A 72,089-nucleotide genomic window follows, 5' to 3' on the forward strand; every position below is an offset into this window, starting at 1 on the left:
GCTCTACTGCAGACAGGCAGCACAGAGCCCCAGAACTCTTTATACAGAATTAGTAACAATGTATTGTCCACATGTGCAGTGAACAAGCAGACCAGGGTAAGGTGAGAATCCTGGCCATAGGAACCTTCCAATTTCTCTACAGCATATCTCTGAGTATTTCCATAGGTTTATTTAATACAGGTTATCTAGCTAAATTTTAAGAATTTTAGCCAAATTGCTTGTCAGCAAGATTGCACTAATACTACTAGAAGTATATAGATAGCACCTTGATTTGAACTGTTGCCAACATTGTCAAAACAAAATATGTATGTTTTCTAATTTTAGAAACAAAACTGCTTATGGTTTCCAAAAGTAAAGTAGCTTTGTTGTTTTCTCTGACCATAAAATACTATACATTCTTCAATTAACAAAAATAAATAAAGTATTACAAAGAGAAATAAAAGCCCTCTAATCTTTCAACCCAGAGATAGTTATGATTAACATTTTGGAGAATGTCCTTTGAAACTTTATTTATCTAATCTATATTTGTACAAATAAATTCTGTATAAAGGATCACGCTATCATGCTGTTTTTAATGAAAGTTTTCACTCCACAATAGAGCATGTACATCATTCCATGCCACTGAATACATATATATATATATACATATATAAATATACGTGTGTGTACATGTATATACATATACACACAGAGTATCTTAATAGGTGTAAAATAATCTCTGTTGTTTTGCCCTCCCACACTTTTTTTAACAAGTTATCATTAAGGAAAATCTAAGTTGTGTTATTTCCAGTCTTTCTGTATTATGAGCAGTATTGTGAATACCTTCATACTTCTACTTTTACGTACTTTGAACATACTTGTGCAATGACCCCTGTAAGAAAACATATTCTGATGGACTTCCTGGTCTAATGGTACATACATTTTAAAGTTATTCTCCAAACCACAATGAATGTGTGCTTCCCTTAGACCATTTGATTTGAAAGATGACTAACAAGATTGGTAGTAATATGAACAAATTTGATTTAAAAAAAATATTTGATATCAAACGTGTCAACATTTGGAAAATCTGCTGTCTTGCCAATGGGTTTCAGCCCTGAACAAGTTCACTGTGGATTCAATGAGACCAAAGAAATGACATGGAACATTCTTGGAGTGAAAGGGTTTATACCCAACTTTACTCCCACAGTGACAGGTCAATCACTAGAATCCCATCCACTCAGAATTCCACCCACTCAATGTGACTCTGCATGCAGCAAGCCGCTCTCTGCCTCTGGGTCTCTCCGCCCCTGCATCCATCTCAGTTTCTGTCCTTGGTACTGCCACCTCTCCAGTCTCATGTTTGCTCTCCTGCAGCCTATGCCACCATGTTGCGAAGAGCACTGGGCCGAGCTCTTTACAAAGAGTCAGAGCAACGTATTGCCCACAGGTGTGTAGTGAGCTAGCTGACCAGGGCCAGGTGAGAATCCTGGCCATAGGAACCTTCACTTTATCTGCATCTGCATATATCCATGAACCAATATTTTACAAATGACCAATGGATGATGTTATATCAGTAATATTGTTAAATTATCCATTTAGGGGGGGCGGAGCCAGGATGGCGGCGTGAGTAGAGCAGTGGAAATCTCCTCCCAAAAACACATAGAGCTATGAAAATATAACAAAGAAAAATCTTCCTAAAATAGAGACCACAGGACACAGGACAAATCCAGACCACATCCACACCTGCAATAACCCAGCACCTTGCGAAGGGGGTAAGATACAAGCCCCGGCCCGGCGGGACCCGAGCGCCCCTCCCCCAGGCTCCCGGCGGGTGGAAAGAAACCGGAGCGGTTTTTTTTTGGCGAGTGCTTTTTGGAAGCCTTAAAGGGATGGGCCCCCGTTGCTAGGGAGGCAGGGTGGCGGGACCGGTGACCAGGTGCCTGGGACCGGCACCTGAGGACAAAGAATATCCGGCGTTTCTCCCTGCGGGACCGGCGGGCGGGTGCCTGAGAGCAGAGCCTGAGGACGGAGGAAATCGCGCGTTTTTCCCCCTTTTTTTTCTCTTCTTGGCGAGCGCTTTTTGGAAGCCTTAAAGGGACAGGGACCCCGGTGCTAGGGAGGCAGGGCGGCGGGACTGGTGAGCGGGTGCCTGGGACTGGCGCCTGAGGACAAAGAATATCCTACGTTTTTCCCTGCAGGACCGGTGGGCGGGTGCCTGAGACCGGCACTTGACGACAGAGGAAATCGCGCGTTTTTCCCCTTTTTTTTCTCTCTTTTTTGCGAGTGCTTTTTGGAAGCCTAAAAGGGACAGCAACCCCGGTGCTAGGGAGGCAGGGCAGCGGGACTGGTGAGCAGGTGCCTGGGACCGGCACCTGAGGACAAAGAATATCCCGCGTTTTTCCCTGTGGGACCGGTGGGCGGGTGCCTGAGACCGGCACCTGAGAACGGAGGAAATTGCGCGTTTTTCCCCTTTTTTTTCTCTCTTTTTGGCGAGTGCTTTTTAGAAGCCTTAAAGGGACAGGTACCCCGGTGCTAGGGAGGCAGGGCGGCGGGACTGGTGAGCGGGTGCCTGGGACCAGCACCTGAGGACAAAGAATATCGAGTGTTCTTTCCGTGTGGGACCGGTGGGTGGGTGCTTTTTGGAAGCCTTGAAAGGACAGGGACCCTGGTGCTAGGGAGACAGGGCAGCAGGACCAGTGAGAGGGTGCCTGGGACTGGCACCTGAGGACAAAAAAAAAAAAAATCGCGTGTTTTTTCCTTTTTTTTTCTTTCTGTTCCCTCTCTCATTGTTGCTGTTGCTGTTTTGGTTTGGAGAGTGCTTTTTGGAAGTCTTAAAGGGGCAGGACAGGTCACTTAGACCAGAGGCAGGGAATCTGGGGATCTCTGGGCACTCTAACCCCCTGGGCAGCAGGGAGCACAGAGGCCCCTTACAGAGATAAATAGCCTCCCGGCCGCTCCCCCTCCAACGGGGCTCCACCATTTTGGAGGAACAGCCCCAGCCGGGCCAAGCCCACAGCAACAGCGGAGATAAACCCCATAGCAACTGGGCAGGAAGCAGAAGCCCTGTCTGCGCACAGCTGCCCAGCACAAGCCACTAGAGGTCACTTTTCTCCCAGGAGAAGGCCACAAACCAACAAGAAGGGAAGCCCTTCCAGCGGTCACTTCTACCAGCTCTGCAAACTATCTCTATCACCATGAAAAGACAAAACTACAGGCAGACAAAGATCACAGAGACAACGCCTGAGAGGGAGACAGACCTAACTAGTCCTCCTGAAAAAGAATTCAAAATAAAAATCATGAACATGCTAACAGAGATGCAGAGAAAAATGCAAGAGCAATGGGATGAGATGCAGAGAAAAACGCAAGAGCAGTGGGATGAGATGCAGAGAAAAATGCAAGAGCAGTGGGATGAAGTCTGGAAGGAGATCACAGATGTCAGGAAGGAGATCACAGAAGTGAAACAATCCCTGGAAGGATTTATAAGCAGAATGGATAAGATGCAAGAGGCCATTGAAGGAATAGAAGCCAGAGAACAGGAACGTATAGAAGCTGACATAGAGAGAGATAAAAGGATCTCCAGGAATGAAACAACACTAAGAGAAATATGTGATGAAGCCAAAAGGAATAATATTCATATTATAGGGATACCAGAAGAAGAAGAAAGAGGAAAAGGGATAGAAAGTCTCTTTGAAGAAATAATTGCTGAAAACTTCCCCAAACTGGGGGAGGAAATAATCGAACAGACCATGGAATTACACAGAACTCCCAACAGAAAGGATCCAAGGAGGACAACACCAAGACACATAGTAATTAAAATGGCAAGGATCAAGGACAAGGAAAGAGTTTTAAAGGCAGCTAGAGAGAAAAAGGTCACCTATGAAGGAAAACCCATCAGACTAACATCAGACTTCTCGACAGAAACCCTACAGGCCAGAAGAGAATGGCATGATATACTTAATGCAATGAAACAGAAGGGCCTTGAACCAAGGATACTGTATCCAGCACGACTATCATTTAAATATGATGGCAGGATTAAACAATTCCCAGACAAGCAAAAGCTGAGGGAATTTGCTTCCCACAAACCACCTCTACAGGGCATCCTACAGGGACTGCTCTAGATGGGAGCACCCCTAAAAAGAGCACAGAACAAAACACACAACATATGAAGAATGGAGGAGGAGGAATAAGAAGGGAGAGAAGAAAAGAATCTCCAGACAGTGTATATAACAGCTCAATAAGCAAGCTAAGTTAGGCAGTAAGATACTAAAGAAGCTACCCTTGAACCTTTGGTAACCACGAATCTAAAGCCTGCAATGGCAATAAGTACATATCTCTCAATAGTCACCCTAAATGTAAATGGACTTAATGCACCAATCAAAAGACATAGAGTAATAGAATGGATAAAAAAGCAAGACCCATCTATATGCTGCTTACAAGAAACTCACCTTAAACCCAAAGATAAGCATAGACTAAAAGTCAAGGGATGGAAAAACATATTTCAGGCAAACAACAGTGAGAAGAAAGCAGGGGTTGCAGTACTAATATCAGACAAAATAGACTTCAAAACAAAGAAAGTAACAAGAGATAAAGAAGGATACTACATAATGATAAAGGGCTCAGTCCAACAAGAGGATATAACCATTCTAAATATATATGCACCCAACACAGGAGCACCAGCATATGTGAAGCAAATACTAACAGAACTAAAGAGGGAAATAGACTGCAATGCATTCATTGTAGGAGACTTCAACACACCACTCACCCCAAAGGATAGATCCACCGGGCAGAAAATAAGTAAAGACACACAGGCACTGAACAACACATTAGAACAGATGGACCTTATGACATCTATAGAACTCTACATCCAAAAGCAACAGGATATACATTCTTCTCAAGTGCACATGGAACATTCTCCAGAATAGACCACATACTAGCTCACAAAAAGAGCCTCAGTAAACTCCAAAATATTGAAATTCTACCAACCAATTTTTCAGACCACAAAGGTATGAAAGTAGAAATAAATTCTACAAAGAAAACCAAAAGGCTCACAAACACATGGAGGCTTAACAACATGCTACTAAATAATCAATGGATCAATGCACAAATCAAAATAGAGATCAAGGAATATATAGAAACAAATGACAACAACAACACTAAGCCCCAACTTCTGTGGGACGCAGCGAAAGCAGTCTTAAGAGGAAAGTATATAGCAATCCAGGCACACTTGAAGAAGGAAGAACAATCCCAAATGAATAGTCTAACATCACAATTATCAAAACTGGAAAAAGAAGAACAAATGAGGCCTAAAGTCAGCAGAAGGAGGGACATAATAAAGATCAGAGAAGAAATAAACAAAATTGAGAAGAATAAAACAATAGCAAAAATCAACGAAACCAAGAGCTGGTTCTTCGAGAAAATAAACAAAATAGATAAGCCTCTAGCCCAACTTATTAAGAGAAAAAGAGAGTCAACACAAATCAACATAATCAGAAATGAGAATGGAAAAATCACGACAGACTCCACAGAAATACAAAGAATTATTAAAGACTACTATGAAAACCTATATGCCAACAAGCTGGAAAACCTAGAAGAAATGGACAACCTCCTAGAAAAATACAACCTCCAAAGACTGACCAAGGAAGAAACACAAAAGTTAAACAAACCAATTACGAGCAAAGAAATTGAAACAGTAATCAAAAAACTACCCAAGAACAAAACCCCGGGGCTGGACGGATTTACCTCGGAATTTTATCAGACACACAGAGAAGACATAATACCCATTCTCCTTAAAGTGTTCCACAAAATAGAAGAAGAGGGAATACTCCCAAACTCATTCTATGAGGCCAACATCACCCTAATACCAAAACCAGGCAAAGACCCCACCAAAAAAGAAAATTACAGACCAATATCCCTGATGAATGTAGATGCAAAAATACTCAATAAAATATTAGCAAACAGAATTCAACAGTATATCAAAAGGATCATACACCATGACCAAGTGGGGTTCATCCCAGGGATGCAAGGATGGTACAACATTCGAAAATCCATCAACATCATCCACCACATCAACAAAAAGAAAGACAAAAACCACATGATCATCTCCATAGATGCTGAAAAAGCATTTGACAAAATTCAACATCCATTCATGATAAAAACTCTCAGCAAAATGGGAATAGAGGGCAAGTACCTCAACATAATAAAGGCCATATATGATAAACCCACAGCCAGCATTATACTGAACAGCGAAAAGCTGAAAGCATTTTCTCTGAGATCGGGAACCAGACAGGGATGCCCACTCTCCCCACTGTTATTTAACATAGTACTGGAGGTCCTAGCCATGGCAATCAGACAAAACAAAGAAATACAAGGAATCCAGATTGGTAAAGAAGAAGTTAAACTGTCACTATTTGCAGATGATATGATACTGTACATAAAAAACCCTAAAGACTCCACTCCAAAACTACTAGAACTGATATCGGAATACAGCAAAGTTGCAGGATACAAAATTAACACACAGAAATCTGTAGCTTTCCTATACACTAACAACGAATCAACAGAAAGAGAAATCAGGAAAACAATTCCATTCACCATTGCATCAAAAAGAATAAAATACCTAGGAATAAACCTAACCAAAGAGGTGAAAGACTTATACTCTGAAAACTACAAGTCACTCTTAAGAGAAATTAAAGGGGACACTAATAAATGGAAACTCATCCCATGCTCATGGCTAGGAAGAATTAATATCGTCAAAATGGCCATCCTGCCCAAAGCAATATACAGATTTGATGCAATCCCTCTCAAATTACCAGCAACATTTTCAATGAATTGGAACAAATAATTCAAAAATTCATATGGAAACACCAAAGACCCCGAATAGCCAAAGCAATCCTGAAAAAGAAGAATAAAGTAGGGGGGATCTTACTCCCCAACTTCAAGCTCTACTACAAAGCCATAGTAATCAAGACAACTTGGTACTGTCACAAGAACAGAGCCACAGACCAGTGGAACAGATTAGAGACCCCAGAAATTAACCCAAACATATATGGTCAATTAATATTTGATAAAGGAGCCATGGACATACAATGGCAAAATGACAGTCTCTTCAACAGATGGTGCTGGCAAAACTGGACAGCTACATGTAGGAGAATGAAACTGGACCATTGTCTAACCCCATATACAAAGGTAAACTAAAAATGGATCAAAGACCTGAATGTAAGTCATGAAACCATTAAACTCTTGGAAAAAAACATAGGCAAAAACCTCTTAGACATAAACATGAGTGACCTCTTCTTGAACATATCTCCCCGGGCAAGGAAAACAACAGCAAAAATGAGCAAGTGGGACTACATTAAGCTGAAAAGCTTCTGAACAGCGAAAGACACCATCAATAGAACAAAAAGGAACCCTACAGTATGGGAGAATATATTTGAAAATGACAGATCCGATAAACGCTTGACATCCAGAATATATAAAGAGCTCACACGCCTCAACAAACAAAAAACAAATAACCCAATTAAAAAATGGGCAGAGGAACTGAACAGACAGTTCTCCAAAAAAGAAATACAGATGGCCAAGAGACACATGAAAAGATGCTCCACATGGCTAATTATCAGAGAAATGCAAATTAAAATTACAATGAGGTATCACCTCACACCAGTAAGGATAGCTGCCATCCAAAAGACAAACAAGAACAAATGTTGGCGAGGCTGTGGAGAAAGGGGAACCCTCCTACACTGCTGGTGGGAATGTAAATTAGTTCAACCATTGTGGAAAGCAGTATGGAGGTTCATCAAAATGCTCAAAACAGACCTACCATTTGACCCAGGAATTCCACTCCTAGGAATTTACCCTAAGAACGCAGCAATCAAGTTTGAGAAAGACAGATGCACCCCTATGTTTATCGCAGCACTATTTACAATAGCCAAGACTTGGAAGCAACCTAAATGTCCATCGGTAGATGAATGGATAAAGAAGATGTGGTACCTATACACAATGGAATACTACTCATCCATAAGAAGTGGAAAAATCCAACCATTTGAAGCAACATGGATGGAGCTGGAGAGTATTATGCTCAGTGAAATAAGCCAAGCGGAGAAAGAGAAATACCAAATGATTTCACTCATCTGAGGAGTAGAGGAACAAAGGAAAAACTGAAGGAACAAAACAGCAGCGGAATTACAGAACCCAAAAATGGACTAACAGGTACCAAAGGGAAAGGAACTGGGGAGGATGGGTGGGCAGGGAGGGATGGGGGGGGGAAGAAGAAGGGGGGTATTAAGATTAGCATGCATGGGGGGGAGGGAGAAAGGGGAGGGTGGGCTGCACAGCACAGAGAGGACAAGTAGTGACTCTACAACATTTTGCTAAGCTGATGGACAGTAACTGTAATGTGGTTGTTAGGGGGGACCTGATATAGGGGAGAGCATAGTAAACATAGTATTCTTCATGTAAGTGTAGAATAAAAATTTAAAAAAAAAAAAAAAGAAAGAAAGAAAGAAAGAAAGAAAAGGATTACTCCTTGATAGGATAAAACTATTGGTAAATCAAAGATCAACGCATGCTTTAAATATCCTTAATGTTGATCACTTAAAGGGTGTCAGAGGATCAGCTATGGAGGTACTCTTTTCTGATAATATTCCTTTCTCTTAATTAAAAAAAAAAAAAAGCAGTTACTGTGTGCTGACCTCCAGTGAGTTCTGCACAGTGGTATAGAGGGCATGTCAAAGTGTGGGCAAAGGGTCTGTTTGTTTCTATGCAGAAGATCAAGGCCTAGCTTGGCTACCCAGAAAATGAACTAAGATACGATATGAGGAGGAGCTTCTGGCATCAGCACTCTCTGGAGGCCTTGTGCCGGGGGATGATCATCAAAAAGCCTCCACAGGGTTGTGGACTATGCTGCGGTTGTGGCTGCATCCAGCCCACCGTCTCCTGGACTTGCCATAGGAATGAGGAGGGAGATGTCTAGGCTGGCATGTGCATACAGTGAGACAACGAATTTGACCGGATCTGTACTGTTGGAACTCAACCAGGAGTTGGGAGGGGTGCAAGGTGTAGCACTCCAAAATCTCATGACTATAGACTATCTATGGTTAAAAGAACATATGGGATGTGAACAGATCCCAGAAATGGGCTGCTTTAATTTGTCTGATGGTTCAAGTACAGTTGGACAATATCCATCATATCATAGATAAATTTTCACAAATGCCTAGGCTGCCTAAATGGTTTTCTTGGATTCACTGGAGATGGATGGTAATTATAGATTTGCTTTGTTTATGTCACCGTATTCCTATTATGTTAATATGTGTGTGCAAATTAGTTAGTAGTTTAAAACCTATACATACTTAAGGTACTATACAAGAAGATATGTCAAAGAAATAATCAATCCTCCCATGTTTCCTTCATATGCTACATCTATAGCTTTTCTTCTTCCTTCCTAATTACAACCCTTAAATAGAATTCGTGCCTCATATCAAATTTACCGAGTATCATAATTCCTCCAGGTGGTAAAGATACCTCGAGACAAGTGCTGGGCATAGAAGCCACAGGGCATAAATCTGCAAAGAAGTAAAAAGCTAACCTTTGCAAACAATATGGCTTCTCTCTCACTTACCAACTTTACATTTCCCTGTATGGCCCCGGAAGATGACCGGTTAGCCAGAGACGGGTAAGATTCCTCAAGGGAGGAACAACCTAAGACAGGCACAGTCGCAGGGGGGCCATCAGGTGAGAATTTGGGGATCAACAGAGGTGAGGCTCAGAACCTCACCCCCCCTGCTTTGAGAGAAATCTTCTGCATCCGTGGATGTCTTGCTGCCCTTGTCTAGCCTGGATTAATACTTGGTCCATAGGCACACACCTGATCATCTGATCATCTACATTTGCCCTCTTACAGCACTAAACTATGTTTTCTACCTTTATCTTGCATCTACCTACCACTTCAGCATTTTATTAAAAATAAAAATAATAATAATAATAGGAGAAATGTGGGATCAACATATAAATCAAGTACAAAAATCAAACAAATATTCATATTTGACCTGATTGTTTATAGGTCATAATGCATGATCAAAACCGAAAGTTTCTGTGATGAATGCCCTTGTACTGTTCACCATGTAAGAATTTATTCACTATGTAAGAATTCGTTCACCATGTAAGAACTTGTTCGTTATGCTTCAGAAGATTGGAGACTGATGAGAATTAGGCTTGAGATGGATTAATGATTGTACATTGAGCGTTGACCCCCCTATACTGAATTTTATTGTTATTAACAACCACTTGATCAATAAATATGAGAGATGCCCTCTCAAAAAAAAATTAATAAACATCTTCAAGTTTAATCTTAAAATTAAAAATGAATAAATAAAATTCAAATCTTAAAATAAAACTTGAAGTTGAGCATCAATCCTTGGTAGATTTCTAGTGTAATGAAGGTTAACATACAGTTAAAGAAAGAGGAAAATTATTTACTTGACACATAGTTTGGGTAAAATTTTAGGAGTTACTGAATAATTTAGGTATGTTTACTGTTCCTACAAGTTAGAAATCTCTTGAAAAGTTCATCTCTGGAGGATCACCAGAAACCCGTGGGGATGTTTAGCGTTCTTTTAGTTCCTCTTCCCTGGTGAACCAGAAGGTACCTCAGGGGAAATAGTTCAAGACGTAGAAAAATAACTAAACATGTCATTTTATTAAAGAAAGCCATCTCTATCTTGTCTTCTTTACTAAATGTCTTTAATTTTAAAGCAATCTGCTCCGATTGTTTTTCACACATACTTTGAATTATAAATAGTGACCTAATTTTAAATTGTCACAGCTGAGGTGGCCAGCTAGTATATAAACAAAGCCCGATCTCAGGATAACCAAAACAAAGACCAAATGCAGGTTTTCCAGAGGGATGAAAAAAAATTCACTTCAGTGGGTATTTTCTCAGGTGCTGACTGTTAAAAGGAAAGCTCAATCTCCCCTCTCCTCTGCCCCTCCCTTTCTCTCTCTCCCACTCTCCCCCTCTCTCTGTTTTCCTTTGTTCTAGCTATGGAGAATGATAAAGATGACTACAGGCCTATTGTTTTCCCATGGCCAGTCCTTTCTTGCCCCCGCTAACAGTCCTAGCACAAAGCGAGAATTATAAAGCAGGGAGTTGGCAGTCTCTGCCCGACTTGTATAAGCTATTTTAAAATGTGAGAGGAGGGAGAAAAACCATTCCTACAGAGCTCTTCAGCCCTAAAATGATCCTGAGGGAGACACACACACACACACACACACTTTTGGAGGGCAATATTCTAATCTAGGGAATTTATCCTATGAATGAAATTATACTTCCATAGAAAAACATTCATACATGTATATGAATATAAATGTAAATATATATATAATTTATATATATATATATATATATATATATATATATAGCATAGACTTTCAGTCTCCATGGACAGATATTCCTTTGATAACTGATAACTGCTCTGCACAAAATATCAACTCTTCTTCTCTCCCCAACTCCTTCCTTAATAAAAAATTTAAATTACCTAATTAATAACAGTTAAATTACCTAATTAATAACAGTTTTTCTTTAAAACATGGAAATGGCAGGACTTTTTCCAAAAGCGATCTGAAACACCATTTTAGTTTATGTTAAAATCTAATTGTTTATAATAAAAATAGAAAATGTACTGCTTTTTCTGTGCCTTTTCTTCCATCTTAAACTTTCTTAGTTTTAGTAAATCTAAACTCATAAGGTTATATCTACAATATTGAGTTATTCCAAACTAAGCTAGCTACCATCGTACCTACCTACCCATTTCCCCACTAGATGAAAGACATAAACTTAGTGATAGTATTTCTTTTAATTAATACAAAAATTACACATAATACTCCAATCCTAGAAATGTAGAAAATACTTGAATGAAAAATAAATAAAAGAAAATAATTTGTAATAATGGTACAGTAACTTCTTTTTCTAATCTAAGTCTATCTACTGTGTCCCTCACCCTAGGAATCTTCTATAAAACTAATATAACACCCTGTCCATTTTATATCATTTTATATTGTTGAGTTAATTTTATATTTTGTTTAGTTTTCTTCAGATGTTATTGAGGTAAAAGAAATCTTAACAAGTTTCTATATCTCTGGATTCCAGCTAAAAGAGTAACTTGCTAATCTATACATAGACATATAAAATACTTGTTTGCATTTCACCAAATTAGAGACCCAAGCTACACTCACTGATTGTTAAAGGATTTGTATGGACCACCTTGTGTTGTCAGCAGAGGGCTCTCAGCAGTGGCCAGCTAATGGGCCTACCTCTGAGAGCTCCATCACCAGGATGCACAGAGGAGCTGCCACAGAGGCTGCTATTTCAAGGGGCTGTTCCCAGGCCAAATCTCAGATTCAAAGTTACACATCACCTTCCTACACTTGACTCTCCACATTTTCATATAAGGCTTGTACTTAATCTACTCTGCAGGGAGATTGTGCAAAAAAGTAAATTTGTCAATAGTTCCAAAATCTCTGATGATAAGTAGTGTATGGGTAGAGGTCAGTACAATTGCTTGCAAGTTCTCCTTATATACAACAATGTATGTCAAAGTTTTCCTATAAGGAAAACAAAATATGCTTGGAAAACTGAAAGCTGACAGTTTGGTAACTAGTAGACCTGAAGCTTTGCTACTAAATAAATATGTTAAGGGCTTCACCAGGCATTTTTAAGCTTTATTTTTCTGACTCTAAAAATTAACCATAATGTTTCTTTCTCTACCTTTTATGGAGAATTTGTTAGGATTAAGTTATGTAAAGTTTGTTAAGACATTTTAAGTGGACTAAGCAAACAGCATCACATAAAATACAAGATCTATCTGATATGACAATGCAGGCCAAGTTCTTAGGCATGATTTTTGTAAAGCTGGTGGAATTTTTGCACCATTAAATTCATGCACTAGTCCCCAGTTCCATCTATGAAACCATTCTCTTGTATCAAGACAGTGTTATTAATGACGTGATCATTTAAGGATTCTTGAATTTTGAGCTGGACTTTAATATTGCCTCTTTAGGGAAAGCATATATTTTTCTTTTATAATTTTTCATCTAGGAAATAAGGGGTGCAATGTGTATCTTTCTCATAATTAATGTGAAAATTAATATTATTAAATTAGGTAATACTGAAATATAAGATGAACTAGATTACAATGAAGCTTGGCTTATTCTAGGCAAAAAGCATATTGTTTGCAAAATAAATACATTATCCATACCCTTATCATTGACAAAAAATAAATAGATGGAAAAGGATTCATGGTTGAAAGAAAACCTTTAACAATTCTAGTGTTTAGCAAACCATCCTTTAAGTGCTTGAGGGAGTCTGAACTCTTTATTTAGCTGTACATAAGGAGGGAGTTTCATTGAAGATTTAACTATAAGGCTTTGCCATGCACACATTAAGTGGTCTGGCCCTTCTCTTCAAGGCTGGAACAAGAATGCCTCTTGATGTGTTGGTGAAAAAGCGCCTGTCTGAGCTGCTGTTTGTGTAACTACATCCAAGAATCTGTATTCTTTGACAATGGACCCTCAAAATCAACCCTACTCATATGGAATCAGTATCTCTTTTTTTCTAAAGATATTAAGAATTTGCAGTTATAAAAAGTCCACATATCATTTTCCAATTTCACTGCTTCTTTTCCATAAGTTGTTAATGCTTCTCTGTTTTGTTGCTTTATATTTTGTATTTGATGGTCCTAATCAATCCTCATACCTCAAGAGTCCATAAAGATATAATAAACTTCAAGATGCATTGTGGCCAGAATTTAAGTCTTCAATAATCCCTTGATTGTAAATGGAAGACACAAAATTTCTCTTTAGATACTCAGGCAGAGTATTTATTAAAGGATACTGGAAAAGAACAAGTCACCCACAGTGTTGGAAGGCTCTTCTTGGTCCTTTAAATGTCTCAGGCCCTGGATTTCGTAACCCCTTTACACCCAGCTAGGCTCCAGGGTTAAAGACTTGGGAGGTAGGATTAGGCTGGAAGGATTGTTTTTTATTTGCTCAACACTGACTATGCACCATAATGTCTGTATTGAGTATGTGGAAGTTAGTAGTAAAATAATCAATAATGCTGATTAAATTATCTCCTGAAGTCATTTTATGTGCCACTATTTCACACTTTTAGCTTCTGGACAGTTATATGTTTGGTGAGAGAGAATTTTCATGTGGATTAGTATATCTATGTTCAAAATGATGAAAATGGAAACAACCTCTCCATGCTTTGACAGTTTGAGGTAGGGTCTGATATGGTTCAAGATGACCAATAACCAATATTGACTGTGAAGTCCCCAAGGGACGTTAAATTTTGCTGTTGAGAAAAGACTACAGAAGTCAGGTAGCATATGTTTTAACAGAGAATATAAAAATATTAAATAAAAGGTTCTTGAGGTATAATTGAAGAATAGACTCCACAAAATTTGAGTACAACCTGGTAACCTTTAGCATATGGATTCACCCATGAAATTATTGCCACACCAAAATAACAAATATATCAGTCCTCCAGGTTTCCTCTTGCCCTTTGTAGCCTCTGCCCACTGCCCCTTCCTGTTGTCCCTCACCAGGCAACTGCTGATATAATTTGTTACCATAGATTAATTTGCAACTTATAGAATTTTATATAAACTCAGTAATATAGTATATATTGTTTTATTGTCTGAATCTTTCATTCAGAATAATCATTTTGAGATTCATTCATGTTATTGGGTGTATTAATAATTTATCCACTTTTATGGCTGAATAGAGTTGCATTGCATGGACACACCACTCATTTCTAAATTGTTACTCATTCCTAAGTTGGGCATTTGGGTTGTTTCCAGTATATGGCAGTTACAAATTAAGCTGCCATGAACGTTCATATACAAGTCATCATGTGACCATACGTTTCGTTTTGTTTTGGCAGATGCCTAAGAGTGACATGGCTGAGTCATATGGCAGGTGGATGTTGGACCTTTTTAAACAAACATGTCACACTTTTCCAAAAGTGGCTTGCTGTTTTGCATTCTCACTAGAAGTATATGAAAGTTGCAATTTCTTCAAAACATTTGGTATGGTCAACTATTTTTATTACTTCTGGCCATCTAATTTAGCAGTAGCTAAAATCTCTGGTCAATATTTTCAGCCGTGTAGCTCTTCCCATGAGCATCTTGGTGTCTCCTCAAAGTCTTTGCAATTAAGCAGCAGTTACATGAAGATTTGGGAGTTCTCCACCTGTGGATTCATCCTTTTCAGAATCTCCCCCTCCATCTTCAGCCACTCTGGAAGCTTCAAACCTCTCTTAATATTACAAGATGACTATGGTTTTCTCCTTGAGTTCTACCCCCTCCATACTATACACTGACCCTTAAGCATATATGAAAATATTTCAAGGGTTGAATTCCCACTGGATTCTGCTAGCCTTTGGTTGCTCTTTAGGACCTTCTAATAGATAATTATTTATGAAGAAAAAACATTTTATTTGACCATGATGCCCCCCTATCCCTTTGGTTTAACATCTTTCTTTTCCCTGCCAAATTTGTTAAAATGTTTTAACTGCAGTGGACTTATTTTTCTTACCATCCATTACCAACTCCATCTATGTAGAATGGCTTCATTATTGAAATAGTTCGTGGAAAAGTCACTAACAAGTAGTTCCTCCCCTTGTGGACCACACCACCAATTGGCCTGTTCACTCTAAGTTCCATGTGAAATTGTTGACCTTGTTTGTCTTTTACCAACTGAGTAAACTCCGAATTTTTAACCTCAACCTTCACCTTTAAATTTTTAAATTTTCATTATTAATAAAGCTAAATGTTTGCGATGTTATTCTACTTAAAATACGTTTCTTCTAACAACTAAATGAGATTTAAAGATTTTCATTAAGATATTAATACTTAAAACTCTGTTAATAAGCAATAGACATTAATCTTCATTAAAAAAATAGAATTTTTATAAAGCTTTTATAGATGCTGAAAAAAATCAGTCAAGGGTAGTAAATGAGTAAAGATAGTACTTTCTATGTGTTTCTTCAAATTATAGCTCACTTACCCCTGAAAAATATTTTTTCTGCTCAATTTCCTGGTATTATTTAAGGAGATTCTGTCAGAAAAAAAAACAAGGAAGTTCTTGCTAAGAAAACATAAATGAGAAGCTGCTCTGCATCTGGCTTCATCTCCGGAAAATTCCTTATGCCAATTAGATTCTGGAATTTACAGTGCTTTTTAAGGCAAAGTGGTTGAGTTAGCTCAAAAAAAGCTGAGCCAAGTTTATAGGAAAATGCCACATGGGCTTTCCAAGCACATATTGGAAGAGGTAATATGAAGTAAAACTACAGGTGAGCAAAGAATTTTCTCCAAGCCTCAGGAAACAGATGTGTTGCTTTTTTGCACAGTTGGTGAAGAAATAGCTCAGGAATCCCTAATATGAACAATCATCCAATGTCTTCTCAACACGTAAAAACCAGACGTGCCTCCCTACTTTACAGTGAACATACATTTTACTGCTCTTTTTAGTTATCAACACATTGCAATGGATAAGGAATTAAATCTCAAATGTAATTTTTTTAATTAAGGTATCATAGATATACAATTTTAGGAAGGTTTCACATGAGCAACATTGTGGTTTCAATAATTCATCCATATGATCAAGTCCCCCCCAACCTTGTTGCAATCACTGTCCATCAGCGTAGTAAGATGCTACAGAGTCATTACTTGTCTTCTTTGTGCTGTACTGCCTTCCCAGTGACCTAACTATATTGTAATTGCTAATTACAGTGCCCCATAATCCCCTTCTCCTCAATCCCCATCTACTCTCCCCAACCCCTTCCCTTTGGTAACCACTAGTCCCTTCTTGGACTCTGTCAGTCTGCTGCTGTTTTGTTCCTTCAGTTTGCTTTGTTGTTATATTCCACAAATGAGTGAAATCATTTGGTACTTGTCTTTCTCCACCTGGCTTATTTCACTGAGCATAATACCCTCTAGCTCCATCCATGTTGTTGCAACTGGTAGGATTTGTTTTCTTCTTAACGGCTGAATAATATTCCATTGTGTATATGTACTACATCTTCTTTATCCAGTCATATACTGATGGACACTTAGGTTGCTTCCATATCTTGGCTATTGCAGATAGTGCAGTGATAAACATAGGGGTGCATATGTCTTTTTGAATTGGGGATCTTGGTTCTTCCGGTAAATTCCTAGGAGTGGAATTTCTGGGTATTTCTATTTTTAGATTTTTGAAGAACCTCTATGTTGCTTTCCACAATGGTTGAACTAATTGACATTCCCACCAACAGTGTAGGAGGGTTCCCCTTTCTCCACATCCTTGACAGCATTTGTTGTTTCTTGTCTTTTGGATTGTTGGCCATCCTAACTGGTGTGAGGTGATAGCTCATTGTGGTTTTAATTTGCATTTCCCTGCTGATTAGCGATGTGGAGCATCTTTTCATGTGCCTATTGGCCATCTGAATTTTTTCTTTGGAAAAGTGTTCAGATCCTCTGCCCATTCTTTAATTGAGTTATTTGTGTTTTGGGTGTTGAGACGTCCTTATTGGATAAGTCATTTATGAATATATTCTCCCATACAATAGGATGCCTTTTTGTTCTGATGTTGCTCTTTGCTGTACAGGTTTTTAGTTTGATGTAGTCCCATTTGTTCATTTTTGCTTTAGTTTCCCTTGACAGAGGAGATGTGTTCAGGAAAAAAATTTCCTAGTTTATTTTCAAGAGTTTTTTGCCTATGTTTTCTTCAATGAGTTTTATGGTTTCATAACTTACATTCAGGTGTTTGATCCATTTCTAGTTTACTTTTGTGTATGGAGTTAGACAATATATTTCAGTTTCATTCTCTTACATGTTGCTGTCCAGTTTTGCCAACACCAGTTGTTGAAGAGGCTTTCACTTCCCAATTATATATCCATGGCTCCTTTATTGTATATTAATTGGCCATAAATGTGTGAGTTTATATCTGGGCTCTCTATTCTGTTCAATTGATCTATAGGTCTGTTTTTGTGCCAGTTAACAAACTGTTATGAGTACTGTGCTTTGTAGTAGAGCTTGAAGTTAGGAAGCATAATCCCCCAAACTTTGTTCTTCCTTTTCAGAATTGCTTTGAATATCCGGGGTCTTTTGTGGTTCCATATGAATTTTAGAACTATTTGTTCTAGTTCATTGAAGAATGCCATTTGTGTTTTGATAAGGATTCCATTGAATATGAAAATTGCTTTAGGCAGGATGGCTATTTTAACAATATTAATTCTTCCTATTCATGAGCATGGGATGTATTTCATTTATTGGTGTCTTCTTTAATTTCTATCATGAGTGTCTTGTCATTTTCAGAGTATAGGGCTTTCACCTCCTTGGTTAGGTTTATTCCTAGGTATTTCATTCTTTTTGACACAATTGTAACTTGAGTTGTTTTCCTGATTTCTCTTTCTGCTAGTTCATCATCAGTATATAGGACTGCAACAGATTTCTGTGTATTAATTTTGTATCCTGCAACATTGCTAAATTCAGTTATTAGTTCTAATAGTTTTGGGGTAGACTCTTCAGGTTTTTTTATTATTTTTATTTATTTATTTATTTATTTTTTAATTTTTAATTTTTTTATTTTTTTTTAGAGGGCATCTCTCATATATATTGATCAAATGGTTGTTAACAACAATAAAATTCTGTATAGGGGACTCAATGCACAATCATTAATCAACCCCAAACCTAATTCTCAACAGTCTCCAATCTTCTGAAGCATAACAAACAAGTTCTTACATGGTGAACAAGTTCTTACATAGTGAATAAGTTCTTACATGGTGATTCTTACATGGTGAACAGTGCAAGGGCAGTCATATCACAGAAACTTTCAGTTTTGATCACGCATCATGAACTATAAACAATCAAGTCAGATATGATTATTCATTTGATTTTTATACTTGATTTATATGTGAATCCCACATTTCTCCCTTATTATTATTATTATTATTTTTAAATAAAATGCTGAAGTGGTAGATAGATGCAAGATAAAGGTAGAAAACATAATTTAGTGCTGTAAGAGGGCAAATGTAGATGATCAGGTCTGTGCCTATAGACTAAGTATTAATCCAAGCTAGACAAGGGCAACAAAACATCCACAGATGCAGAAGATTTGTCTCAAAACAGGGGGGTGAGGTTCTAAGCCTCACCTCTATTTTTAGTTTTTTTATATACAATATCATGTCATCTCCAAACAGTGACAGTTTAACTTTTTCCTTGCCAATCTGGATTCTTTTTATTTCTCTGTGTTGTCTAACTACTGTGGGTAGGACTTCCAGTGCTATGTTGAATAAAAATGGGGAGAGTGGGCATCCCTGTATTGTTCCCGATCTTATAGGAAAACCTTTCAGTTTTTGCTGTTAAGCATGATGTTGGCTGTAAGTTTGTCATATATGGCTTTTATTATATTGAGGTACTTGCCCTCTATAGCCATTTTGTTGAGAGATTTTATCATGAATGGATGTTGAATTTTGTCAAATGCTTTTCTGGCATCTATTGAGATGATCATGTGACTTTTGTCCTTGTCCTTCTTTTGTTAATGTGGTGGATGATGTTGATGGAATTTCAAATATTGCACCATCCTTGCATCCCTGGGATAAATACCACTAGGTCATGATGGATGATCTTTTGATGTATTTTTGAATTCAGTTTGCTAATATTTTGTTGAGGATTTTTACATCTATGTTCATCAGGAATATTGGTCTGTAATTTTCTTTTTTTGTGGTGTCTTTGGTTTTGGTATTAGAGAGATACTGGTCTCATAGAATGAGTTTGGAAGTGTTCCCTCCTGTTTTACTTTATGGAAAACTTTATGGAGAATGGGTATTATGTCTTCTCTATATGTTCGATAAAATTCAGCAATGAAGCCATCTGGTCCAGGAGTTTTGTTCTTGGGTAGTTTTTTGATTACCAGTTCAATTTCATTGCTGGTAAGTAGTCTGTTCAGATTTTGTTTCTTCCTGGGTCTGTCTTGGGAGGTTGTATTTTTCTTAAAAGTTTTGCATTTCTTCTAGGTTATCCAATTTGTTGGTACATAATTTTTCATATTATTCTCTAATAATTCTTTGTATTTCTGTGGTGTTTGTATTGATTTTTCCTTTCTCATTTCTGATTCTGTTTATGTGTGTAGACTCTCTTTTTTCCTTGATAAGTCTGGCTAGGGATTTATCTATTTTGTTTATTTTCTCAAAGAACCAGCTCTTGGTTTCATTAATCCTTTCTATTGTTTAATTCTCCTCAATTTTTTATTTATTCTCTTATCTTTATTATGTCCCTCCTTCTACCGACTTTGGGCCTCATTTGTTCTTCTTTCTCCAGTTTCATTAATTGTGAATTTAGACTTTTCCTTTGTGATTGTTCTTCCTTTTTTAATTAGGCCTAAATTGCTATATATTTTCCTCTTTGAACACCTTCACTACGTCCCAAAGAAGTTGGGGTGTTGAGCTGTTATTTTCATTTGTCTCCATATATTGTTTGATCTCTGTTTTAATTTGGTCATTGATCCATTGATTATTTAGGAACATATTTTGAAGCCTCTATGTGTTTGTAGGCTTTTTTGTTTTCTTTACATTATTTATTCCTAGTTTCATAAGTTTGTTGTCTGAGAAGCTGGTTGGCACCTTTTCAATCTTTTAAATTTACTGAGGCTCTTTCTATAGTCTACTATTTGATCTGCTCTGGAAAACATTCCATGTACACTTGAGAAGAATGTGTATCCTGCTGCTTTTGGGTGGAGTGTTCTGTAGACGTCCGTTAGGTCCATCTGGTCTAATGCATTGTTCAGTACCTCTGTCTCCATACTTATTTTCTGTCTGGTTGATCTGCCTTTTAGAGGCTGTGGTATGTTGAAGTCTCCTAAAATGAATGCATTGCATTCTATTTCCCCCTTTAATTCTGTATTTGTTTCACATATTTAGATGCTCCTCTATTGGGTGCATAGATGTTTATAATGGTTATATCCTCTTTTTGGACTGACCCCTTTATTATTATGTAATGTCCTTCTTTGTCTTTTGTTACTTTCTGTTTTGAAATCTATTTTGTCTGATATAAGTACTGCTACTCCTACCTTTTTCTCCCTATTATTTGCATGAAATATCTTTTTCTATCCCTTCTCTTTTCATCTGTGTATGTCTTTGGGTTTGAAGTGAGTCTCTTGTAGGCAACATATAGATGGGTTCTGTTTTCTAATCCATTCTATATCTCTATCTTTTGATTGGTGCATTCAGTCCATTTACATTTAGGGTATGTATGGATAGATATATACTTATTGTTATTGCAGGCTTTAGATTTGTGGTTACCAAAGGTTCAAGGGTAGCTTCTTCACTATCTAACAGTCTCACTTAACTCCCTTATTATGCTATTTCAAACACAATCTGAAAGTTCTTTTTTGTTCTGTCTTCTTTTTCTGCCTCCTCCACTCTTTGTATATTAGGTATCATATTCTGTACTCTTTGTGTATCCCTTCACTTTGTGAGTAGTTGATTTAATTTTGCATTTGCTTAGTAACTAATTGGTCTGCTTCTGTTACTGTGGGTTTATTTTCTCTGGTGACAGCTATTTAGCCTTAGTAGCACTTCCATCTATAGCAGTTCCTTTAAAATACACTGTAAAGATGGTTTGTGAGAGGTAAATTCACTCAACTTTGCTTATCTGGAAATTGTTTTATCCCTGTTTCAAGCTGAAATGATAATCTTGCCGAAGTAGAGGATTCTTGGTTGGAGGCCCTTCTGTTTCATTGCATTAAATATATCAGACCACTCCCTTCTGGCCTATAATGTTTCTGCTCATGATAGCCTGATGGAATTTTCTTTATAAGTGACATTTTTTTCTCTCTCTGACTGCTTTTAATACTCTCTCCTTGTCCTTGATCTTTGACATTTTAATTATGATATGTCTTGGTGTCTTTCTAGGGTTCCTTGTGTTGGGAGATCTCTGCACTTCCATGACCTGAGTGACTATTTCCTTCCCCAGATTGGGGAAGTTTTCAGCAATTATTTCCTCAAAGAGACTTTCTGTCCCTTTTTCTCTTTTCTTCTTCTTCTGGTACCCTTATAATGTGAATATTGTTCCATTTGGATTGGTCACACAGTTCTCTTATTATTCCTTCATTCCTAGAGATCCTTTTCCTCTCTGTGCCTCAGCTTCTTTGTTTTCCTGTTCTCCAATTTCTATTTCATTTACTGTTTCCTCTACCTCATCTAATCTGCTTTTAAATCCTTCATTGTATGTTTCATTTAATATACTGTATTTTTCAAAGTTTCTATCCTTTCTTGAAGTCCTCCCTGAGATCTTGACTATTTTTCTGTAGCTCCTTGAGCATGTTTATGGTTTTTATTTTGAAATCTCTATCAAGAAGCTTGGTGATTTCAGTTTCACTTAGCCCTCTTTCTGATGTTTGAGTGATTCTGGTTTGTACAAAAATTTTTTTTCCATTTCATATTTCTAATTATTACTATGGAATAATAACTTTGTGTGGGCACAGCTCTCTAGTGCCAAGAAGCTGTACTCTCTGGAGTGGCTCAGTAGCTGGAGCAATGATGGGAGATGCAGGTACGCAGCACCCACACTGCTCGGAGAAAAAAGCTCTTTCCTGCTTCATGGCTGCAGTTCCTGAGTCCACTGCCAGGGCCAGTGGGCTGAGTGCACAGGAAACATCCTCTGTCTTATGCTGCTATAGCTGCTGTAGGTAGGGTGAACCTTCAGCTGGCATGACACAATGGCGGGGGCAGCTGGTGTGCAGACCAGTGCCTGCCGGGAGGAAGGAACGGCAGGCTATGTATCATGGTGGGGGTCCTCAGAGCTGTGTTGCCAGCCAGGGGCATGGAGTGTCTGAAGCTCCTAAAAGTTCCTGACCTGCTGGGCTGAGTGTGCCAGGATGATTTTTTCCACTTGTCCTTTCTCTTGAGCAGCAAGCTCTGTTTAATCTTTTTCCCTTTATCACCCACTCACTATTGGGATGTCTTTCAATGTGCCCACCTTTCTTTTGTTCCAGAGCAGCCTATTGTGTGTACCTCTTCTCCACAAGTGGCTGGAATCTGTCTCTCTGAGTATCTGCCTATCTTTGCTTTCCAAACCCCGCTAATCTCCAGAGCACCATGTAATATGGGTTCATGTTCCCAGAGCAGATCTCCAGGGATGGGTATTTAGCATTCCTGGGCTTCTACTTCCTGCCTGCTCTGTTTCTCTTCCTCCCACCTGTGAGCTGTGCTGGGGGGAGGGCTTGGGTCTTGCCAGATCATGGTTTTACAACTTTACCCTTTTCTGTGAGGTCTCTTTTCCCCACATGTAGGCAGTCTGTTCTGCAGTCTTCGGGTCACTCTTTTGGGATTAGTTTTATTTGCTGTATTTTCATGTTATATTTAGTTTTGGGAGGGGGTTTCTGCCTCACTGCTCAGACTGCCATGTTTTTCACCCTTGAATATAATTTATAAAATTAAGAAATACTAAAATCACATTTTCCTCCTCCAAATTTCACTGATTTCTGGACTTACCCAAAGAAGTTGAATATAGAGGACATTTCTATAGTTCAATACCAAATAAAAATTGCTGAAATGTTCACAACACATCACCATCAACACATATTTATTGACCACCCATTACAGGCAAGGCACTGTGTTCAGGGCCAAAAAAACTTATAAAAAAATATAAAACAATGGAATAAGTACAATAATAATGCAAATACCAAGCATGGTGACTGAAGAGAAGGAAAGAATCATCTCTTCCTGAAGGTATTACACAGATAAGGTAAATGATAAGAGTTTGAAGTACAAGTAAGAGTTGGTTCATTTACAAAGTTAGGGGTTTTCTCTTCATTCAGAAGATGCTGCAGTGACCAGGGGATGACAGAACTGGGGAAAGTGGCCAGAGATGAAGCAATGGAAAGGTCAGGGGGAAGTCCCATCAGGGAGAATTATCTAGAGCAGACCAATAAAGGAAATAGACACCTTTAGATTCATTACTTAAGCCATATGGGAGAGTATCTTTGAGGAAGACAACACTGAAGAGACTTGTTAGGGATTATAGTATTCTGGGTAAATTATCAGTCCAAACTAGGACACAAGGGAGGGCCTCAATAAGAGCTCATGGAAGGAAGAAGGGAAGGAAGGAGAAGCAAAGGTTGAGAAGGAAGGAGGAGAGAGAAAGTCAAGTCAGTCTTGTCCTCTCCTTCCTCAGATGAGGAAGCTGAGGTCCTGAGAGATGAAAGTGCCTTATCCAGTCTATAGAAATAGATGTTAGGACTTCCAGGCCAGCACATCTTATATGGGGAGGGGACTTTGACTTAAAGCATTAGGAAGAAACTTAAAAAATAATAGCATCTGCAGAAATCTCACTCCCTTTGCTGACTTTTTAAAATACTGATTTTAACCTCAAGAAAAGCATGTGTTACTGATTGGAATGTAATGTTATTGGCAATGCCTTTGTACATATTTTCCAGACTTCATGGAGCTGGCTTAGATTTTTCTTTCCTCCAACCAAAGCCCATGTTTGCTGAAATTCTGTTACAATACAATATGAGATTTCTCCTTGCATATGTCTGTTTCCATGTTTGTCTTCATTATCACCAAACTTTTCAGGGTTAGAGTTGAATTTGTAATCTCTACACCACCTCCAAAACTTTCCAAAAGATAATATACTACAGATAGTCTTTTAGACAATATATTCTTAACTAAGCTAAGTGTTTCTTCACATTTTCCAGAACACACCATTGATGTTTAAGAAGAACCAAATGAGGACACATTTCCTCATTCTTTATTCATTTAAATACCAACCCTTTTTGAGTTAAATATCTTGAGTTCAATAAGGTTAACTCTTAAAAACAAATGTTATAATGTTTTCTAACCATGCCACAGAATGAATTGAGAACTGAATCAAAAAAGTTTAGCTGACTCATCTCAACCCATATTAATTATAAAATTGATACAAAGTTAATGTTATCATAATTTCCAGGTTTCTAATTCTGTCAGTACCAACACCATTATTACAGTCTCCTGGGCTAAAAGCTTTGACATCACTTTTTATTCTGCCCTTTTTTGCCCATTTCAAGTAATTTAATAGCAACTCCATTTGCAATATTTCACATAAAACTGCCTTGAGCCTCCTAATAGTAATTAATCTCTCCCTTGTCCATATTCTCTTAATTTTTTTACCTTTATTATAGCACTTATTAAAGTATAACTTGTATTAAATAGCTATAAAAGTTATCTATCTGCTCTACAGAGAGAAGAGACAATGTCTTATGCAATTTTTTAACCCCTACAATGCCTGATTCTCCATGTATATGAACTTACAAGTGCAGTGTTAAGCATGCAGTAGGTATATAGTAGGCAAATAAAACTGTTTTTCAAACTCTAAAGATTTTAACTGACTATCCTCACAAGACAGATCTTCATAAATCATTATTTTCAACACCATTTTGTACAATCTCCCTACTACCTGCTCTGTCAGGTATAAACTTAGGTAATTCTTTTAATGTATTTGACAATATTTCCCTACTGCACATTTCTAACATATTTATTACCAATTTGTAAATAAATCCTCTATTCCAGGTATAATGGAATCCCAACTGACTTCTATCCCCACAATCCTTATTTTAATTGTTTTTTCCCCAAATTGTGGTGCCCTCCTGGTCCTTTCCAAATCCTACCCACAATTCCAGATCCAGCTTTGGCCTACCTCATCTATGACACTTTAAGTGATCCCTTTTGCCTTCCTCTCTAGACTTAATTCCTTTATTTATAAGATGTAGTAGCATTGTTAGATTTGAATGAGAGCATCGGTACAGACTGGAAAATAAGAGACAATCAGTGAGGTACATAAATTGCTACACTAAGGCAATATATTGCAATTATACCAAATATTACTAATAACTATGAATTTAAGTTCTTTAGGAGACAGAATTGCTGAAAAGACAAATGTTTTCAACAAATTACTCCCTAACAATCTCTAACAATCTGTACCAATAATGATGATTATTCTCTACCATTTTGCAATTTCTTACAACAATGAGGAATTTGTTTCTGCCTGACAAAGGAAAAGGAAACATTTATTGAGATAAGCCGTTGTTGAGAACTTCCAACTTTCAGAGAATGTCCACACATTCTTAACCTTATGATAATATTTTGTTATTTATTGGAGAGCTCTAGTTCATTAGAAGTCCTTAATCCAGCTAAGCAGCCAAAGATGTGAGCTGCATAACAAACCACTTCAAAATTCAGTGACTTACAACAGCATTTATTCTCCTAAGTCTGCAGGTCAACCGTAGTTCTTCCAAGCTAGGATGGCCTCCGCTAGGCTGCTCTGCTTCACGTTGGAGAGCTGTTCCATGCATCTCATTCTAGGGCCTCCTAAAATGGCATGTTCTTTCCATACTTCAGCTCCACAGCTAAATCTAGGAAGCACATGCAAGGCATTCTGTTTGCTTCCACAAACATTTTATTAGCCAAAGCATGTCAAACAGCCAAACCCGACATCAATGGAAAGTAGATATTTGCTGAAAAATAAAACAATCACAAAAATATAAAATATGAGTGGATTCCTAGATACTGAAGGTAAGCAGGTAAAGCTGTCAGCCATTAAAAACAAAAGTACAGGAAACAAAGAATGAAGGCAGTTAATTTTCAAGTGAATGCTGGACGTAAAAATTAGAGAATGCAAATCTGATTTCAAGGACAGGAAGCAGTATAGGCATTGTGGTTAAGAACCTAGTATTGAAATCGGAGAGTTCCAGGTTTGAAGTATGTATGAGTCTGCCACATACTTGCAGATTATCTCTTACACTTCAATTTCCTCATATGTTATACAGAAATTAGTGAGATCAACTTCTTGGATGAAGGGAATCTGGAATGATATTGTATGTGCATAAATCACTAAAAACAGCTTCTGGTGTATACATAATCAATATAGGTAGTGGTTTTTATTTTATTGGACATGTTTTCCTACTTTTATGCAACACTCCTATCTTCTAGAAATAGCTCTCCTAAACCTATCTCAAATAGGAGGGCTGCTAATTGTAGCACCCAGACCCTAGCCACATTAATTGGTCCAAAGGATACTTGATCCATGTAAAGTTAGCTACAATAGTATGGGTTCTAATTTATTTCACTACTAATCTTTTTAAGTCTTCTAGGAGAAATGAGAAAGGAGTAAGCACATCCTGTTATGACAAAAGTATGAGCCCAAGATTATGGAATGGGTACCAAATATAAAAAGGGAGTAGGAATAAATCTGAATGGCTCAAGGTATGGTTGTATTGAAAATGTCACATCTCCCTCCCCTCAATCTTAGCTGCTTGCCAGACCTTCAGCGGCTTGCTCTACTTCAGCCTCTGCTGTGGTTGAACAATTCCTTGACTAAAGGCTTGAAAAGTGCCTAATATTTGGGCTTGCTCTCTTGTATCCCTGCCACTGCCATGCAGAAAAACAGTCCCGGTAAGCCCACTAGTTGTAGGAGGAGGGTGAGAGATACTCAGAGTGGAGCCCTACTACCCTAGTTTAGGCCATTCCAGGGGCCTACATTGAAAGGAAAAGAGGGGACGTGAACTCCATAGTCCAAGCAGGTTTATTGCTAAACCTGAGAGGGAGCCCTCTGTTCTGGCGAGCAGAACAAAGAAGGCATCTCTTACAGGCTAAGACGCTTTTTAGGGACAGGTTTTTCTGGCTGACTTTTTGAGGGGATGAGTCAGGGAAAAGGTGGGCTTGTGGCTTGCTGACGTGTCCTCTGGAGAATGCCTATAGCCTCAATAAGATGAAACCTAGGTCTCTCTGAGACTACGAGTGGGCTTATTCAAAAAGGCAGTACTCCTGTCTAGATTCTATCATATATGATCCCAGATAACCCTCAGAAGTATGACTCAGTCAAGTGCTCGGCTGAGTACAGCCTAAATCAGCAATTGACTTAATCAGGTCCGTGATAATAAACGATTGTTGTTATAAGCCACTGAATTTGGAGTCATTTGAATTGCAGCTTTTTTTTTTTTTGGCAGTAAATAACAGTAACATTTATTTATCATTTCTGTCCCTCCTTCTGATGGCTATAGAGGCACAGAAGATGTGGAGGACGGAGAATCTTGTTAGCTGTCCCAGTGTTTGAACTCATAAGAAAAACATCACAGAGAATCTCTACCTACCTCCCGTATATGTGATATAGAACACGGGGGCAGTAAACCACAGTCTGCAAGTCAAGTCTAGTCTGTGAACTGCTTTTCTATGGTCCAGGAGCTAAAGATGCCTTATACATTTCCAGCAGTCATAAGAAACAAAGACACAAATATGTGACACATGTGCAAATTCTAAATTATTTACTATCTAGCCCTTTATAGAAAAAGTTTGTCAACCACTGATCTGGAACACAAATCTCTGAAAGAACAAAATATACTAAATCCAGCAGGGGCTGAGCTTCCTATTACCAACTTTGTCCTTCCAAGCCATTGTCAAAATCCAGACAGGGTTTTGTAAATCATGGTCCTACAAAGATAAGAGTCTCTCATGTCCATATTAGAAGATTTAGCTAGGGACGAATAGGTCAAACTAACTTAATCAGAGAAATGTTTACTCTTATTATAACGATGATCTTTAAATTTGAGCAATGCCTATTTTTGAAAACTGACAAAGCTATAAAGAAATAAAAGATGTTTAATTTTAGCAAATAGAGGCAAACACATTTAACTCTTTAGTATTTGTTCCAACTCTGTTACATGCATAATGTTGCCCAGCTGAGATAATAGTCACTATTAAATTGCACAACCTGATGTCACACTTAGTATTAAAACTTCAACATTATTCTCTTTAAAAACTTTCATAAACATAATTTTAATGGGTTCATTCAATTTCACTCTTTATAACATTAGGGTTATTAAAATATTCATACATGCTTAAGCATTAAATTGTTTCCAGTTTTGTTTTATTTTCTAATTTTTAATAGTTATGAATACTTTGGGGAATAAATTCTTTCCTGTTATTTCAAATTATAATCTAGAATAGATTCTAAGAATTGTTTTTACAAGATTGAAGGATACTTGTATTTTAACTGTTAATAAATAGTTCAGCTTTTCGCCAAAATGGTCCCATGGTTTTACACTATAATTAACTGTACTACTCCCATCAAATTTTGTGATCTCTGCTAATTTAATAACAAACATTTTCCTTTAAATTCATTAGTCGCATGTCTGTTTCTTTTACAAATAATTTTGAGCATTCATTCATTTCTCTTCCGGCAATTTTGATGTTTTTCTTATGAATCTATATGAGCTTACTAAATATTAGAACAGAAAAGTTTTAAGTTCCTTCAGTTTTTTTTCCCAATGCATTGTTTTTGTTTATATACAAACATTGTTATTTTAATGCTATTAAGGTAATGGATCTGTTCCTTTGTTACTTATTTTAATATTTGTACTATAGTATTAGTAATGTAATGTAGGCATATTGTAGGAACCAGAAAATACAGCAATATAAAGAGAAGGAAGTTAAAAAGTCAATAACAAAACTGTAGTAAAGTAGCAAATGAAAAGATAAAATCTCAACCATTACACCACAAACATGCTTTGTCAATAAATTGCATTGCAAACCCAATTTTAACCATTTCATAAAATTAAATAATGCCTATTTGCTTTAATGTACTTAATCATTTCCTATTTGTATCATTAAGTTGTTTATTACTATGAACAGTGTCTCAGTAAATATTTGTACATAAACCTTAGATCATAGTTTTCATTATGTCCTTAGGATAAATTTCTGGAAGCAGAACTATTGAGTCAAGGTATATAAGCACTTTAGGCTTGCAATTTGCTTTCCAAGATGTTGATTTACACATCTACCAATAGTGTACAAGAATGCAAGCTCACAGAACCTGTAATAATACTGTTTTTAAAAATCTTTATTAATTGAATATGCAGAAATGTTTATTTTATGTAAATGTGCATTTCTTTGGTTACAGTTATGTTGAGCATTAACAATTGTTTCTCAGCTCCAAATCCACCCTTCCATGGCTGGCTTGGACAATGCTGACTGGGGCTAGGACTCTGCAAACTATTTTCCCTTTGGCCAGTTCTTTCCCAGTTTGGTCCTGTGACAAGGGGGCACTGGAGGGGCACTGCTAGGCAGGGAAAGCAAGATCAAAGGTCTTCCTTCTTGTCTGTTTCCATCAGTCTTCGCAGCATCAGCTCTCCTCCCTGATGGGAGCAGTAGATTTTAAGAGCAGTGACTGCATTTTCTTTCTGCATTCCTAGAATGATACATGCCACTCAGTGCCATTGGGCAAAGCCATCTTCTCAGAGGTCTGGATTTCAGCTCTGTGTAAGCCTCTTCTAAGCTTCCTGGCTGTGACAACACCAGCCTCTTCACTCTGTTCCTGCTTTCGGGTGTAGTATGGCTCCCTAAAGTTCGCATCTCCACCACCTCAGAAGTTCTGTGGGATAGCTCTGCCCTAGTCCTTGAAGTCAGTAGACAGCCCAGGTCAATGGTTCTAAACTCATCTGCATATCATAATCATCTGAGGCGCTTCCAGCTTCCACAGAGGAGGCTACACCCCAGACCAAATAAATCCCAATCTCCAAGGGGTGGATACAGGTCTCCAGGGGATTACAATGTGCAACAAGTTTGAGACCCACTAACGTAGGGATCGGTTTGAACAAAATAACAAGACAATTAACACAATAGTTTTCTATCCATTACTTATAGAGGGCAACCATCGCTCTCCCCCTCTCTCAAGTGCCTACTGATAACAATGAAAACTACTCTTATCTTTTGACTGAAGCTGAGCTACCTTCATTTCTGTCTTCAGTAGGCCTGAAAGAAAATGCATTTTTTTAATTCATTTGGTGCATTAAAGAAAACTCTTCATCCATCATGGAAAAAAAACAGTGCCAACAGGTATTTTGGTTTCCTGGTAGGCAGGTTGGTTTGTTTAGAATGGCTTATAAGTGGCATTTAAAGGCGCTAAAACAGCCGAAGTGCTCAAAAATGTGTGAAATTTTTCTCTGCTTTTGTAAACAGCAGAGAAAATAGCAGCAGCATCACAAGCTTTCCAATGAATGCCCTGCAATCAGCTGCAGGGAAGGCAGAGCTAAACACCACAGAGTACTCTGCACAGGGGGGAAGATGTGATAAGCATGGCAAAATGCTCTCTTGAAGAGGGTGAACTAAAATGTAAATTTCTGTGTGAATTATCTGGCAAAGACTAATTTCTGCCCACGGAAAGGTTTCAATGTTTGGGAAACAAGAAATCAGAATTTAAAGGGCCTTGATTTGATGTTTTGTGCTTCACATTACTTCAAATAAAGAAAAAAGAAGAAATGCAAAAGGAAAGAAGTGAGATGCGAGCAAAAGGGCAAGCTGCATCCTTCTTCCATGTAAATGAGTTATTCTCCTTAATGAGTCCTGTTCCTGCAATTAGCTGAAAATATGGGATCTGAATGAATGAATAATGCTAAATAAAATAAGAGCTGACCCCAGTCCACAGCTGTTTATTGAAGTGAACCCAGTATGAACCTCTCTATGGCGGTGGCCTCACTTGCAAAGTCAAACGAGCAACTGGTTCAGCTCAACTAATTCAAACCAAAAAAATGCAATGCTTGTCTCAATCATCAGAATGTTTCGGGAGAAAATTATCTTTCTTGTGTTTTCCACTTCATTTGCATTTATAGTTTAAGATAATGTATTCACAGACACAACTCTTTTCTTTACATATGTCCCATGATTTTCATACAATCAGAGTAAATATTTGAGGAAAAATTACCCATAGCTTATCTACATTTTATGATATGTCATTTCTTTGCATTGAAAGAAAAATGCCACCTATGGTGTGTTTTCAAGTTTTCTTATTCCTACACTCAATGCATTTGTTCAAAACCACTTACCAAATCCTTACTACATTGCTAGACATTTGGGTTGCTTTCAAGTGTAACAAATGAATAAGGTATGGCTGTGGTGAGGTAATTTATTGATATAATTAACTTATTATTGTTCTCCTTATTTTTTTTTTCTTTTCCACTTTGTAGGGAGTAGACAGATCCACAGTATTTCCTTTCCTTGGGGATTTTGTTGGCTGCGGGTAAAGTAGTAGCTGCTTCTTTCCCAAACTGAAACGGTCCCAGTTCTATGGATTTGTAATGCCCGGAGGGAGTACAGATACACAGCGCAAGAATCAGTAAGGTCCAATTAGGAGATGGAAACCACACAGTAATTTGAATGAGGACACTTTAATATAAAGAATTATTAACTGTTACAATGGAGTAACTATAAAGGAGAGAGGAAAACTCGAAGGCAGGAGTTGGCAAAATTTTCCTGTTAAAGGATGAAATATGTTAAGCTTTTGCAAATTCAAATCTGCCATTGCAGCAAAGCAGCCAGAGAGAGACAAAATGCAAATGAATGAGTGTGGCTGTGTTCTGATAAATCTTTATTTAAAACAATCAACAGTAGGTTGCAGTTGTCCACCCCTGCTCTAAAGAACACCCTCGGGCTGAGGAACAAAACCCAAAGAAGGACCAACGTGGAGGGGACCTGGCTGGCTTCCTAAGGCCCAGGATTCCTAAGACTTGTGGAAGGTATATGAGGGGCCCGTTGGATGGTGAGGCTGGTTGCATTGTTCCACCAGAGCTGGTTCAGTCACTGGGCTAGCAGAAGCAGCCTCCCAGATGAGTCCCTGGAAGCCCACTTACTGGCAGGGTGGTGGGCAGCCTGGGGCACATAGGGCCCACATCAGGAGGGTCACAGTGAGTGAAGTGGTCACCAGGTTGAGACTGAGGCTAAGAGTTTGCTAGGAGGCTACTCAGTGAGGTGCTCGGGTAGGAGAGAGTGCCCTTAGCAGTAATGTAGAGGAGCAGAGGCAAAAATACTGACAACGCCCAGGAACCAGAAAGGTAAACTTTCCTCCTGCAATGTCCCTCCAGCGCCCCCTATTGACAAGTTTAGCTTCATGATAGTTGCAAAGCAGGTGATGAAAGGGTAGATTGGGAACTGAGAGGTAATAAATTGATCATTGCTGCAGCACATAAGAATTCTCAACACCAGACAGATCCTTCCACAGAACAGACATGCATCTCAGGCCGTAAGTTCAGGTGTACTTTCTACAACTGTAGAAATTGTGTTCAACCCTCTCCTTTCCCGACTCCTAGGCTGGCAAAAAACTAGAACCCCTTTTCTATAGCATATTCCTCTCAGAGCTTGTGTCAAGCATCCAGGGGCCATGGCACTGAGAAGAGAGAAGTCATCTGACCCCTCATTTGTTTGTCTGCAGAGGTTTCCATGGACAATGTCCAGCATAACAATCTGCAGAGCCATTCAGTTCTGGAAGTACCTGTTTTATACTCTAGTTGCCAAATTTTCTCTACTGTGTCCAAGATTAGTTCCACATTTTGTTTCCATATTTTGAATTTTGGATCTATGCCTTAAATAAATGTAAACAAAGTTTATGGAATAGGATTCCTTTGGATAAACACATCTATTTTCATTTTTAATAATAAATATATTTCAGCAGACTCTGGAAAAGTTAGAGAAAACAGCAAGGCTAAATCTCAGTTTGGAATCACTAGGGTGCAGGATTTACCTGCTTAGAGTTACAAAGTATGGCCTCTGCATGCCTTCCCTTTCTCCCTTTTCCATGGCCTCCCCACACATGACTCATCAGAGTACTGTATGCCCTGACAGCCACGGTAGCTTTCACATACCTTTCTCCCCATTTAGCCTTATGTTCACAATGCCAGACTAGGCCAATTGAGCTCCCTGTAGGACTAAACCCCTACTGATAGTAAAACCAGAAAGCCTAGAAACAAAGGTCCATGTTGCCTATACACAAAATAAGAGCAGAACTATATGAGGGCATGTTATCATGTGCCAGGCAATGTCCTAAGGGCTTTATATATACAAATTCATTTAATCCTCATAGCATTCCTGTAAGAAAGGTACACTTACTATCCTCATTTAACAGATGAGGTAACTGAGGCATAGATAGGTTTGGTGACTTATCCAGAAGGAAGTGGCAGAGATACCTGGAATTGAAGCACCTAAGCTTTAACAATCTTCACAGATAATTCATTTTTTTCCACTTTATTGAGGTATAATTGACAAAATTGTATAAAGTATGTGGTGCTCCACAGATGCTTCTGATATGCAAATAGGATTGGAAGCCAATTATAAAGAAATATGTTTATTTGAGCTGTACATTTAATTTTATTACATGACCTTATATTCAGTTCTACCAATACCATGGAGCTAATTGATTTTTTTAGTTCTACAAAATCATACAGATAGAAAAAAATGCCCATTTGAGATTTCACAAAATCTTACGTTTGGTGACCAGTTTGCTTCCAGGTTAAATATAAAACATCTGTGATTGTTTCCTTCTTATGTTTGATATCCCCTTAGGTCCCCAGAGCTCTTTAGCTGGGTGTTGCCATATTGCATGACTGCCTGAAGCAGAATGTCTGGGAGGAGCTAGGACTGAAGTAGCTACGGGCATTCTTGCTGCCAATGTCGATCAACAGCAGTATCCCAGGGGCCGTAACAGGTTCTGAGGATACTATGTCAACTATATATAACTTATTCTGATGATTATAATTTATCTTCCAAGAAGATACTTCAGTGTCCCACTGTCTAAGTCCAAAAATGAATAATTGTTCTATTGTTAATCAGTGGTTAACCTCTTAAAATATTAACTCCTAACACCATATTGCCTCAGATATTATTGATAATTCTCTTTCTACTTCTAAACCAAATCATGAGAAGACAGGCCTTTGCCCAGGTAGTAACCTCACCAACTGTGGTCTTTGCTACAGACCCAGAAATAGCCATGTCTCCCTGTTTCACCTTGTTCCTGCCACCAGCACCATCCACCAAGGGACCTAGGAGGAGTCACATCCCCTGTGCCCAAGACCTCAGTCCTGGTATGGACCCTGAAGCAACTTGTGACCTGGCTCCAGCCACTCTTTAGGTTTCAGAAACTTAGAGGAGACACGCTCTTTATGCCTCTGAGGCAAATTTCCCAACATTGGTCCAACTGCTGATCTTGAAGCAGCCCATATCCTGCCTCTACTCCTCAAAGCTATGGTCCAGAAGCAGTCCTGCCTACCCAGGGGCCTGCAAGGAGACATGCCCATCAGTGCCCCGAAAGGCAGGCCCACCAACATCGGTCTGACTGCGTATCCTGAAATGACCCTGGGACACAGTTCCTCTCAGGTGTGGACCAGGAACAATCCAGTCCACCCAGGCGTCTGGTGAGAGACATACTCGTCTCTGCCTCTGAGGGCAGGCCTACTGACCTCCATCCAGCTGTGGATTCTGGTCCTGGGACTCAGTGCTAGTCCCTCTCAGCTGCATTCTGAGGTCAATCTTGCCCACCCAAGGATCTGCCCAGTAAACTGTCAGGAGCCCTTTACCCAGACCCAGGGGGAGACACGCCCATCTATGGTCCTTGATGGACAGACCCCTCAAATGTAATCTCTTCAAAAACTTTAGTTTTCTAGAATCTTATCATGAGAAGATTCAACCTTCCACCCAGTCTCCCACTGAGAAGCCTGAACAAGCTCATTCACTTTTCTTTCTCATTGTCATCACATCCAGATGGACTCAAATCTCTTATGACTCAGAAGTGTTTCTTAAAAATGTGCCCTTTGTCTGTCTTTGCTGCCACTGCTCTTCAGCTCACGTTGGCATCATGTCTCCCTGGAACTCTTGCTATAGCCTCCTGATTGTTTCCACTTATATTCCCACTGCTTCTGCAGAAGTATTCATTAACTGGTTTCCTTGAATTTATAAAATAAAGCTTGTCACCTCACTCCCAAATTAAAAAAACCCAAATCTTTTCTCTTGTTGGTTTTGGATAGAGATTCCCACTTTGTGGTTTGGCAAACAAAGCTCTTCACAATCCCGTTGACTGTACCTTTCAAATCACCTCTTCCTCCTCCCTTTCCATTTTCGCTGAATGTTTCTTGTGTCTTAGGCATCAGATCCTTTCACGTGGCTGCCTGGGCATAAGTTCCTTCCACTTCCTAACACACTACCACCCACCCCACCTTTTTTATTTGATAAACTACAGTTCATCCCTCAACACTCAGCTCAGTAATATGTTACATGTGAAACTTCCTTATTGGAAAGACTCTTTGCACTATTCTCTCTGCCCCCATAATGCTTTTTCATATCTCTGTAATATTATTACAGCATTATACTACAATTTGTCTGTTTCTATCCTCTACCAAAATAGATTGTGAGTTCCTCCAGAGCAGAGGTGCTAATGCAGTTACTATTTTTAAATGTCTCCTCACTTCACCTACAATGGAGAAATGTCTCTTCTAAATGTCATAAAATTGTTCCTCAAATGCATGACTTGTAGTGAGACAGGCAAGAAAATGTAGTTTGCAGCAGTTAACAAGTTTGCTTTGTAGAAATATTCATTTATTGGAAACTATCAGAATCTCCAAAGATACTGCTTTCCAAACCAGTCATTTAATCCAGATTCCAATTATTTAGCCAATAGTGGGTTGTGCATTTTACTAGGTATGCATGTAATTCTATTATTGGGTGGATTGTCTCCTTAAATTATGTTTATTTCTTCCTTTCATTAAGCTCTTTTGCCAGCCCTTCATAATCTATTTCTGAGGCTCTTGGAGCATTTTCTGTTTCATTTCTTAGGGATTTAGATCTATCCACTCTGCCTGCAAGGGTAACAGGAGAAAACCCAGACAGCACAGGACACACAGGTACAGGTCAGGGATGATGGGCCGGCAGCACCACCTCTCTCCTTCTCCCACTGCCTCCTCCTTGCTTGCAGCCAGGTCCCAGGAGCACCATAAAATCTAAGGCAGCTCCCTTTGCTTTCCCTCGCCTTCCTGTAATGGCAACTCCTTTAAACAATCACCTATGAAGTCACATATAAAATCATGTCTAGAATTATGACAGCAGTATTCATAGATGTGACAAGTTGTCAGAGCAAAAAGGGGCTGGGGTTCTGTGGGGTCCCAGAGGACAACTATTGATCTTTGGAAATCATAGGGACACAAATTCCCCAGCAGTGAATCCTGACAGACAAGGAATAAGGGGCTTTGCAAGAAGGTGAAGTGCCTTGGCAAGAGGAATTTAAGTAGAGATGAATTTTGTCACAAAATTTGCCAAGGAGCTTCAGGAAGGCATTTCTGAAGTCACTTCCAACAGGAGAATCTATGAACTCTATACAATATAAGATTTTCTCTTTATCTTTCTTTTTTTTTTAGCTATTTCTTACCAGAGTTCCAAGACGTTCAGCTAAGATTATGATGGCCACTGAAACAGATAGTATATGCTTTAGTTACCTCATCTTCGTGTTCTTTAATCGACCTTGTTGCAACAAAATGCCAACTTCAGTAGTGATGGCTGGATAAGTGAGAGCTGCCTGCACCCCATGATGGAGTACTGACCCTCCTAGAGGATTGATTTTTGCCTTCCTGAAGGACGTAAGTTATTAACAAGGAAAGAAGGACCTGTAAAGAAAAGTCTGAGATATTTATTTTAACCATTAACTTGAAGTTCTCAGATTGTGACATATCCGTTTTTTCTGCCTTACTTGGACACAACATTTCTTCCTCAGTATTAAGAAACAAAAATGAAATCATTCCTGGAGTGATGTGCAAAGTGAAAATTGTAGTAAATTACTAGGGGAAATTAGTTTTTAAATAGATTTGGCTTTTACATAATATTTGAGTTATTTAATTGCCAAGCTTTTGTGAGCTCATTTCTCATTAGTGCTAACTGGTATGGCTTTGATTTTCCCCAAAAGAAAAATGCTTGTTAGTTTGAAATGTCTGTCATGATAATGAAATATTTCAGAAATTAAATCTGCAGCCCAGATTTAGTGAATCCTCAAATGCTCCAACATGGGACTTTCCCTTTGTTTATAAAACACTTGCAATACTGTAATGCTATATTACCATGAAAATAGTTCAAATAGTGTTTTTGAATGGTATCACATATCTGAGAAATTGGATACCAGTAGGGTTGTATACATGAATAAATGATTTATTGTGCATGACTTCAAGGACTTGAAATGATGCTTAGGAGAAATGCTTACGTGTTGCCTCCTTCGTACAGTTGGAACTCACATTACGTGCTCATTTGGAAAAGTGAAGGCAGGTTAAATTTTACACTTGGAAATCCATTACTGAATTTTCAGATTTCAGCCACCATAAAACAAGAAATTTAAAAACTGAGATAATTTTGACAATGTGAAGTAGGACAAAATAAGGATGAATTACTGATTTAAAAAGAAAGAGCCTTCAATCAGGTCCCAGATACACTATTACGTAACTGTAACCTTCTGTAAAACCTTTTCTTAATCTAAAATGGAGAAAAGAAATTGAATCACGTAGGTTCAAAGATTTCTTTGTAAGTTTTAAGACTAAAAATATATCTGCATCGCTTATGTGCAATTGCCCTTTCGGCTTATACGTTTCTCTTCTTCCTCCCTTATTAATATTTATTCTATATATTAATTTATACCTAACCTATAAAAATTAAATACAAAATAGCACACAAAGATAATAGTTAATAGTCATCCAACTAAAAATGGATAATTCTAAGTACTCCCATTTGTATAGTTACACTTTACACTGTGTGAAAATGGTATTAACATTCTCTATGTCACAAAAGAATTGGAATATGTTTCACTCATTCATTTATTCATCCACTCATTCATCAGATGTTTATTAACAGATTATTATGTGTTAGGAACTATTGTAACTGATATATATGGTGGTGATTAAAACAGACATGGTTCCTTAAGTGTCCATTAATAGATGAATGGATGAGGATGTGGTTCATATACACAATGGAATATTATTCAGCCATTAAAAGAAAAGAAATCCTGCCATTGTAACAACATGGATGGAGCTAGAAAGTATTACACTCAGTGAAATAAACCAGGGGGGGATGACAAATACCATATTATTTCACTTATTGTGGAATATAAAAACAAAGCAAAACAGAAGGAACAAAACAGTAGTAGACTCATAGACATTGAGAAATGACTAGTGGTTACCAAGGGGGAGGGTTTTGGGCAGGGATGGGGAGGGTAATGAGGGTTAAAGGGGCACAATATTTGCAATCAAATCACAATATAAGTTTGTCCCAGGGACAGTAGTACGGCATGGAGAATATAGTAAATGATTCTGTAACATCTTTCTGCATTGATAGGTAGTAACCATACTAGAGAGGGTGAGGATTTAATAATTTGGGTAACTGTTGAACTGCTGCATTGTACCAACATAAGACTGTATATCAATGATACTTCAATAAAAATAAAAAAACAGACATGGTTACTGCCATTGTAGAATTTATAATCTAATTGCATTGACAATAGATGGAAACTATTTAAATATTAAAGTACAAAGTGTGACAAAAGCTATACAGGGAGATTTACAAGGTGAGGCTGGGATGTTGCTTTAGATTAGTTGTAGCTTAGACAATAAATTAGTACATGGACCTACCTTGCAATTAAGAGGCCACCTCGTGTGAGTGAGTTTTTGCTGGCAGTGTTTTCTTCGGGAATGACTGACTTCAAGGCCCTGGTTTCAGGCAGCTTACAGAGGGCAAAGGAGAGAGGTGTGGCTGAATGCTGTCTTGTCCGTAACCCCCATCTATACCCTCCTCCACATCACACTTAAGGCATTCCTTGACTGTAGACACCCTCCCATCAGCCTCTCAAGTCATCAGTTTTGGTCATTTAAGGCTTTGATTGCCAACCATTCTGCTTCTCTTCAAAAAACATTGCAGACCCCTGAGCTAGAGTACTGTACAGACAAAAGCCACTTAGATCTTTCTGTTGGGATCCCAGTCATATCAAAGAATGGATATTACTGACTTTCAATTTCTGAAAAGAATAGGCTGTGGAGCCCAAAGACTGAGAATCTAGGTCCAGTTCTATGAGTTTCAACAAGTCATCTACCTTATAGGTTATTAAAAAAAGCAAGTAAGATGAACACAAACACATTTTTTAAGATGTATAGTACCATATAATTGTCCTATTACTTTTCTCCCTCCCCAGGAATCTCAATAACACACACACCTTCCTTCTTTCCTCCTTGACCCCCTTCTCTTCCCCTTTCTCCCTTCCTTCCCCTTTCTCTGTTTTTCTTTCTGTTCCTCTTTCTCATCTCCCTTCCTTCCTTCTGTCTTTCTTCAAGCTTTTTTTGAGTTACTAAGTGCAATTCAAAGTAAATAAAAACAGGGAAAAGCGTGTACTCTGTAATCAAGTTGAGTCCAAACTACATTCATCTATGCTAAGTGTTGAGTACAGTTCCCAGCACATTGTCAGTGCTCAAAAACACTCAGAATTTACAGCAACAGAATAAAGGTAGAAGTAATAAGCTTTACTTAGGGATAGTATGGAAGTTTTTACAGTAAAGAGACCCTTGGGAAAGGTTTTGAGAGAGAAAGATGACCAGCAATAACCTGGAAGCAGTAATATTTTGTTCTGGAATTAATAAACTGATTATGTGGGAAGAAGTCTTTACCCATGTATTCATACAAAAATTTACTGAATACTACTACATGGGGCCAGGCTGAGCAGTGAAGATAAAAAATGAATATGATGTTATTAAGGAAGTATTGATTAAGTCTTTAGGAGTGGTAATGATAGAGTTGCAATGCTGTAAGGTGTGTGTATCATATATACTTATACATTTATAATTAAATATTTATCTTTCAGATCTACATACTATCTACACGTATGGGATGCGCTTCCACATTTGGCTGTGAGGTGAACAAGTAAGCATGAGTGTATATAGAAGAAACAAGAGTGGATGTGAATGGACAGGCTGGATAATAGGTACACGGGAGTCCTCCAAACTAACCTGCTGTGCTTTACACGTTTAACATTTCCTCTATAATAACTTCTACAAAATGAATGTGGGATAGTTAGGCTCCCTTTACAGCCAAGTAGGGTACCTGGACAGTGGAGACTAATATTTGCCTTGCAATGTGAGGTTTGCATAAGGCCATTTTTAAGTAATCAGAGGACAAGGACCCAAAGTTACTGAAGAATGTGGAGGTTCTGGGTGATTCTGTATGTGAATGCTTTTCTTGTTCATCACTCGGCTGGCTCCTTTGATGGAGGCCTGGGAGTGCTTCCTTTTTCCGTGTGAAACAAATGGGAGAAGCAGGTGGAGATCTTGTAATATAATCCAAGGCAATTTCCTCATTCTGGTAATTATATGGCACATCCATTGAAGCTTCTGGAATTCTAAGGTTCTTCTAAGAGATACATAATCTATCACTTTTGTGAGAGGGATTCAAAACTGGAGACACAAAGGGAATTAGTTATAATGTTACTGCTACATAATGAAATAGCTGATGAGCTATTATATTACCTCAGCATTGCTTTCTCACAGCCTTTATGATTTTACCTGCCTCCTGAATGTCTGCTTTTAGTACCTCTCTCCAGATGTCTTAATCTGCATTTAAGTCCTTCTTGAATCTAGTTTTCTCTTTTGCTCAGATTCCTAAATTCTTCAGGTTCATTCATGTAGTTTCTTATTCCTATAGTTGCTTGGCAAGCTACCACACTTAATTTCATTAAAAATTCCATTGCTGTATTACTATCTTTCTTTCCCAGATCATTAAATAGAGGCAAATGTGTGGGAGGGAACTACAAATAGTGTTTCATTAATTGATCAACTAAAAACATAAAATTTTTGTGTTAAAAAGCACAGGTACCTCTCTAACTGATGATACAAACATTCATCTGAGCTCATCGATGTATTTACTTCCTTTATCCCACCTCTTTCCAAAAGACATATGAGTTAGGGTATACTGGCTATATGATTCATTAAAATAAATAAAAAGGTAAAATCAAGGCCATTAAAAGACAAAGCAGCAAATATTGATAGGGCTCATTCAGTTACTTTGATGACTAAGCATTAGATTTGACTACCCTAGAATTGCACATTGACTTTTGACAATTCTCTTTTCTTATCACTAGTTAACAAAAGAACATGAATTTTTATACATAAAAAAAAGATTCAGACGTCTTACCTCTGTAATTTACTAGACTGTTACCCTAATTAAAATTAAATTCTGATGACAAATTGTTGGATACTGATATATTTACATAAAACATTATATCTCTTTAATTTGTAATTATTAAATTCCATTGAGGTAAAATATATATTGAATAGCTTCTAGATTCCAGATTGAAAATGATAAAATGAGAAATTGTAAGGTAATATTTGCTTTACATATATCATTCATAACATATATTTTCATTTCATTTATCATTTATGTACATAAAATGCATATTCAAAATGAGTAGTTTATAATAAAGGATATATAAAATGCTTATGGGACACAGGTTAAGGGAGATATTCATTCTTCCTTGTGAATATAAGTATGAAGAAAGTAAGTGAGGAGATTTTGGGGACATTCCTGCCCCAGCAGAAAGAGTCCAATGGCGCCATCCAACAGTCTCCCTTACCGTACACTGTAAGCCAGCAGTCCTCATGACTTGCATTTCAGCCAAGTATGCTACACACCTTCCAACCTGTTTGCTTCTGCCTGGAATTTTCTTCTCCACTCACCTCAAATTTTCCACCATCCCTTTAATCTGGTTAACTCCTACTCATCCTTCAGTGTTCAGTTTTAATTTCTTTCCCACAGATATTGTCCCCCCCCCCCAGGGATAACACCTGTAAGACCTATGTTGTGAGCATCCCTAAAAGCCTCTTGTACCCTGGATGCTCCTGACATACCATTACCAAGATTTGACCTTCAACTCGTCCCATACCATAGGCAGGACTAAATCTGCTACTGGTTAACACACATAAAGGCTGTTATGCTCAACTTCTGCCATGCTCTTGGTAAAAATATCTCAATATAAGTCAAAGGAATCTGATTTCTAACCATGATTAAAAACCTATTTTTTTAATAGGTTTTGGAGGCTACCACTCACGAATACTCAAGTTTATGTGGTGGCCATCCTTTTTGATGCATTTTGCATCAGAAACTAGAGATAAGACATATGACTCTTTCTGAGTTGTCACAGAGAAATCTATGCTGAATAAAAAGCTTTGCACTCCTGAGATACCTTTCATATTCAAAGCTATCAGTGTGAATATGGTATGTGAAGATGGTAGCTCATCCTTTCCCCTTAAACCTATAACTGCACATCACTGATAGAGAAGAAGTGGAGGCAGTGGGGATCTGGATGGCAAAGAGTAATTAATGCTTGAAGCAGAAGGTGTGGCAGGCCACATAACTTTCAGCAGTTTTAGGTAGCAGAACTGTAAGAAGGCACCATGTCCAGTGTGTGCTACAGGAACCTGGGAGAAGACACTGGACAGAATCAGGGAGAATCTCTGAGAAACAGCATCAGTTCATGATTTGTGTAGCTGGGACTTGTTTCCTATGGGGCTCCTATTGACAGAACCTCAATCTGCAACCCTACCTACTAAAAGGGCCAACTTCTTTTATCTTGAGGGGTTAATTTTATACTTTTTTGATGTTATAATAAGACACCAGTGGATAAAGCTGCACAGTTGCCATGGTTAGTCTATTTGTTTCCTCTTATGACAAAATTTATCTACATTTAGGCCTTCTTCTGATCTCTTTATGTTTCCTTTTGCCAATAAATAATTTACAGCCTTGTTCTTCTCTCCCCACCACCTATGTTCCTGGACCACCTTCCAAGTCTCTGTCTAACCTTTCCCCTCAGATAGCATTTTCAGCTTTGACGACTTTACACGAGGTCCTGGATGCCCCCGTGGGATCCTAGACTTCACTCTGCAGAAGACTGCATTAGGAGTGTAGTCTCATGGCTCCTTGTCATGTTGCATTGCAGAACAGGGTTACACGCTGTGACACAGCATGAGGCAAAAGCAGAAAATGCATCATAAATAAAAATAAAACTATTGGGAGGTTTGCTACACCAGTATAACTGAGTAGTATCCAATGAGAATACATTTCTATAGATTGTGTTCAATTGTTTCAGAATTTATAAGAAATGGATTTATTTTTCTTATTACTGTATTTCTTTGCAGTTGATGGGTCCTCAGCAAGCAGAGGAACTACATGCATAAACATTTCTCTGCAGATGTAGAAATCTGAATCATAAAATGATATGTCATACATTCCATTCTACTGTGTCACAGCAATCAACAGTAGCTCAGTTTTGTTTGACCTTCCAAAAACAACCGATCTACTGATAAGTAGGACCAGAAAAATTTTAAAGGATGGTAGAAATGAAATTTACAGTTCCTTTCACAATAGAAATGGCTGCATTTAATACATTTTCATGGATCCCTAGATTTATATTATACATTGCATATTTATAATAATAGATATTGTTAATCAACCACAGGTAAATGTTATATTAAATATTTTTAAGAATCCAAACATATATTAGAATTAACCCTTAATTCAATGTCCATGGTTCTTGCTATAAAAGCTATAAAAGAAATTCTCAGGAGGGAAAAAGAAAAAACTTATAGAATCAGTGCTAAGGATAATAAAAGATTAAATATCCAATGGGCTTGTCTAGAATATACCCAGAAGAAAATAATTTGAGATTCATACCTCTAAAATTAAGCAAATTAAATAACTATCATTTCTGACATTCTACAAATATTTGTTGATTGGTTACCATATACTTGGTAAAGAGTAAATATTAAGAAAGAGATAAATAGCAGCTAAATTAGAGATTAATAGGTGGGGCAGGGTTGCAAGCAGGAGAGATCTATTTAGGCAGGGCCATGAGGGAGGTCTCCCTGAGAACGCATTGACACTGAGACCAAACAAATGAGGAGAAGCTCTGCAGGAGGCGGGAAAGGGGAAGCATAAGACCAGTGTGGTTTGGAGATGTGCTTTAGAGGGCACTGACACAGACCTTCCTCAATGCCAAGTTGCTTTTGGTCTCTTATTGGATGATGCACATTCACCTCAATGCCTGAAATAAAGTTTCCTAATGTTTTGCCGTTTATTCATCCTTTTTTTCAGATGCCCCTTCCTCCAGGAAGACCTCTCTACTTTTCTCAGGCTGTTGCAGGGCCATTTCTTTCTCCCTGTGGCTATTTTTGTAACTCTACATGGCCTATAAGATTGTCTCCTCTAGTTAACTATGAGTAACTTCAGAGCAGGAACTGTGCTTTGAGTGGATTCTACCCAAGCAGCCTAGCAGCGCTCAATGACTGTGGCAGACAGTCCATTGCTACCCAATATCCATTCTTTAATTCATCCATCAGCTATATGCTAGGTATTCTCCTCTTTTTCCTTACCAACCAGCTACCGTTTTGTTCTGAACAATTCCTATCTTAGAATTTTTATTTTAAATTAAAAAAATAGTGAACGTAATTTCCCAGTCCCCCTCACACTAGATGACAGTTTTCTGACAATAACATATTAGCAGAAGACTGCCAAGAATTTGAGTGTTTTGCTGTCCAGATATTTGTGACACCCTTTCTTCTTCATATCTTCCTTCCTTATCCTCCAATTTATATATGAAACTGGATTTTAAGAGAAAAAGCCATATTACTCTAGAATGAATGAAGAGAAATCTAGGAATCTTGAGTCCTTAATTATTTTCTAGATCAACCACATAAGCTGGAAAGCCCCAGCTGAGAAAAATAAACCCAACAATTGTAACTGGGTTTCTGATATATGCAGCTGAATGCAGTTTTAACTAATAAAGTGTCTAAAACATGGGAACCATGAACAGGCAACTTAGAGTCACACCCTGGCTCTACAACTTAGCCAAATAACGTTGACAAGATATTAGCCCCTCTAAGCCTCAGTTTCCTCATCTGTAAAATAAAGACAAGAAGAGCAGCTAGTTCAAAATGGTGGTGTAAGAACTGAATGAGGTGATATAAGCCAAGTTTTGAGCACATTGTCTGGCAAATATAAATACTTAATAAAGGTTGGTTATTACTGTTATTGTTATTATTCACTATATGCTTGTTAAATGAATGAGTGAATAAGCAAATTTTCCCTTCAGACTTGCTACTGAAGTTATCACATTCAGGAAACAAGTTAAAGAAATACATGACTCTACAGATGCTTAAATCAACAGATGCTTAAATGAGCATTTACTGATTTTTCCCAGCACATTTTTTGTTTCAATACACTTGTTATTTTAGAACAGTTTTAGGCTTTTACAGAAAACAAAAATTGCAAAGAAAGTAGAGAGAGCTCCCAGATACCCAACACCCAGTTTCCCATATTAATAACTTCTTACATTAGTGTGACACACTTGCCACAATTAATGAACCAATGTTGATATATTATTATTAACTGAAGTTCATCCTTTATTCAGATTTCCTTAGTTTTTACCTAGTGCCTTTTTATGTCTGAGGATCCCATTCAGGACAACACATTACATTTAATTCTTCTGTCTGCTCAGGCTCCTCTTGGCTGGGACTGTTCTTTAGACTTTCCTTGTTTTTGATGACCTTGACAATTTTGAGGAGTACTGGTCAGGTATTTGTAAAACATCTCTCAAATGTGATTTTTCTGATGGTTTTCTCATGATTAGAGGGGGGTAATACAGTTTTCAGATGAAAACTGCAGAGGAAAAGTGCCATTGTAATTGCATATGTTGGCCATACAACATGGCCTATCAGTGGTGATGACCTTTATCACCTGGCTGAGGTAGTGGCCGATTCATTCCTTCACTGTAATGTAACTCTTTTTACCTGCCTTTCCATTCTGTGCTCTTTGGAAGGACTTCATTATGCACAGCCACACTTTAAATTGTCCAAAGAGGTGGGGAAAACTTGAGTTTATTAAGGTCATGATGATTTCTAAGATGATTCTAATCACTAACGTTCCAGATTCTATTAATCAAAACTATGAGAGAAAAGTGGAGAACCAAGAAAGGGAAAAACAGTCAACAAGTGTTGTTGACTGACTGATGCAGTGACTGGAAGTGACTGGTTGGTTCAACAAAGAATTTCAGAACAAATAATGACCTGGGACTTCTTTTTTTTTTTTTAGGACCCCCAAAGATGACCCATTAATGTTAGAAATGGTCAATTGTATTTGATTCATATGCATCGAACACAAATGATTCCTGGGAAGCAAAGCCTATAGGTTAGGACTTGATACACGTATTCCAACTGAAGGTCTTCCTCTTTGGGGCTCGCTGTCTCATCTATAATAAAACAGCAGCACCTGCCTCCTGGGATAGTGGGGAAGACTGCATATAAGAACACTGGAAAGATCTCAGTATAGTTCCTAGCAACCAGGAATTATGTAAAACATTCAGCCTCCACCCTTTTTGCACATATTATAATATTTTTGGACTCTTTATTTGAAAAATTAAAATTTAGGATGTCCAGGAAGAAGGCATCTTTACCATGTGTAGTTTTTGAAAAGTAGTTCATTAGAAGTGAAATGTATTTTAAAGAATGACAGATATCTTAAAAACACATATTCTATTTTATTTATTTTTTATTGTGGGAATGGCTTATTTAGACTCTGAATATAGCTGGCATAATATGTGTTTGAACTCTTTCTTTTCCTAATTAGTTTTCCTCTTTAGCTATTTCATTCCTTCCCTGGGCAGAACTTTCCAAATGGATGGCTGATGATTAAGGCCTTCAAATATGACAGAGCTGGTATATTCATTCCAAAGAGTCATTTTTCTCACTTTGTTCCTTTCTGCCTAAAGTATTCTAAATTTGATTGCCTGTGAGCCACCCCCAAATAGTAGATATGTTATGGGAGACTATACTTGTCAAACTTTTGGCATTAAGAGTACTGTAAAAATAGAGGAAGCTAAGAGTTTCTTTCTTCTAAAGACAGCACTCTCATGTAGTCAGATAGGTGTTTAAATGTTTATCAAGCTCTCCCACATACAGTTTCAACTCAGGGTTCAGTCTCCTCATGAGTCATGAAAAGTTTCTGGGCTAAGATTCAGTTACTAAGGCATCTTAAGGAATTCTACCAACAGATGTTTGAAGAAAAATAGTTCATTATTTCTGACTGAGTACTAGTTGGAATACCCAGAGGGAAACTTTGACAGGAATTAATGTATTTTCCAAGGATCCCATAGCCAGCTGGAGATACAGCTGAGTCATCAGTAGTATCAGAACACAGGCATCTCAACATTAAAGGCATCCTCCTGGGGCCCTACTCAACAAAGACCTTTTATGGATATAGAGTGGGGCAGAGGAGCATATTTACTGCTTCATGTCTAGATTATAATCTATTCAGCGATTATCAAATAAAGAGGGAAACTAAAGAAAATATGGCATCAACAGGTCATCTGTTTCTGTTTGCAGTCTTTTCAATTTGACCCTCTGTGGCCTATTGAGTGAGACCAAGATTCACTAAGATTATGGAGGTCCCAAAATGTATGATAAGGAGAGAAACTACAAAATATGCCTGACCTCCTGTGCTCTGACCTCCATGCACAGCAGACTTTCTGTACCTAAAGGAGAACTTAGGAGCATCCCCCTGCTAAACTTATCATTTGGGGACTCTAAGCCTAACTTCATTTGAAACTATAGAATATAAAAGAATCTACTAGCTCGTTTTATAGGCTAAAAGTGTTTCAACCTTGTAACTATTGCCACTCACACAATTAAAGGCATATTAAAATCTAAAAAATGAGAAGTTAAGATTGGTTTGTAGGAAATTGCAGCATTCACTATTTTTATGCAACAGGGAAGAATTTTTTTAGTATATGCCTCAGAGAAAAAGCTCCTCTCTTCCCAACACAAAGCCTGAGTCTGTAAACTCACACACACACACCTGCTCTTCTTCAGATTTATAATAATCCATCTATACAATAAGAACTTGAGCAAGTTTCACCTTGTATTAGAAACATGTAAACTTGCTTTGAAAACATGACTGATGAAGACTCCATGGAAAATCTGAGCTTCGAACAAATGTAGTGAGGAGTCCTGAGAATCTTCTACAATATTTAATAAAAGCCTTGACCAGCGAAACAACCATGTGGACCTCATGGGAACTTGAACAACAGGGGATATGAAAAAGCATCATAAGCAATGCCAAACTGATGATGAAAAGAGCAAAAACAGACCAAATCAGAGTTATTTTCTCCTTTGATTAATCCTGGCTAAGGGGCTCACCAACTCCTTTTTGAAAAGTTACAAGGAGTTAAGGCAGGATCTATACTAAATATATTCTATAAATTATTGCATGAGCTTTATAAGATAAAGAATAAATGAGATCTTACTGAAGATAGATAAACAGGCCAGGTAAGTCCATTTGATCATTTCCATCAAGATTTTAGTAGTTGAAAAGATCTGTTGCTGCGCAGATGTACAATAAGTTAACATCACCTGCATATCAGAATAAACAATATGTTACTAACCCATCTTCCTAGACACAAAGATAACTGGGATTAACTAGGCAATTTAATAAAAATGGAAGCACCTTAAGTGTTATGTTTTATTTCCTGTAGATTATAGGTGGCCAAATGAGAAAGTGGAATAGAATTTGTGTGAACAGTGTCACTACTGACCGATGGGACTTTTACAGCACTTGATGTATGTGGGAGAAAGGAGATAGAGAAAAGCAGAGAAACAGCTTTCACTTGACAGTTGACTTGCACAAACCCAGGTGAGTTTCTCCACCCAAGGCAGAGCAGACAGGAGGGGGCATTACAGCTCTATAGGACACACTGTGGAATCTCTTTCATTTTTTTTTGATTTTTTTAGATGTACTGAGCTATCCCCAGTTGCAAATTTGAGAGGGTCTGTGGTTTAACTACAGCCATAACAAAAATATGAAACTCTATATGCTATAGTGTGAATTTAGTGAAAGCAGAAGTGATTCAAGACCTATATAGTCAAGACACATTTTCTTAAAGGATGTAAGACCGCAGATAACAGGCCTTTGGTGACTTAAGTTCGATTTGGATATATATTTGATTCTAGTGCTAACTTCTGTGCAAGGTAAAGGTGAAGTTTCTGTCTTGGGTGACTTGAAACCATAGTGATTTCATTTCATTCTTTTTGGATATTATTCACTGGGGTGAGAATTGCAGGCAAAGAGAAGAGTAAAATATCCCAATACAGGCAGTTTCAAAGATGTGGTTCCAACAGAGAACATTCCAGAGACCTCGCAGCAAGTCCTGTTAGTGTGATACTTCCTGCCCAATAAGAAGTTTGGAAAGTCAGTATATGAACTGAAACTATTGGCTGCAAAACTCAACAGATGTTTTCTCAATCTCTTTGTGACCCTCGGTTGAGAAGTTTAATCAAGTGTATCAGAAGAGACAGTTGCGATTCCCTTTTCATTCTGCAAATAATGAGCCCAAGAGTCTGCCGGTTTCTCCAACAGATGAGACACCTCCTTCATGGACAGACATCTCCTTCTAGCTGCTTTTAACAATTTGAAATGGATTGGACCTTCAGCCTTTGCATGGGGGTAATAGCCCCTCTTAACATTTTGAGAGGTGCACAACTTGCAGTGGCTCATGGAATTTCACTTCAGCATTTCACAATGCCCTTCATTTAACCATTCCAGGAAATGTAAACAGGACACTGCTTCACACTCCTGAGAGCCTGCAATGTTCTCTTGTTTGCATGACACTCTCTGAGTGGCCTAATTATCTGTGGGTGCCAGATTGCATGTGGTCACATAAGTCAGTTAAGTAAGCATTGTCTGTATTGACAGATACTTTGAAAATGTGACTTTTTGGACATGGTGGTGAAGGTCCTGTCTTGCACTTTAACATTCAAATATTTAGTACTTATGCTTTATTTGGCTGCTTAAACTTCAAGGTTTCTATAAGCAAAAGTAAACAGAAGACATGGTATCTGAAGAGCAATTTAAATCAGAATCATGCCCTAACTATAACAAATTTCTGAAAGGCAAACAGTATTAGCTTCAAATTTTTCAAAGGCAATATGAGCATCCACGGTCATCATTCTGACTTTCAAAATCATCAGTGGCTCTTACACAGCTACCTGCCGATGAATGTTGTTTGTTCATTATCAGTTCTTTAAACAAAGTGTCCTATGGGTTGCCCATGACTTGAGACTATTAAATATGGGGTTTCAGTTCATGAAGTGTCATTATAAAGCCCCACCTGCTTTCTCTCTTACTACCTTGTGTTTATTTCTAATTACATCTCAAAGATTAACTGGTTAAGTATTTTTCCAGTCATGCCAAACAGATTCTTCAGTATTAGAGTCTGTAGATTGACAACCAATGAAAACCTCTTGGGTGCAAATGCATAAACAAGTAAAAGACCATCAACCCTCCCTCACCCCCAGACCCCTGCTAATAGTTTAAAATATGGACGGATGTGTTTCAGACAGCAGGAGTCTTGTGGAAGAAAGGGCTTCACAGAATGCCACCCTTGTTCTGATAATTAGACAAAAGGAGAGAGAGGCCACAGCTACACTAGCATAAATGGCTCTGGCGAAAATTATGAAAAAAAACCTTTTTTAGAAAACTTCTTCCAACTGCACATGCGTTTCTGAATTTTTAGAAAGGTTAGAGCTATATGAGATTTGGAATCAAAACCTGATGTGACCTACATAAAAGAAACGCTGATTCCCTAATTAAACCAAGCTGTGGCTGCAGGCTTTGCAAAGAGCTGCCAAAAAATCATCCAATCAATCTTTCGACTATCCTCCAGGAATGCGGCAAGGAGGTTGGAGAGGGAAGAGATGGCTGTGAGGATGCAGAGGCCAGGCACTGCTGCTCTCCATCTACTCGCCCAACGCTGAGGGTCCTGCATTTCCAGCCCATAAACTGGAGGATGGAAAAATCATGTAGAGGTGGGGGCTGGGAAGCCAGGGGGCCAGCAGGGGTTGAGGAGAAAAACAGACTAAATGTTTTCACAGCTGCCCTTTTTTTCTTCACCTATTTTGCCCAAGGATCTGATTTCCTCCTGAATGGAGTGGGCTTTGAATGGGCCAAGGGCTCTGCTCAGCAGGGCCTGTTTACTCTGAGAAGCAGAATCTTGCTTTTGAGGAGAGGGAAGGGGTGTTGGGAAGGAATGGAATATTTTAGAGTTCATATGAAAGCAGAACCAGTCAAAGAAAATGCAGTTCATCTGAATTTTAAGTCGAGACTGGCAACAAATGTAGAAAAAAAAAAAGATTTCACATTCTTCCTCTTGAATTTTGACAGGAAAATTGTTCTTCAGGAAAGATGGAATGTCATCCCATGTAACTTCCTCTTTCATTTCAGTTCCTCGATGATGCAGAAGGTATGTTAATTGAAAAGGATTAGAAAGATAATTCAGCTGCTAAAATTAGAGGCAAATAACTTGCAGAGGAGCAATAAAACAAATGGCAAGGGTGCCCTGCAAGCCAAACATTTGGGGCTGCCAATATCAGTTAAAGGGTAAATTCTGTGTAAAAAGAGCAGTTATTAATTTTCTTTGCTGCAACTTCTTTATTCTAGGCGTTTGGTTTTGCTATCCAGTACTTCACCACACAAAACATTCCATGATAGATGTTGTCTCTCTCTCTGACATACTGCACACGGTAGTTCCAGTTAAACGAGTATGAGCATTTGTTACACATATGTTTGTTTATTCCATGAGATGCATGAATTGTCCTTGTGAGGAATCTGAGCAGCCATACGTAAATCTTAACTGCAGTCAATTCTCAATCTACCGGAGCAGATGTTAGAAAGCCAGACAAAAGTTACCCGAAACTGCAGATTCCTGTCAGACTTCATTTCTGTTTGGATTCACAACATGCATTTCCCCGCCACCCAGCTCACCCTCAAAGCCCCAAGGCAGGCGGCTGCATGCCTTACTGTGTCACACCCACACTGCATCTCTTCTGCATCTACCCCACCCCTCTCCTCTCGGGTTCCCCAACTCCTCTCCTGTCTGAGCATTCTCACTTTCAAGTTCACTTTTGCGAAGGAAGGTTTCTCTTCATCATCACCCTCCCACTACCAGTTTCCAAAACACTGCATCCCTTAGAGTCTGCACCACACACATAGGCTTGATTTCTTTCTCTCTCCAATTGTCCTGTATTTGGTCTCATGCATCCTGTTTCCTCAGCCAGATTGCAAAACACCTTGTGGAATCAGAACAAAACCTTATATTTCTCTCTAAAAAGCTGAAAAGTCCTTTAGTGTGATGCTAAATTTTCCAATTTCCCAGAAACTGTCACAGTTTTAATACTGAAATCCCCATATTCCAGGAAACCTCTCTGGGCCTGCCAAGCCAGGCTCTCTGGTCACCCTATCAGCTAAGCATAAATTAAAAATGAAGAAAAAAATTGTCATTGGCTATGAGGACATTGAATAATTATGTTTTCATTAAACGGAGAAACCAAAGGTGGTTATCAAATGAAATGAAATATGGCAGAGAAATATACTGAACAGTCAGCATATGCTACTTACACAGATCTATTATTACACATGAAACATAAATAAGAGTAAGAATGAAGGCATGATTAATACAAACTATAGAGGAAGATGGAGTATTGGTTTGTGTTAAACTAGAATTCAATCCTCTCTGCTCCCTCTGTTTCTCTACTGGCCAATAGGTTTGGAGAGAAAGAAGAGAATATGGTCCTAAACAGGCTTCCGTAAGCCAGAATAAACATGACTAAAGTTTCTCCAATTTGCCTAAAATTAGCCATACCCTTGAGTCATGAGTACTTTGGCCTGCTTCTCAATGCTTTCCCTTTTGTCTTTTCTTCTGCCTTAATCTCAGTGTTTTTGAGTGTTGTGTTGCTGTGACCTTGTTGGCGATACTCAGTCCTCAGAGACTGTGAAGGTTCTATCACAGCTCCCAAGACATGAGCATTTTTATTCATGGTATTACTCTGGGAAGTTACTTAACCTTGGTGGACTTAATTTTTCTAGTTATATAAGCAATACTCTGCTGTTTAACAGAAACGAAATGATATTTCTAGAGTCAGAGGGTCAGAGAAGGTGACTAATGTTAATTGAACTTGCACTGGGAGCCACACACTGTACCAGGTAATGTGCAGAAATTATTTCATTTAATGCTCATTAAACCCCAAGGTAGTTATTTTTATCCTCATTTTACAGATGATGAAACAGGCTTAGAGAAGAAAAATAATAAACCCACGCACACAGAACTAAAAGCTAAAAAGCTACAAAGACAGGATCCAAATCCAGATGTGTCTGCTTCCAAGTTCAAGTAAACGGAACTTTTTCCATTGCCCTACATGATCTGGATTTTATTAGAAATGCAGGAAATTTTTAAAGGTTTATGAAGAGGAGGATGAAAGGGGCAAGGGAGTTATCTGGATTCATTATATGGGGATGCAGTGGCAGGTACAAAGACTAAAGATAAAGGGGCAAAGAGTTACCAAGCTAGTAACTGAAAAAAGGTGGACCCTACATAGCTAAGCCATTTGGTTTACTGGGTACAAGTCATGAACAATTCCAAGAAACAGAGCCTATAAAGGACACAGTGTCATATGTACTTGCATGTAATTCTAGTGAGTCTAATCCAGAACAGTACTCTGTATTTTTACCAGTTATAATGATGGGTTTAATCTAGTCTGAAATTCTGTAGCTAATGAAGTGCCTGATTTACATAAAGGAGTGTAGAATCTGTGGCAATAGATTCAAGAGCAAGTTGTTATTCAAAGACCAAAAACATGGCAGGGCTTCTTATCTATTTGGAAAGGAGTACTGAATAAATAATGGTTTTTGATCTTGCCAAAGAGCGATGAAGAACAGTCCACAATAGAATAATAAAAAATACTTTAAAATTTTCAGCATTTTGGAAGGATGCATCTGAAAGAATAGAACCAAAATTAAAATGAATAAACTAAATCTAAATGTTATAAGACGTGTCTTCACACTGGGAACTCTTTATCCTTTAGTAGAAATCTGCCAAAATAGTCTCAACCATTGCAGCCCTGGGGTTCAAAATAGATTCGATAAAGCGGCAGAAATAATCATAGTACAATATTCCATCTGACAAAGAGCAGATGGCTGGAGTGGTCTCTGGTGTGTGCCTGCTTCTTGCTGTTATTATGCAGTGTTTACATAGAGAAATGACAGTCTTTTCCAAGCTAATGATGATGATAGTGTTAATAACCCTAGTTTGTTAAACACCAATCATTTGCTAGGCACTGTACCAGCTATGTCACATACATTTTCTATTTTATCTTTAAAATGACCCTCTCCTGAAGGCACACCTTCCCCGTTTTACAAGGTAAGAACATGAGTTTAGGAAGCTACAAAAACTTTCCCAATGTCACACACACAAAAAGGGGCATGTCTGGGTTTCACACACAGACCTATCAGACTCTAAAACCTGCTGTCCTTAATCTACCCCAGTGGCTCTCAACCTTAGCTGCACATTAGAATCACCTAAGGTGCTTTTGCAAAAATTTCAATGCCGCACTCCTAGACATGCTGATTTAAGTGGTTTGGGGTGGGCCCGAGCATTAAATATTTTTTTTTTAATTCTCCAGTGATTAAAGTGGGAAGTCAGTGCTCACACAGTATTGTACCACACACTGCCACTCAAGTACTATGAATCTCTGGGAATATAAATTGAAGGGGAAAAAAAGAACCTCTGCCCACTCCTTACATCCTCCCCCAGCACCCACCATACACGTCCTTTTCAGATCACTGTTCTCAACAAAAAATTGTTAACTATCCAGTTTAGACAGACTAGACTAAACGGTTGTAGATAATATTCAGGCTAAGTCTTAGCCTCCAAAGAGAGAATTGGGATACTAGGCATCAGTTCTTCATTGGCAAAGCTCCTTCAGTATTTTTTGACACAAAATCTAGACAAACTTTCCTCTGTATAGGAAAAGCATGGCAGCTAATGCTTATGTATCATTTGTTTATCTTAACCTACAAAGTATATTTTATGTATGTCTGAATCATCTCTCAGACTTTGACCCTACACGCTTTTACCATGAAAAGCCATGAAGAAAAGGCTGAGGGGTAGAGAAGAATGACCAAGAGGACAAAACTCATGGGTGGGTCCCAAGGACAGTGGGCAATGGCTGGGGAATGGCAGGAGCCATGTGCTTTCCATTCCCAGTGCCATGGTGACCTTCTCTCCTGTTCTAGAGGGAGAATAACTCATTATGGACATGTCAGTTCTGTTGTTCATTTTTATAACTTGAATCTTCCCTAGTGTTGGAAGCACTCATCGTATTTATTTGCCTTGTTTTTCTTCAACCCTTTTCTCTTCTCTCATTTGCCTTTAAACCCAAACCACAAACACACCCTGTACTAAAATGTGTATTGTCTAAAATGCAAGACACACCCAAGCAGATGAAGAAACTGAGAAAGAGCTATGAATGATTTCTTAATACCTTACAATGGGGCTGGTTCTTTCTTCTTCAGAGGTGGCTCACCATCACTTGTGTGCCGGAGAAACTACAAAGCAGTGACATCTCTCACAGGCTTCTGACAGTCAGACAGGTGGAGAAAAAGTGATGCATCCGTGAAACGCAATGCAAGTTTGACTCTGACTAATGACAGACACAACTGGTATCCTAGGGACCATGACAGACCCTCCCACACACACCCACTGGGACTTCAGCCAGCAGAGGGTCAGATATTTTAGTCATGTGAGCTTAGACTGTATGTGGAATTGCTCAGGAGAAAAGTGTGAGCCGGGGATGAGGTACATGATGTTTGGAGACAGAGTCCTATATTGGAACCTAGGTTTTATAATATATCTGTTATATGGCCTTGAGAAATTTATTGAAATCCTCAAAGCCTCATTTTTCTCATCAGTAAAATAGAAATGGAAACATAACATGCTGTAATGGTTTAATGGTTTAATGCTTTAATGGGTTGATACGAACATTCAAAAAGGCATGCCTATAAAACCCTTAGCACAGCCCTGTTCATTTGTGTGAAACATATTTATTGAAAACCTAATGGAGCCAGGCATGATTGTAGGTGCCTAAGACTTAGCAGCAGATAAAATAGACAAACCTCCCTTCCCTTGTGGTGCTTATACTCTAGCAAAGGGAGACAGTAATAAACAAAGCGAAGAGGTAAAATGTATTGAATGTTAAATAGAGTAAAATGTATCCTATGTCTAACATATAGAAAACTTTCATTAATTTTAAATATTATTGATAAAAAACTGGTATCTCAATGTATCAACATGCTCATGAAGTAAAAATGTGAACCATTTTTCACATAACCCCATTCATTATAGAAGCTTAGGTAATACATACATTAAGCTAGGTATGAAGAAATATTTTAACTTCTGAACTTTTAAAGGAATGAATGCGCCGAACTCCAAAGTTCAGTAATGTTGAATCAGCTCTTCAATTGACATCATAAAAAGGAACCACATGTGGAACCACACCGAAGCTATTCCCCAAAGCTTATATAACTGTTTGGAGCAACGCCACGGGGAGCCAATCCCTAGCTCTGAGACTCCACTATTTCTGCTTGAGCTACAGACAGATGTGAGCAGCTAATATTCTGTGTTGTGTTAAATGGAGTTCCTTGCCCACTCTTTTAAAGACCTCCCACATTTCCAAGGCTTTTAAAGCTTTATCTCATCATCGAGCAATACCTTGTCTCTATCAGTTCAATAAATGGATGAACATTGTACAAACACTGCCCTAATCTTTTGCATGACTCTGAAGAGTCCTTTTTGTAAGCTAATAAGAAACAATATTATTTTCCACTTAAAAATCAAATGTCATTGTTTCCGTAAGCACGACTGTGTGAATGCAGCTGATTCCCTATAGAGTCAGAACAATGTTTATGAAATGAAATGACCCCTAAAAAGCCATGGTTCAAGGCATCATGGAAACATAAGCTAGTCATATACAAGCAAGCTGGGAACTTTTCTTCTCAGAAAGCTTCTACAGGAAACACTAAATCTACTGCTAGCTTTCGGCAGCTATATCTGGCATGCTGCAGCCTGCACAGCCTTGCTGTTGTTGGCAGTACTGCTCAGTTTGTGGCTGGCAGAGCCCTAAGGATGATGCTAGCAGCCAAGCAGGTTTGAGCTATGAAACTATGAGTTCATGTTAAACATAGAATTCACATGAAATGAACCAAGACACAGTAAATGGAAAGGATATATCACTTGGGAAGAAACCACGTGCCTTTGTCTTACTTTTTTTCCAGTGTTAGATCCCTTAATGATTATAACTCGATTATTTTCTCGTGTACCATATAACTCCTCCCTTTCTCCCATTCCTACAGTATTACACTATTCTCAGTGTATCTCACTGTCTCAACTCTTTACTCTTTTTATGTTGGGCAGATAAGGTCTCTGTATTTTTATCACTTAAACTAATTAGATCTGGGAGAGGTTTTAGCATGGTGATTAAAGGTGAGCATTTAAAGACAGAAAGGTTTGCACTATTTACTAGGTGTGAAACTTGGGCCAGTTGTGTAAACTCTGTAAGTCTCAATTTCCTCATCTATAAAATGGGGGTAGAGAGATTGTCTCATATCTCTGAAAGCATTTAGCATAATTCTTAGCACATGGGAAGGGCTTAAGAGAGCCTGCTTTCTTTTTGAAATTTAGTTGAGGGTGATTGTAGAGGGGATCTCTCCATGTGGTTCTTAGTATATGAATATACTTGGAAGTATGAAGCAGTAGGTATATGTATATATACATATTTATCCAACTGAAAGCAGTTTTTAAAAATCTTTATGTGTTGCTAACACACTGCATCTGAACATCTCTTCATCTTTGTGATATCAAATTGTGCTTTGTGTGTAGGTATGGGTGCGTGTGAATGTAAGTGGATCTAGCATAGCATGGATGTGATCCCGAGTGGGAGAACCATTTTGTTCTTTTCTTCCAAGAGACTCTGAATTATCTGACCCCGTGTTATTGGATAAGAGTTGATTATTGGAAATTTTCTCTACATCCTACTCATCTATCCCTCAACAATTTCACTTTTCGTGTTGCTTGTTAATTTCAGGAATAGATGTGCCCAGCAAACCACTCTTCTATTTGCATCTGTCCACTAGTTAGAGCTAGCTTTCCAAACAAGGTCCAGGAGAAGCCAGCTAGTTCAGGAACAGTCTCTAAGTCAATGGAGGACTGGATTTAATTATTTTAGATCATTATCAAAGTAGTCAATCACTGGAACTTATAAAATTTACTTGAAATACATGCTCCTGATCCCAGGTACACCTATTTTTATACTGGAATGCGGCTTGAACAATTCAGTTTATTCTAGAAAACATGTAATTAGTAACTGCTTAGCTCCAAAAACATATTCCTTTAGGACTGCAAGGATATAATGAAATTTATGGTTACAGAATGTTATGGTTAGAAGGGAAACCATCCCTTTAAACCTGTGTGAATAAGAACTATTCCTCTTGTTAGTGACAAAGTCAATTCGTGCTAATATAAGGAAAAAAATTTGTATTGAATCATAAAACAAAAAGAATCAAAGTAGTCTGACTTCAGATAGAGCTGAATCTGAAGCAAAATAATCATCAAAATGCTCATTCCAGTCATTCATATTTTCTCTTTCTTTACAAACCCCGATTTCACAACCCTTCTTTTTTTCTGTTGGACTTAATCCTAGCTGGTGGGAGAGGTGGTCCCTGAGACCTTCATACCTTCATGATTATTTCAACTTCTATATTCTGAAAATTAAAAAGGGCTCACTTTCCCCTGGCTCCATACAGTTTACACACACAATGTTCTATTTATATGCTTAGTTTATATGTTCACTACCAGCCCAATCACCCTGTCTAGCAATATGGAAATCTCTGGAGACCCTGCACCAGTGGGGGAGCTGGTGGCCAAGTGACTGACAGTCACCCTGAAATAAATTGGGGGGTGCATGATTCCTAAAAAAAGGATGCTGGTGGACTCTCTTGTCCCCTCCTGGCATGAGCCGGGAGCTCTTTCCTTTCACTTTATTTCTAAATAAAAGCCTGTACCTTCCTCTCCTAAAAAAAAAAAAAAAAAAAAAAGGATGCTGGGAAGACAAAAAGAGGTTGTTTGCCTTACAGTTCTTTTGTTTGACAGATAAAAATACTGAATTAAGGCCTAAAGTTATTAAGTGACTCACCCATGAGTAAATAGTGGCTGATAATCTACAAATAAGTCAGCTTAGCTATAGCATATAGGAATAAAATTCTGGATTTATGACTATTTCCATTATATTGTTTTCTTCCTAACAATAAGCAGGGGAGAACAATACACAGGTACTGAGAGGCTAGACAGTTAATGCAGAAGCCAGACACCCTGGTGCAATCCAGACTCTTAAATCTTGCCCATTCTGTGTCCTTGAAAAGGCAATTAACCCTTTGTGCCTTAGTTTCTTCATCTGCAAACAGGGAGAATAGTGCCTGTTCCACTGTTGCTGTGAGGAACAGCTGAGCTAATAAATGTAAAGAATTTAAAATAGTGACTGGAACATAAGTATGATACAATCTTAGTTCTACTTATTAACACTTACTAAAAGCCAAGTACTTTGCTTACATATTATGTTACACAATCTTCATGAAAATCTAATGGGGCAGACAGGAGCGTCCTCACCTGATGGAAAACTAGGTCCTTGAAAGATTAAACAACCTGCTCAAGATTACGTAGTTAAGTAAGAGCCAGGCTTTGAACTTCCCTGTCTGGCAACATGGCCTGCATGTTTACATGCTAAGTGATAAATATCACAAGACAGGGTCAAAGCAAGTGCCATGGAATCTAAAGGAGAGAGCAATCACATCCAGCTCAAGTGTTAAGAAACAGATATAAAGAAAAGAGCAACGGCCCAGATCCTGGCAGATTGTGTTTCAATACTTCAGTTCAGCAAATATTTGAGGACCTACCCTCTCCAAATAGATCAGTGAACATAATTGATAAAAGCTCGTTAACTTCAAATTTGAATTGAAAAGGAGTAATGGAGCATCTGACACAAAAGGCTCTAGATGGAAGGATAAGAGCAAAGGAAAGGGATGGGGTATAAGAGTGATCTGAGATCGTGGTCCACTTTGCTCCTAGGATGTTATATGGATAGAAGTAGAGTGAAAAGGAGTTGGGAAGCTGCCAGGTACTACAATATTGTGAAGTTATCTGAGCTGAGATGCTAAAGAGAGACTTTACTGCAGTAACTCAGGATGGTGATAGGTTACTGAGAGGGATGGCAGAAGGACAATAATGCAACACACACACACACATGAACACAAGTACATAGCCTGGAAAAAGCTCCCAGGCCCTGCAAATTGGAATGGTGTGAGTTGACTAGCTTATTGAATGAGACGCCTGTTAATAAGGAGGAGGAAATTAACACATGTTACTTGCTAGTAATATTGCAAGCTTTTCCCCAGACAATTCGCTTTTAATGCCATTTCCATTTCTAGGAACATGTCTTTCTCTAATTTGGTTTTGCTCTTCTCATGGAAGAGACTGAACTATCACTAAAATTGCCTTAATACCTATTTATAATGTTTCTGTCATGAATGAGAATGATAAGGCTTTACCACATATAAAAGTGCAGCAAGAGTTGACAACTCTAAATGTATTCTCCTATACATTAAAGGTCTAGGTCTTATGACTACACAAGAGAAAATGGGCGCTGTCATGGTTCCTAATAAAGGTCACATGGAAATAAATGAGATTTTTGGCTAAAGTATATTTCTATATCAGCAGATTGAATTCCAGAACATTATTATAACCAATAAAGAGATGCTCTGGCCAGGGAAGGAGACTTTTTCGAACACCAAAGTGTGTGTTTGAACATAGGAAATATTCAAGAGATGAGAGGTGGGGTGGTGTCCAAATTAAATGTCAAAATGAACACATTTAGCACTTGTCCTCTCATTTAATCAGTAGTTTTGATATGCTACCAACATAGGTGTAGATGTAAGAATGTGATGCATCACTGCACTCCATTCCTTTAAATTTATTTCATTTCATTAAAATATTTAATTCAAAACAATTCTGGCCCATTTTGTAATGAGAAAAACTGAAACCCACAGAGATTAAATGATTCACATGAAGCCATACAACTGGTGCTTGGCAGAGTCTAAACCAAGATCCAGGTCCTCTGACCTCCAGTGATGCTGTCTTGTTTTACGAGCAAATATTCATTTTTCACATCAAGTACTTGTATGTTTCCACCACATATTTAGCATTAATACAAAGTTTGAAAGAAAGATCTATATAACAGCTATTCAAATTAGCCTGTATGAGCTGTTCAATACCAATACTCCAAGAGTACTCAAGAAACTTTTGCTACATAAAAATCATCAGGTGAACTAAACAGCGTGCTTTGCAGCTCAGTTGATTGACATTCTGGCCTCAATTCTTTATCTCGCCTGAATCAGTAACAGTTCTGGGACCCAAATGGGCTCTGAGACCTCATGCTGAGTGACAGTGATGTAAATTCTTGTAGAGTTGACCCTTAAATCTGGATACACTAAGCTTTGGCACTATCCAGACAACAAGGAGAAAAATATCTAAATAATGCTGAATGGAAGATTCTGCTTGAGGAATTTATTATTTCTAGTCTTGGGAAAGTTCCATAATTATAAATAATCAATGTCACTCACCTCTCTAAATTGCCATTGAGCAGAGTAGGTAAAGCACAGGAATCAAAGACAGAAGATAAAGGGTATTTAGAGCTGGATTATAAACAGAATTTATCCTTTGTCTGCCTAATGCCAGAGCATTTCCTCAACTCATTTCAAAAACAAAACTAGTGCAATTTAAATACCTGCATGAATTCTTCAGAGGCGGTGGATAAAAACCCCAAGTACATTCTAAAATTATATGTGCCCAGGCTACAAGAAACTTTGGCAATTCTAGGAAAACTTTGGTTGGAATCATTTATCATGGTATCATTTTTAGAGAGTGTTTCAGGAATTCTTAAAAAAGTACATTTTTGATAATAATGTAAAGTCAAATATATCTTCCCCTACATGACACAGAAACTTTTATTCACCTATTGCTCAGTTGCCATTCTATACATTAGACAAATTCTGAAGGTTAAATTTTATTCATTTGGAACATGTACTTTTACAAGATAATAAAAAAGGTCACAAAATTTCAGGAGCTCCCTCACAAGAAACAGGAGCTGCAGTGCTTAAGGAAGGGAGGGAGGGGAAGGGCCTCCTTGGTTCATGATAAATTAAACCAGAAGGCTAGCAACCAAATTTTACTTCTGATGGGAAATCTTAATTATTAAATATTTGCTTTACATATCAATTTATTTTAAACTATGAATTATTAGACTGACAATGAGACCTGTACAAAATCTTACTTATCCTTGTTCTGATATCAGGATTAATGTCCAACAGGCCTATTTATAACTTCTTGTAATCAAAAATGAAGATTTAGCACAAGTATTAAATGACATTATTGCTTTTGCCAACACTTCAGATTTCAATACAAACAACTTCCACGATTATTCATAACAGAGAAAGAAAAGCAGATGTATAGTTGAGTAAATCATCCTAATATACTTGGTAGCATATTATACAGGTATAAGGTTATATTTATGCATAATAAGGAACAACATGAAGAAAAACTATAAATAATGCTAACCGGAAAAGATACTAACTTGTATGTTTATTACACTAAAACATCATGAATATGAAATATTTATGAAAGGTTGATAAGATTTTTATTTTCTATTTTCCTTTTGACATTTATTTTATAAAGAACAATGTACAATGTAAACTGAAAGATAACATATGTTATCTTAAGAAATGGATTAACTAACAAAATTGGCATAAATATATTATTTTCTCAATAATATGGAGTGGCAATTTAAAAAATAAATGTGTTTTTGCTTAAGGAAATTTTCTAATGAAGCTGTGTTATATTTAAATTTAGTGGCCATTTTATAGCCTACATCAGCATATAAAGTTTTTATTTATAAGAACAGATGAGCCCTTTTTAATAAGAGTGGTTCCAGTTTTAGAATAATTTTTAAATCATTCCTCTGGAAATTGTGTAGTCTCTCTTCAGCTGTCACTCTGCCAAGGTAAACAAGCTGAATAGTAAAAACCTTACCCAAACCACCCCATTGTTAATACACATCATTTAAATCTACCTATTCGAAGACCACAAATATCATCAATTTTTACATCACTCCAAGTGAGCCTAAATCTGTTTTCCTAAGCATGCTTGTTAAACTGTAAAAAAGCAAGCAGAGCTACCAAATATTCATTCCGGAAAACAAAGCCCATGAAGAGTGTAATTATTGTTCTTTCTTTAAATCTCTTTGCCAGGAATCCAAACTAGATTAAGTATTCAACACCAGGAGATTAAAGATGTCTATCCCTGTAGCTACCACTGCACACATCTCCACATAATCACTGGGATTAACTTTCCAAGGAAGCAGATCAAAGCTTTATTTCCTTGTGGGTAACCGATCATAAAAGCCAAAGCTAAATCAAACTCTCATCACTTTTACATCTATCCTTAAGCCACTGGTTCAAGAATGATCAGAATATGTAAAAAAATAAGGTCAGTAAGAAGAAAAAAAAATTCTATTTCACATTCAGTGGTGATAACACCAGATAGACGAATGACAAAAAAAATCATTTGAAAGTTTTCAGAGCATAATAATAATGATAATAATAATACATGAATAATGAATCTTTGATAAAAGGTGAATGAACATGAAATGATATAATAAATATACCTATATAAACTAAAAATTAATCAGCCTGGCTATTGCATATCAATTCTTGGCAATGAATTGTGATGAATCCTTACAATTAGAACCTTTAACTTTACAGAAATTTTGTTGCAAACTAGATAATATGGAGCTTTTAGTGCCAGCCCAAGTTAGGAAAATTGGCTGCTGAATTGAATAACTTGATTTTAAGCATCTACGAATCAATCAAATTATTGTACTTACTGGTAAAAAACTTGGGTCTCTTTTAAAATATAGATATATATTACCAAGCTCTGGAATGGAGGTTTGCTTTGACTAAATCTGCATTTCTACTCCTGGATTCCGCTTCTGCTCTGGTGCGTGAGAGAGATCCACAGAGAATTCAAAGGGGAAGAATCTGGCCTTTTGTCATTAATATTCCTCCATGTACAACAGAAAACCTGGAGCTCTGTCATGCACATCATAAACATTAATCCACATTTGATGAATCAGCTTTCTGTTACATATTAAGGAATAGATCTATTTTTCCATTGTTTCAATTCCCTTCCTTAAAATGCCTTTATCAGCAACATTTGTGAGCACTAAAAAAAATATACCAATATTGAAGAGACAGAAATATTCCAGGAGGAAACTCCTACAAAGACAATTGTTTACCCTGGGCATGTTTAAAGACTTTGAATCTTCAAAAGATTTATCTTTTGCATAGACTAAACATTCTAATTTAGTAAAAAAAAAGTGACCTGTGCTTTACAAAATCCCCTTCAAAGCTTGGAAACATTGAGACCAATATTTATGAAATTATGAGGTCTTGTGAAAGAACAGGAAAATCTTCCAAATTTTGGCTACATTTTTATCTGAATCTAAAAGATAGTGAAAAAGTACCATTGCAAGCCCATTTTGGATGAAAATATACTGTTTTTATAGTAATGTTATTGCAATGGTCCTTTATATGTATATAATTATACTTTTCAATAATGTTTATGATGTCCAGAAAAGTTATTCACTCAATCATGTTTTAGCAATACAATAATTGTGTAACATGTATTTATTTTATACCTCCAAATTCTTATTTGCTAGTGTTTAAATTTCTCTTGTATTAATCAGCCCATTATTTTAATGAATTTCAAAGATAGAAAAACCAATATTACTAGTAAAAACTAATATATTTGTCTTTTCCTGAAAGTATATTAACTCTTTCATGCTAATGAGGAACATACAGAAACTTATCTCTCTCATAATCATTATATGATAAAAATGTGATCTAATTGTGTATCTCAGAAAATAATCTTACACTGCCATAAATTGTTAATTGTCAGTCTGGGGACAATACAAAGAGAGACTGAATTATCTGCAACACTGTTAAACTCTTATAGTAAGAAAATTGCATAATCAGGGTGTGGTTCATGGTTTCTCAAACTGTCACGTTATTAATGAAGACATTCGATCAATTTCTACATGGTGAGCCACACTCTACAAGGTCACAGAGAATAACATGGCCCCTGGTGGCATCTCATTTCTTAAGAAGTTTAATCACATGATCATTAAATCATGAAGTTGATCTCTGGGAAAAGCAAATCATTCAATTTCTCAGTACACAGAAAAGAAAGGAAGCATTGGCTTCTCTCTAGGATTTGTTCTATGTCTTATTTCTCTGTCTACTGGCTTGAGGTAGCAACTTGCTGGAAAGTAGGAGCCTTAACTAGGTCAGTGTGCTAAAGTAATAAGAACCAGAAATGATGCTGAAATTTCTCACTTCCTGGGAAGAATAATACACAATAAAAAGGCACAAAAATCTCCAGACATATCATCTTTTATGCTGGCAATTCACACCTGCCCTTTCTGCCTTCTGCAGCCATTAATTCTCTACCCTCCTTCAAGTCTGGATTATATGGAGAAAATAGTGAAGCCAGAAAACATCTCTCCAGAAAGAAAATGAAAATATTCCAGTCTCTATGATCATATGTTCTGTACCCATAAACAGTTCAACCATCTTAATCATATGAAGGGCAGATTTTCATTACTGGAAAAATCCTCCAACACCGAGAGCATTCACACTGGCAGCCACTATCACTGAGTGCTTACTCCACCGCAGGCACCAGCAGAGCGCTTCCCCTCCATTATCTCATTTCATCTCTCAGCAAACCAAGGGGGCAAATCGTATAATTTCTCTTTACAGTTGAACACCAAGAGACTTTGCAATAGTTGGACAACGTTTCAATATTGCAGTGGACATTTCTTGAAGGCCATAGAACCCAGCGGTGTCATACTTCTGTCACTGAGCTATGCTGTCTCTTAAAGTTGCCGCTATTAAATCCATTAAACTATGAGACATACAAATAATTACTTGTGGATTCTGCCTTAATCATCTGTTAATTGTCTCTTCAGCTTTAAAAAACTAGACACACACATGAAAAACACACCCACACAGAGTCACCCAAATTTGTGTGGTGATTTTTGCTTGATTATTCTCCACTGCACACTTCGGACAGACCCTCTCAGAATCATAGTATAATTCCCTATGTGTTTAAATGAATATTTTGCTTGTGATAGCTCTTTTTATGTTATTAAGGAAATTCTTCCATACTGCCTTTTCGCATTTTCCAAATCAGCTTACCTTTGTATATGCCCCTATAACCATGTCATTAGCTATAATAATGATTGATCTATCCTCTTTTCAGCCTTTAGCCATCTGTGCAAGCAAAACTTTCAACCCAGACATTTTAAGCATTAAACATATACTGGAGCTCTGTTCAAAAGATCGTTCATAAATCCCCAGCCCCCAGCCCCAGAGAGTAAGAAAAGTCAGGTCATGAGCAGGAAGTAATGGAGACAAGGCAGTTTCTGAGCTGAAACTCAGACTCAAAACTGGTTTATTGTTGTCATGACTACAAGTTCCACATGCCTAAAGTCACGGGTTTCTGAAAAGAATGATGCAGTGTCTAGCCTTACAGCTGGACATATAAACCAAATTAGTCTGCCATGCCTCTACCTGCTTTGTGGTTATTAGTGAAAAGAGCAATATATCACACAATCAGTCATGCAGCAGTTAAACTCCCCACACACTGCTTTCTCGGATCTGTAACTCATTTTTTTTTTTTTGGTTCCCCAGAATAATAGCTTGAAGCCTGGTGGGGAGGGGGTGGGTTCAAAGTAACTCTGATAGATACTTTAAATTCTTGAATGAACAATAAGCCTGAAAGCAGTTTATAGTTTTTTTATGTACTAACACTACCCGAGTATTATATCACACAAATAGTAAGAGGGTTTCACAAATTCTCCGTCAAAGAGCTCAAAACTTCATTGATTTGAAAAACATTTTTTTTAAGTGAAGAGGGTATTTCAGGAAAGAAAAGCCTGGTTTGCCTGCTCCAGATGTGAAACAAGAGCCTTAAATGATTAATTCTATTCCTTACTCTCCAAGTGATTAATTGGATGACCTAGGGGAGTAATTTAACCCAGCCGTGTAAAAAGAAAATATGCACTTACCCACCAGCACAGGGTGTCTAAGCTGAAGCGACACCTGGGCGGCTGACATCATTGCTTCCTCAAAAAAGCTATTCAGACCCTGCTTTTGCTCCTGCCCCTCCCCTCAGTGTGCCCTCACTTGTCTCAGCTGCCTGATTAAAACTCTTCAAGTCTTATCAGACCATAAATAATTTAAATCCCCTGTCTCCTCCATCCACCTGGTTCTCTTATATCTCTGGTGTCTACTGAAAGAAAGCTCAAAACTATGAAGTAGGTCCAGTTGTTTTTGCCATCTCCCCTTGCCCAATCCACTTGGGTGGGGCTCCTTTTCCAGACACTGGGCATTTTCACGCTGTCCACACAGCTGTTTGGGGTTTTAATCTACAGTGTCCAATGTGGGCTTGACCTCCCTAAGCAGGTATCTGTTGTCTGAAACTTCCCTACCTGCTTTCTCCTTCCTCCTGTCAGTGGTCAGTTTTAACCATCTTTCCGTTAACATGCTTTGTATGGCCTGTTCTCCCTGAAAGAGCCCAGGTTAGGAGTGTTGCTGTCCCCTTTGTTTACACATCTCCCGCTCTTTGCGGGGAAGTAATCGCTTCAGTGAGCAGTCAAAGGCAGAAAGACTGGAAGCAGAGTTGCTTCTTAGTCAGGGTCACATGAAACTGGGGGCAAAGGAGTGGGGGCTGCCTGTACCACTACATAATCCAATACTGATAATGAATTTAACATGTTAATTTGTTACCCTTTCCAGATAATATATTTAATTTTAAAAGGAAAACACAGCTTATCCTAAAGGCATGAGTTTCATAATAGCAATTTCAGGTACTGTGGCAGACAATGAGAGACATTTTTGAGCCTGGGAGGTCTCCTAGGAAGCTGGACTGGGTCAAGTCTGGAGGTATTTGAATCCAGGTGTGGCAGAATTATTTGTAACTGAGAAGCATGCATGATAAAAGACAATAAAAGCATTGCGCTATGGCACAGATTCAGATAAAATATGAGTCAAACTATATCTCACAGTATAAAATCCATAAAGTGTCTAATTTGTGAGGTGCCTGTTCCTTGGCTGGTGAGCGCAGCATGGACTAGGTCCTCTGAGGGTCCCTGTACATAGTGATCATATTAGTATTCAAGATATTTTGCTAGAACAGAAAAGCTTTTCATTAAAATGCACAATGACCCATCTGATTTGGATTTGTGTTATTTTTTTTCCCCAAGTACTAAGAAACAAGTTCAATTTAAACGATCTCACGATGCCTTCAGGCAAGCACAGTGTGTGCATTAAGGTTTTGGATGGTCCTGTAGGGCTTTAATGGGCTTTAGAACTCCTTGGGAATATACTTGTTTTAGCAGCATAGCTTCTACACACAAAGACAGAGATTTTGAAAATTGTGCACAAAATTAAAGATATCTGCAGTTCAAATCCTAGTTGTATGATTCTATACATTAATGTGAATATGCACATGTGAAAATATATCTACATGATACAAAAATTCAATTACATTTTATTTTAAAGTGATTGACCACTAGTCACTTAATAATAAAATCATGATATGGGGTACAGTAGCACATAAATGAGTTATAATAAAGTTTCTTATGTAATCATATTTATTCTTAACATTAGTTACCCTAATTACAGCCTTGAACATGTTTTGGAAGACAGATGCATCAAAGGGATGGCCAGAAGTGGGTAGTCTGATAGTAAGGAAACAGACTTGGAACCTTCCAAGTAGGAATACTTCGTTCTTGACTTTCATTTACAGAAAACAATCAAAAATTCAGTAATTTGGAAATACCCTGAATAAACAAAATTAGTGGGCCTATATAATCTACTTCCTTCAGGGTCAGACCGCTGTGCTACATCACTAAGAAGTTCTTTCTTCTTCTTAATGAGTTTAGCTTTCTACGTTCCATAGTCTTTATTGTTCATTCCTTAACCCTAGTCTTGTGCTTGCTCTAGTTCACTCCTTACACTAGTACAGACCAACCATCTCGAGGGGCCTCACACAGGATGGTATGGATAGCTCAAAACTAAAAAGTTGGAAAGGTCAGCAAAGAGTAAGACTGCCTGTGGATAGGAGGGCTGCTACAGACTGCCCAGAAAATCAATCCACCCTCATTGTCCCAATGTTGATCTTCAATCTCACAATATGCTAAGAAAGATACGACAATGATAAGATTTCTTTTTAAATGATTTTTAGGTTAAATTAAATCTTCTCATCAATGAGAATAAAACTGATTTTATCTCCAGTATCAGCATCAATATACCATCCACACCCACATCCCTAGTCATAATAGGTTGCCAGTACTCCACGACAAGATACCCTCATTCGCAACAGCTTTATGTACAACCCCAACATCTATCTTCTCACAGATTAACAAAAGTTTCTCCTATCAATCTTCCATTTCTTTTTCCTTCAGTCTTGCAGTATCTCATCTATAACACAGGAACTCAGTATCTCTCTAACTGCAAAAGTACTTCCTGACCAATGGGTCAACTCCTTTCCCTTACATGACAATCCATTCTTAGTACCCAGTACCAGGTGGAATACAGGTAAATTACTATCAACATCTAAGTAATCCACATACCTCAGCAAAATGCTTTTCTCTTTTCCATTCCGGTCAACTGATTTTCCTTTCCTTTCCGACACTTTCCATACCTAAGAGAGCAGAAAGAAACACAACTAACACACAAGACTTATGCACCAGAAGACTGTCCTCTTGTCTCATGGAGAAATTGTGGCCTCGTTACTGTTGTCTCTGCTATAGCTGGTTTCCCTTAGCTACTTTCTCTTTAGGTCTCAGATACAATTTCAAAGAGAATGGGGCCAGAAACTTCGATTTTTATTGCAATACAGTTGATATACAGATATTATATTGGTTTAAGATGGTCAATACAGTGATTCTATAATTATATCCCTTACTAAGCGAGCATCACAGTAAGTGTAGCTACCCCCATTACTAAACCAAGATATTACAGTGTTACTGGTTATATTCTCTATGCTGTACTTCCCTCTCTGTGACTCATTTGTTTTATAATTTGAAGTTTGTATCTCTTTATCCCCTTCATCCATTTCACCCATACTTTTCTCTTCTCCCCTCCCCTGTGGTAACTACCAATCTGTTGTCAATATTTATGTCTATTTCTTTTTTGTTCGTTTTGATTTTTAGATTCCACATGTAAGTGAAATCATATGGCATTTGTCTTTCTCCACCTGGCTTATTTCACTGAGTATAACAACCTCTAGGTCCATCCATGTTGTTGCAAATGGCACGATTTCTTTTCTTTTTACAGCTGAATAATATTACATTGTGTATATGTACCACATCTTTTTTATTCATTCATTTGTTGATGGGCACTTGCGTTCCTTCCATATCTTGGCTATTGTAAATAGTACAGTGATAAACACAGGGTGCACATATTTTTTTGAATCAGGAATTTTGTTTTCTTTGAGTAGATTTCCAGAAGAGTAATTGGTGGGTCTTATGGTATTTCTATTTTTACTATTTTGAGGGCCTTCCATACTGCTTCTCACAGTGGCTGCCACAGTTCACATTCCCACCAGCAATGTAAGATTTTCTTACACACCCCTTTTCTCCACATCCTCACCAACACTTGTTATTTCTTCCCCTTTGGACAGTGGTCATTCTAACTGGTGTGAGGCGATACCTCATTGTGGCTCTAATCTGCATATCCCTGATGATTAGCGATGTGGAGCACCTTTTCATATGCCTATTGGCCATTTGTATTTCTTCTCTGGAAAAATATCTATTCAGGTCCTCTGCCCATTTTTAAATTAGATTATTTATTTTTCTGGTGTTGAGATGTATGAATTCTTTATATATTTTAGACATTAGCCCTTTATTGGAGATATCATTTACAAGTATATTGTCCCATATAGTAGGATGCCTTTTGTTGATGGTGTCCTTTGCTGTGCAGAAGCTTTTTAATTTGAGGTAGTCCTGCTTGCTTATTTTTGCTCTTGTTTCCCTTGTCCGGGGAGACATCTTCCCCCTAAAATTACTAATGTTGATGTTAATGTTCAAGAACTCACTGCCTCTGTTTTCTTCTAGAAGTTTTATGGTTTCAGGCATTATATTTAGGTCTTTAATCCATTTCAAGTTCATTTTTGTATATG

At 37.9% G+C, this 72,089-nt stretch overlaps 1 long non-coding RNA gene across 1 annotated transcript; it reads right to left on the bottom strand.

Annotated features, from left to right (window-relative positions):
• Positions 1-23,636: 23,636 nt before the first annotated feature.
• Positions 23,637-56,528, bottom strand: LOC140843580 (uncharacterized). The gene is made up of 3 exons (XR_012121428.1): positions 56,227-56,528; positions 39,457-39,548; positions 23,637-26,499 (listed from the first exon to the last, which is right to left on the bottom strand). It is a non-coding gene; the product is annotated as an uncharacterized lncRNA (long non-coding RNA).
• Positions 56,529-72,089: the final 15,561 nt, after the last annotated feature.

The sequence above is a fragment of the Manis javanica genome, chromosome 10 (assembly GCF_040802235.1).
Source record: "Manis javanica isolate MJ-LG chromosome 10, MJ_LKY, whole genome shotgun sequence".
NCBI classification, from domain to species: Eukaryota; Metazoa; Chordata; class Mammalia; order Pholidota; family Manidae; genus Manis; species Manis javanica.